General features: G+C 45.9%; 2 protein-coding genes and 1 pseudogene across 4 annotated transcripts; all 3 read left to right on the top strand.

The window, feature by feature from the left end:
• The first annotated feature begins 10,071 nt into the window (after positions 1-10,071).
• NEK2 (NIMA related kinase 2) lies at positions 10,072-30,018 on the top strand. 3 transcript variants are annotated; one of them, XM_017853048.1, is made up of 11 exons: positions 10,073-10,300; positions 12,006-12,316; positions 13,166-13,383; positions 13,975-14,215; positions 16,428-16,510; positions 17,302-17,428; positions 18,380-18,599; positions 20,474-20,599; positions 23,999-24,214; positions 24,934-25,037; positions 29,934-30,018. In XM_017853048.1, exons 2-10 carry the CDS (start codon positions 12,221-12,223, stop codon positions 24,969-24,971), a joined length of 1,365 nt encoding a protein of 454 aa, XP_017708537.1. In that variant the 5' UTR covers positions 10,073-10,300; positions 12,006-12,220; the 3' UTR covers positions 24,972-25,037; positions 29,934-30,018. The 3 variants fall into 3 exon arrangements, with proteins under 3 accessions (XP_017708539.1, XP_017708537.1, XP_017708538.1); XM_017853050.1 differs by lacking the exons at positions 24,934-25,037; positions 29,934-30,018 and adding an exon at positions 23,630-23,673 and having other exon boundaries at positions 10,072-10,300; positions 23,999-24,873; XM_017853049.1 differs by lacking the exons at positions 10,073-10,300; positions 24,934-25,037; positions 29,934-30,018 and having other exon boundaries at positions 12,070-12,316; positions 23,999-24,873.
• Positions 26,364-27,479, top strand: LOC108515873 (farnesyl pyrophosphate synthase-like; annotated as a pseudogene).
• On the top strand, positions 27,901-28,518 carry LOC108515872 (ribonuclease pancreatic-like). Its single transcript, XM_017853051.1, has one exon. It carries the CDS (start codon positions 27,981-27,983, stop codon positions 28,449-28,451), a length of 471 nt encoding a protein of 156 aa, XP_017708540.1. The 5' UTR covers positions 27,901-27,980; the 3' UTR covers positions 28,452-28,518.
• Positions 30,019-66,588: the final 36,570 nt, after the last annotated feature.

Here is a 66,588-nt window from a genome sequence, read left to right as displayed (position 1 = left end):
CCTCAGCCTCCCAAAGTGCTGGGATTACAGGCGTGAGCCACCACGCCCAGCCACATCTTCTAATTTAAAGCATGTTTTATGGCCAGGCTTGGTGGCTTACGCCTGTAATCCCAGCACTTTGGGAGGCCGAGGTGGGTGGATCATCTGAGGTCAGGAGTTCAAGATCAACCTGGCCAACATGGCGAAACCTTGTCTCTATTAAAAATACAAAAAAGTTAACCTGGCATGGTGGTGTGTGCCTGTGATCACAATTATTCAGGGGGCTGAAGTGGGAGGATTGCTTGAGTCCAGGAGTTTGAGGCTGCAGTGAACTATGATTGCACCATTGCACTCCAGCCTGGGCAACAGAATGAGACTCTGTCTCAATTAATATATATATATATATATATATATATATATATAGGTATGTATATGTGTGTGTATATAGGTATGTGTGTGTGTGTATATATATATACAGTTTTATTTCTTTAGCCGCGGTTAAGATTTGAACTTTGGAATCAGGCAGAACTACAGGTCCAGCTCTGGCATTTTCTCACCCTCTAGAGCCTGGGTTTCCTCATCTGTTTGTAAAAATGACCTCGATCCCCACCTACACCCATTTCCTCTGTGTGCACAGGCCCACCCACAGCATGCAGCAATGCAGTGTGAGGAGCACACCCACTGAGCTAGGCTCAGGTGAACCCTGACTGCTACCACCAGCAGACCCAAGGTGGATCCAGCTCATCCAGCTACTCAGGAGGCTGAGGCAAGAGAATCGCTTGAACCCAGGAGGCAGAGGTTGCAGTGAGCCAAGTTCGCGCCACTGCACTCCAGCCTGGGTGAGAGAGTGAGACTCTGTCTCAAAAAACAAAATAAAATAAAACAAAACAAAACAAAACGAAACAAAAAACATGTTTTACTCAGGAAGACTGGTTTTTAATGTAATCAGTAGCAAGTACTTTTACAAAGTGATGAGGACTTTATGTCACAACTCCCTTCCTCCAATTACTCTGTGTGGTCAGTTCTGATTTCACTGTACTTTGGGTTCAAGCTATGTATTTGGAAGAAAGACATATGTGTCATTTATCATAATATTCACCAAATGAAGAACTTTGGAAGGCTATGCAGGAGTCTACAGTTCAACGGAGGCCACATGGCAGATCTCCCCCAAGGAGTTTCCAGATGTTTCCTGAAAAAGAAGAGAAGAGAGAGAGAGGTCTCTGCATTGTATCTCAGATCTGAGTGAGGCCAGTTCTAGAACTTGTGGCCTATTGGGGAAGAAATTAAGTCTGGAGGGCCATGGACCAAGGCCTGTCCTCTCCTCAGCTGCCCCTCTACTGCCTCTCTGCCCTAAATGGGTAGCTGAAGGGGGATGAGAAACAAGAGAGAGAGAGATAGAAGACAGGAGCAGCAGCAGGAGAGTGCGGGCACTTGGGAGCAGCTCACATCTGCCGCGGGGAGTGTATTGAAAACCACCCTGAGAAGGCTCATGCCTTGGCCTCGCTCCCCTTGTCTTGTGCTGACAGGACAGCTATACACTCAAATGCCCCTAAATGCAGGTTTGAGGACCCTCCTGGGGCAGGATGCCACATGGGGACAGGCAGAGCAGAAGCCGGGTGACAGAGCCAGGCCAGCTGGGAAAGTGTGTACCCTCAGAAACGCTGGCTGGGCGGCCCTGCTGGAGGTTGTGTAAAATGCCCATCATGGTGCCTCAACAGTCAGCAGAAAGCTTGAGGTGTTAGGTTTCCTCTATGACTTCGTCCCTCCCCCAGAATAATTATACTAAAAACCAGAGTAGCTGTTGTGTCTGGGGATTCTAAGCGGGTCAGACACTACATACCTTATTTCATTCACCCTTCATTGAAACCCTGTGAAGCAGGCATTATTTCCCCCATTTTACAGGGAGATACTGGGTCTCAGCGGGGGCGTAGGCAACTGCCAGGGGTCTTGCCCAACTTGTAGGTATAGGACTGGGCATCAGTCTCAGGTCCACATGACTCAGGTCAGGAGCTCAGAGCCGCTGTGCCGCCACACAGCCCTCAGCGTGTTGTGCTGTTGCAGTGGACAAACTCTCTGAGGTCTGGCAAGGATGGTGAAGTCCAGTCAGAGGGTAGATGCCAGGCCTCACGGCACAGCTATCACACCAGAACCTAAACTGGAAATTGGGTTGTTGCTGTTGTTTTTTTTAAAAATCCCCTGCATCTTTTGTTGTTGTTGTTGTTTGAGATGGTGTCTCACTCTGTCGCCCAGGCTGGAGTGCAGTGGTAAAATATTGGCTCACTGCAATCTCTGCCTCCCGGGTTCAAGCGATTCTCCTACCTAAGCCTCCCAAGTGGCTGGGACTACAGGTGCCTGCCACCACATCTGGCTAATTTTTGTATTTTTAGTACAGACGGGGTTTCACCATGTTGGTCAGGGCTGGTCTTGAACTCCTGACCTTGTGATCTGCCCCCTCAGCCTCCCAAAGTACTGGGATTACAGGTGTGAGCCACTGCACCCGGCCAACATCTTAAACTAGATAAGCCACAAAAGCTGGCTTTCAAGATCTTGGATCTCGAGAAGATCCCAGCTGGTCTTCAGTTTGTATCCACCACTCACCACCCTGAGTCAAATACTTAAGGTCTTTGTGCCTCAAGTTTCTCATTGGTAAATTCCTGTGGGCTGTTATGAAACAGAATTAGATGATGCTTACCAACTGTCTGGCCTGAGAGCTCAGTAACCAGCCGTTCTAAGAACTGGAGGAACAGGCTGTAGCTTTAGGCTTTCCTTTCTGCCCTGGGATGTTCTCCCTGTCAAAAAGAACAGCATTGAGACTGCTGTCCTGGTGGGTTCCACCAAAGGATTAACACTGAACAGCAACAAAAAAGGGCGGGGGACTCTTCCTTCTGGACCAAATGCACACTCGAGTTTGTTGCAAGTACCTGAGAGCTCATTAACTGCCTTGGCTGTGGAATAGGCCCATGCCAATGCTTATGTCTTTCTGTTCTATCCGCTGAAAGTCAAAACAAAAGTTTCTCATCTTGAGGTAGGAGGTGGGACTCGACTCCAGAGGTGGGGCTTGGACACTAGACTAGATTGAGGACTAGCTAAAACAGAGCCGGGGTGAAAGCAGCTTTGAATCAGACATGCCCACCACGGAGACATGTCAGTTTACTGTAGCCATGGCAACACCTGGGCGTTACCACCCCTTTCCATGGTAATGACCCCATGACCCAAAAGTGCCTACCCGTCCCCTAGAAATTTCTGCATAAACCGCTCCTTAATCTGCAGGCAGTTAAGAGTAGGCATAAATATGACTGCAAAACTGCCCTGAGCCGCTACTCCCTGCCTAGGTTAGCCCTCCTCCGCAGGAGCAGTCATGGAGTCGTAACACTGCCTCTTCAATAAAGCGTTCTTCTACTTCTGGCTTGCCCTTGAATTCTTTCCTGGGCAAAGTCAGGAACCCAGCAGGCTAAGCTCCACTTTCGGCCTTGCCTGCCCTGTATCACTGACTTCCTTCTGAACCCTCCTCACACTAAACAAATGCTCAGCCACCTGCCACCTTTTCCCCACTCCCTTAGCCCTTCCCAAGGTCTGGGCTGGGTTGAATTCAGATTGGTGTGGTCACCACTTTCACGGTGGCACAGCTTGCTTGGGGAACTCACTGATGGCGGATAAGGGGAAGGCGTCAGTTGTGACATGTCCTACAAGGTGACATGTCATGAGCTTATAATATGAAATCAGCTGCAGGCTGATGCCATGTGGGTGGTGCCCTCCTATGTGGGAGTAGAAGGCCTCCTGGGCAGGATTCTTGTTCTCCTGGGGCACAGGAACAAGGTGCAAACAGGCAGAAGGGCAGGTCCCACGGCTGCTCTGGAAGGCTGACCAGGCTGTCCACACACACTCTATCAACCCCCCTCACTATCTTGTCCCACTGTTACTTCTGCTGGCCGGCTTCAGCCCCACTCAACTTGCAAGTGCTCTTAGGGAGGTCGCTATGCTCTCCAAATGACCAAACCAAGTGTTTACAACTCTGCCCTTACCTTATTTGCTCTTTCTGCAACATCTGGCGTCATGGACCGCTTCCGCATTCTGGAAACCATTTTTCTTCTGTGGGAACCTGTGTGACAATTTTTTCTATATTCTCTCCTACTCCTCCGGATGCGTCCCTTGGTCTCCTTCACTGAGTTTTCTTCCTCCTCCTGCACATAATAACCTCCAGGGTTCCTTCCTGTCTCCCTTCCCGCTCTGCCACTCTTGGAGTATATTCAACCCCAAACGTGGCTTCTGTTATCACCTCCCAGCTCTCTGTCTCTGACCTAGACCAATCTATTGAGACCTTGTATCCAACTGCCTGTTGACCAGCTAGCTCCTCATAGGCCTTTGGGGCTCAATATGAACTCAGTATCAGCTTTGCCCAGGCTGCTCCTGTCCCAGTATTTCCTCCTGTGGTGAACTACGCTACCATCCACCTGGTCACTCAAGCCAGGAATTTCTCTCCCTGTTTACCTTATGTACAATTGATCACCATGTGTCCTCTAACCCATCTCCCAGGCATTTCTGGACTCCCCTCTTCATTCCCACAGCCATTGCCTCAGTTTAGTCAGTGTCATTTCCCCAGCATTGCTGCCATAGCCTCCCACGCTGTATTCCTATGCCCCACATTCACTCTTTACCAGAGAAGTCTTTCTAGAGCACACATCTGGTAGTGCTCGTCTGCTCAAAGCTTCCACTGCGAGTCCATCACCTTCAGAAGACTGCCTCAACTCTTGGGCCTTCCTGCTCACCTGTCCATCCACCTATCTTACAGGTAACGAACCACAGGTACCCTTTGGTCCACCAGCCCAACCTGCAGGTCACAGCAGGCCTCCATGCTTTTACCCACAGTTTCCCTTCTCCTCATTCCAACTGCTCCTTTAGATGGGATTCAAGTGTCTCCTCTCCAGGAATATTTGCCCTGACCTCCATGCCCTGCCATCTTTATCAAAATCTGGGTCTTCCCCTTTGCATTTTAGGCAAAGTTCTTTCAGAGCAATTATCATACTACATAGAAAGAGCTGATTTACACAGCAGTTCCAGTGAAGTTTTGGTGACAGGGGATGGAATCACAACATTTAGAGCAGGAAGGGTTTAACAACTTCATTTTATAGAGCCCAGAGAAGGGATGTTGAAAAGCTAACGCAGACATAGCTACTCAACAAAAATTGTCATTCGGAGTCAGACCAATGACTAAACAGCCCAGTGTTCCAGTGAGTTGAAATGGATTCCCTCGGTCATATAACTCATTAAGACAGAACTAGGCCAGGCAGGGTGACTCATGCCTGTAATCCCAGCACTTGGGGAGGCCAAGGCAGGAGGATCACCTGAGGTCAGGAGTTCGAGATCAATCTAGCCAACATGGTGAAACCCCGCCTCTACTAAAAATACAAAAATTAGCGGCATGGTGGCGGGTACCTGTAATCCCAGCTACTCGGGAGACTGAAGCAGGAGGATTACTTGAACCCAGAAGACAGAGGCTGCAGTGAGCCAAGATGGCGCCACTGCACTCTAGCCTGGGTGACAGAGCGAGCAAACAAATAAATAAACAAACACACAAAGAAGACAAAACTAGAAGAGCCTGGAAATCTGCAGCTCAAGCTCACTGCTCCTATCATCACTGTGCTGCCCTGGATTGAAAAGCTACGTGTGTTCTCTAAAAGCTCTTAGTCCCTTAGAAACACATTATAGTCCTGTGCAAGGTGGTTCAGGCTGCTATAATAAAATACTTTAGACTGGGTAATTTATGAACAACAGAAACTTACTGCTCACAGTTCTGAAGGCTGGAAAGTCCAAGGGGAAGGTGCCAGCAGATTCAGTGTCTGATGAGGACCCGTTTCTCATAGATGGCATGCTCTATGTGTCCTCACATGATGGAAGGGCAAACACATAGCAAACAAACTCCCTGGGGCCTTTTGTATTGACATAAGGGCACTAATCACTCCCCCAGAGGCTCCACCTCTTAATACCATTAGCTTGGGGGTTAGGTTTCAACATATGAATTTAGGGAGCATTCAGACTCTAGCAGGCCTCACCATCTATAATTAGTTTTAACATTTGTCTTATCACATTTAAGTGATGAATATTCTTAGAGATAATAAATATCCTGAATTTACGAATAACAGGAAAAAACATGGAAAATTATGAATGTCTGTCTTTGAAAGTTTATCCTTATATTGAACAGAAATATGTTTTTCCCTAATTTGTACCCTTGGGTTGCCGGGCGCCATGGCTCATGCCTGTAATCCCAGCACTGTGGGGGGCCGAGGTGGGTGGATCACGAGGTCAGGAGATCAAGACTATCCTGGCTAACACGATGAAACCCCGTCTCTACTAAAAATACAAAAAATTATCCGGGCGTGGTGGCGGACGCCTGTAGTCCCAGCCACTTGGGAGGCTGAGGCAGGAGAATGGCATGAACCCAGGAGGCAGAGCTTGCAGTGAGCCGAGATGGTGCCACTGCCCTCCAGCCTGGGCGACAGAGCAAGACTCAGTCTCAAAAATAAATAAATAAAAAAAATAAAATAAAATAAAAAATTTGTACCCCAGGGTATAAATTTAAAACTATTCCCTTTTAAAATGTGGTGGAGCTCTTAACTAAACACTTTGGTTTCAAAGATAACTTTCTTCTCATCATATTCTTCCATCAGCTGCCTGCCATTTAGCTGAAGCTGTCTCTCAGTCTGCATCTTGTCCTGTTTATCTCAAGTGGTATATGGCTGTTAAGAACAGTCTGCCTAACACCTCATTCTTTCTTCTAGAACGTGTTTATTTGTTGAGCATATAGTATGTCATGCATCTTTTTTTTTAAAGCATCTCTTAGCTTCTGATTTTTATAAACAAAGAATCTCTCCTTTTCCTTTCTAGAAATCTTTTTTAATCACTCGAAAGAATTTCCATAATCCTTGACTTCAAATTGCTTCAAGTAATTGTGGAGATAAGACTTATACAAAAACGTCTTGTCTGATTTTAAATCCTCACACACGCAAATCTGGGGATTTCCTGTAGGGACAGGCTTCAGCAGGCGGAGTAGCGCTGCCGCGCAGGCGCCAGCTCCTCGTTTATTATGCAGTGATATACAGCCCCCTAGTGGGTCTTTAAAGCAACATAAAGAAACGAAGCTGAGGGCAACGAAGTATGGCTTAGTTCATTCACCCATTCACGATGTACAAGTGCTGGGTGCCTGCTTTGTTCCAGGCACATTTTAGGTGCTGGGAATACTGCAGTAAATCAAACAAACAGCAACAAAATCAGATGCATTGGTTACTGGAGACTACGAAGATGAGGAAGAGAACAAATTTGGGATGAAGATCAGAAACTTGATTTTTGGCACATTAAGTTTGGTATGCTCATTAATCTTCAAGTAGCTTCTTTTAAAAATTAATTAGGTGCTGACTGCAGTGGCTCACATCTGTAATCCCAGGACTTTGGGAGGCTGAGGTGGGTGGGTCACTTGAGGTCAGGAGTTTGAGACCAGCCTGGCCAACATGGTGAAACCCTATCTCTACTAAAACTACAAAAATTAGCCAGGAATGGTGGCCCGCACCTATAGTCCCAACTACTCCGGAGGCTAAGGCAGGAAAATCTGTTGAATTCGGGAGGCGGAGTTTGCAGTGAGCCAAGATGGCGCCACTGCACTCCAGCCTGGGTGACAGAGCGAGACTCCATCTCAAAAGACAAAAAAAAAAAAAGAAAAAAGAAAAATAAAATTAATCAGGCCAGGCGCGGTGGCTCACGCCCGAAATCTCAGCATTTTGGGAGGCTGAGGTGCTTGAGCCCGGGAGTTCAATATAAGCCTGGGCAACTTACTGAGACCTCATCTCTACAAAAAGTTAAAAAAATGGCTAGGCATGGTGGTGTGCACCGGTGGTCCCAGCTACTCAGGAGGCTGAAGTGGGAGGATCGCTTTACGCCCAGGAGGTTGAGACTGCAGTGAGCTGTGATCGTGCCACTGCACTCCAGCCTGGGCTATAGAGTGATACCCTGTCTCAAAAAATAATAATAATAGTAATCAGTGTCCCTATGGATATGTACAGAGTGCCTGTGGGATAAAATGCAAGTGCAAATGTTCTCTTATTTGAGATTTCACCAAATTTAAATGAAAACTGACAACATGAGCACAGTTAGCAAGAAAAGTGTGAAGACAGTGAATTAGACCGTGGGTGTGGGCAGAGTGGGTATAGAGAAGTTCAAGGGTTGGCCCCACTCTTATACAGCTGCTTATCTTCGTCCTCTGTTTAAATGGAATCATCTCAGTTCTTTGTTTTCTTCTTAATTCTTGCCACAATTTGTCACAGTGGAGTTTCTCTGTGTACTTAAGTTACATCCATCTCTTCCACCTACAGGATTATATATCTGTCCTGTTCACTGTGGTATCCTCAGCATCTGGCACCTGGCTGAGCCTATATTTATACCTGTTGGAGGATGAATTTTCCATGTAATAAGGCAAACAAGATGGATGCACATGAGAAGCTAGTAATATGGCCTAGTATAATTCTAAATGAGTAAAAACACAGTTGATTACTCTTAAGAGTAATTAGAAGATCATAGTGGGTTGAAGTCAATCAGGAAAAATTTCAGAGAAGAAACTGCGCGTGAGCTAAGACTTAAAGGATGGATGGAATATGAAGGAAAAGGGAAGGAAGTTATGGGGGAAGGGATGTTCCCTGTAACCTGTCCCTGTTTGACTCCCACATGCTCCTCATCTCTCAGTGTCTCTTTCTATTCTGGTGTCTAGTGGTCTCTGCTAGGCTATCCTGCCCTCACTCATGATGCGGGCTAACTCTGGCCAATCTTTAAGATTTGTCACATGATTCCTATGCCACCCTTTTTTTTTTTTTTTTTTTTTTTTGAGACAAGGTCTCGCTCTGTCGAGCAGGCTGGAGTGCAGTAGCACAATCTCAGCTCACTGCAAACTCCGCCTCCCGAGTTCAAGTGATTCTCCTGCCTCAGCCTCCTGAGTAGCTGGGACTGCAGGCGTGCCACCACGCCCAGCTAATTTTTGTATTTTTAGTAGAGACGGGGTTTCACCATATTGGCCATGCTGGTCTTGAACTCCTGACCTCAGGTGATCTGCCTGCCTCGGCCTCCCAAAGGGCTGGGATTACAGGCATGAGACACCGTGCCCAGCCTCCTATGCTACTCTTTATTATTGTCTTTGTGGCTCCACTGCCTTTTTTTAAATGAAAACCCAGGATGTCAATGCCTATCATTATACCTGGCCCATAGCAAGTACTCAATAAATACTTGTTGAATGAGCATATGTGCCTAGGAGCCGCATTCCACAGTCTTGGGATGACTCCTTCCCAGATATTTAGTCTCTGCCTAGAGCTGGGGCATTTAGAAATTGAGTGTTTGAGGGCCCACTCAAAATCCTTGCATAATTATTAACAGGGTTCTTTCTCAGATTTTTATTTAACAAAGCTTTATTGCATGCCTTCTCTATTACAGGACTTACGCTGGCTATAAGCAGTTTGGAGTTCAGCTACTGTGAGACCCATGTAAACAAATAATGAAAAGTTTTGATTTATGTATAAAGTGGTCTATGAACACTGTAGATGGAGGATTGACTGTCCAAGTATACCAGAGAGGCTTCTCAGATTACAGGAGAGAAAGTTGGAATTGAATATTGAAGGACACATTATGTCCTCTAGGCAGACATGACTGGAGTGGATAAGGGAGTGGGTTGGACGGTATTCTAGGCAAATGCAATCACAGGTGCAAAGATGGTGGTGGTGGTGAGGAACTGAGAAAGTGTGCGTTTAGAGCAAAAGCAGAAGTGGCCAGAGAGAAGGGGCAGGACTGGATTTGGGGCAGGATAACCAAAGGGCTCTTTTTTCTTTTTTTTTCTCTTGAGACAGGGTCTCACTCTGTCGCCCAAGCTGGAGTACAATGGCGTGATCTCCGCTCACTGCAACCTCTGTCACCCAGGTTCAAGAGATTCTCCTGCCTCAGCTTTGGGAAAGTAGCTGGGATTACAGGTGCCTGCCATCGCACCTAATTTTTGTATTTTTAGTAGAGACGGGGTTTCACCATGTTGGCTGGGCTGATCTTGAATTCCTGACCTCGTGATCCACCGGCCTCTGCCTCCCAAAGTGCTGGGATTACAGGTGTGAGCCACCGTGCCCGGCCAGGGCTCTGTCTTATACAGTTTCATGTTGCTATAACAGGATGCCACAGACTGGGCAATTTATAAACAATAGTTTATTTGGCTCATGGTTCTGGAAGCTAGGAAGTCCAAGATCAACAGGTAGCATCTGGCAGTAGCCTTTTCTCTGGGTCACAACATAGCAGAAGACATCACAAGGTAAGAGAAACAGTAAGGGAAAGCCAAACTCATTTTTATAACCAACCGACTCTCAAGATAACCCACTCCTGTGATTACATTAATCCATTCGTGAGGGCGTAGCCCTCATAACCCAATCAATTTAAACATCTCACCTCTTAACACTTTTGCATTAAGGATAAAGTTTTCAACACATGAACTTTGGGGGATACATTCAAACCACAGCAAGCTCTATTGATGCCAATCTATAAGAGGCACAAAAATAAAAAATGATGCTAATTAACATAGCCATCTGCAGTGCCTTACATAACTTTTGAAACCTAAATTGGTCCTATTCCCCTGAGGTAAGACAGTGCCCTTGAATGTTAATTTAAAAATTCTCCTGGTTGGCAATTCCAGTTATCTTATGTTATATTCAGTGCATGTAATAAGTCCCTTATTTTAACATAAAGAGCTTTTAAATTCTTATTAATAGAAAATCAGGTTTCTTTTAATCCTATGCTGAACAGATATTTAAAGAAAACTGGCCTGTTTATGCATTGCCAAATTATTAGCTTTCTGGTAATGTACGTATTCCTCCAACAAGCCCTGGATGGAGGCCTCTAGGTGCTCCTTCCCTGGTAAACATGGGACTGTTCATTTGGCTGGGTAAGCTGGGAAAGTTGGTTTGTGTGGGTGCCTAAAAGAGAATCTGTGTTCAATGAAGTGTTGTCAATAGGGTGAATTATGTGTTTGGCACACATAAACGGGAATTATGTGTTTGGCACACATAAACGGGACAAGACGTGTAAAGTGCTTGGTCAGAGAGCGACTGTATTTCTTTTCTTCTTCTTCCTTCTTCCTTCCTTCTTTCTTTCTTCCTTCTTCCTTCTTTCTTCTTCTTCTTCTTTTCTTCTTCTTCTTCTTCTTTTTTTTTTTTTGGAGACTGGGTCTCCCTGTGTCACTCAGGCTGGAGTGCAGTGGCGCAATCTCGGCTCACTGTAACCTCTGCCTCCTGGGTTCAAGCAGTTCCTCATGACTCAGCCACCCAAGAAGCTGGGATTACAGACATGCACCCCCATGCTCGGTTAATTTTTTTTTTCTTCATTTTTAGTAGAGACAGGGTTTCGCCATGTTGGCCAGGCTGGTCTTAAACTCTTGGCCTCAAGCAATCCGCCCGCCTCGGCCTCCCAAAGTGCTAGGATTATAGGGGTGAGCCACAGCGCCCGGCCTAATTTTCGTATTTTCAGTAGAGACGAGGTTTGCCATGTTGCCCAGGCTGGTCTGAACTCCTGGGCTCAAGCGATCCACCCACCTCGGCTTCCCAAAGTGCTAGGGTTACGGGCGAGGGTGAGTCACGGCGCCCAGTCTAATTTCTAATTTGTATTCAGCTCTCAGCGTGTCCTCAACGTCACCCCACCCAGGTTCAGGGTACTGGAACCTGAGCGAGGAAGTCGTGTTCCAGGGAGAGTAGGTAGTGTGAGGGGCCAGAGTGCAAAGGTCAGAAGGCATTTGGTGGAAGCTGTGTGCAAAGAAGCCTGAGGGGAGGTCCCTCGATCTCGGTTACCTTGACGATCTCTACCAGAGGGTTAGAGTCGCCAAGAGGCGCCTGCTGCCGCTTCCTTTCTCCCGCCCTCCCTTTGGTTTAGCTCCGCCCCCTGCTCCCACAGACTAAAAGCAGACGCCGACGCGGTTGCCTAGTGACACTTTTCCCAAGATGCCTAGGGTATTGTTGTGTTCTTCTTAGCCAATCAGAGAGGCGAAGCGGGCCCACCGCCTGCCAATAGACAGCGAGATCAGGGCCCGCGACAGTTAAACGGGGCCGAAGGCAGGGGTGACGGGTTAGCACTGCTTGGGGGCTTCTCCGTCCTGGTCCCTGAAGCTCCCGTTCCCGGTCCCTGGAGCCCCGCACTTAGGGGCGCAACCTGCGTGAGGCAGCGAGACTCTGGCGACTGGCCGGCCATGCCGTCCCGGGCTGAGGACTATGAAGTGTTATACACCATTGGCACAGGCTCCTATGGCCGCTGCCAGAAGATCCGGAGGAAGAGTGACGGCAAGGTGAGCGTGGGCCCTTCCCTGTGCCCGCCCCTGCTTAGGTTTCGTCGCCCCGGGGAGAGCGCCCTGCGCCACCGAAGGGAACCGAGAGGGCTGGGGGAGTGGGTACCCAGAAGACTCAGTCTTCTTTACTGGGTCTGCATCTGACAGCCTGTCCTGGGTCGCTTAAAGGATGGGAGACCGCATCTTTTGATATACGTATTTCCATCTTTTCCCGTTTCTCTCCCCATTTCTCTCTTTCTCCTGCTTTGGGTTGCTAAGGACCTTCCATTGGTGAAACGTAGCTAACTCCTGAGCTGTTTTTAGAGCTCTAAGAGTGGCCCTCTCAGACACAAGAAAGGGGCAGGACCACCAGAACCCGAAGCTTTGTATCTGCATTCAGACTCCCTCAAAATACCCATTATTCGGGTTATTGGATTCATATTTCCCAATGTATATAGGTAGACCTTTTACAGAAAGTAAAAGGAAACTGCCTGGCTGCTTTACCAAGGTGTCTCATCCTGGGAAAACACGACGGGGGTGGAATGGGGCAGGGACTTTGACCACCTCCACCCCAATTTTGACTAAAGTACCTTTTTGCCAACTTCCCACTAACCAACTGAGGGTAGGGGTTGGGGGAGACCTCATGTGCCTCATTCCCCTTTATCTCCCTACAGCCTCATTTACTGCTTAGAAATTGGAAGAAGATTATGGAAGTAAACTCCCAGTTCCTTAAGTTCATTGAACTAAATTAGATAATGACCTTGATTGTAGGATATAATTAACAGGGAGGTGATTTTTAAATCTTGGAACTTTCATTCTTTGTTTTTGAGCGTAATGAGTTCATTCATACCTTGGAAATTCTTATTTTAGATATTAGTTTGGAAAGAACTTGACTATGGCTCCATGACAGAAACTGAGAAACAGATGCTTGTTTCTGAAGTGAATTTGCTTCGTGAACTGAAGCATCCAAACATCGTTCGTTACTATGATCGAATTATTGACCGGACCAACACAACACTGTACATTGTAATGGAATATTGTGAAGGAGGGGATCTGGCTAGTGTAATTACAAAGGGAACCAAGGAAAGGTAAGCGTAATCTTTTAAAAATGTAAGCTGAAATTAGGTCTACTTTCATTTATTTTAAGCATCTTGTTTTAGGATCAGTAATATGGAAGAGTGTACTTGTATTTGTTTGGTAGGTCCATAGTACTTTAGAAAATTCCCGGTGAATCAACACCCATGTTTTATATCAAAATAACAATCTATAGGCTGAGTGTGGTGACTCACACCTGTAATCCCAACACTTTGGAAGGCCGATGCAGGAGGATCACTTGAGCCCAGGATTTCAAGACCAGCCTGGGCAACATAGTAGGACCCTGTTTCTACAAAAATTAGCCAGGTATGGTGACATGTGCCTGTAGTCCAAGCTACTTGGGAGGCTGAGGCAAGAGGATTGCTTGAGCCTGGGAGGTCGAGGCTGCAGTGAGCCATGATCGTGCCACTGCATTCCAGCCAGGGTGACAGAGCAAGGTTCTGTCTCAAAAAATATAAATAAATAAATAAATAAATAAATAATTTATTTCCCTATTAGTACACTGGATAATTTATATCATCCCATCTTGGCAATGATTTTTTTTTTTTTAGAAGTTATATGCTGTATAACTGCTTTGGTTTCAGGCAATACTTAGATGAAGAGTTTGTTCTTCGAGTGATGACTCAGTTGACTCTGGCCCTGAAGGAATGCCACAGACGAAGTGATGGTGGTCATACTGTATTGCATCGGGATCTGAAACCAGCCAATGTTTTCCTGGATGGCAAGCAAAACGTCAAGCTTGGAGACTTTGGGCTAGCTAGAATATTAAACCACGACACGAGTTTTGCAAAAACATTTGTTGGCACACCTTATTACATGTCTCCTGTAAGTATTTCAGAATTTAGATACTTTTTAAAACATCTTTTATTTTTGTTTTTTTGTTTGTTTTTGAGACAGAGTCTCGCTCTGTCGCCCAGGCTGGAGTGGAGTGGTACGATCTCAGCTCACTGCAACCTCTGCCTCCCGGGTTCAAAGGATTCTCTTGCATCAGCCTCCGGAGTAGAGTAGCTGGGACTACAGGTGCATGTCACCATGCCCGGCTAATTTTTGTATGTTTAGTAGAGACGGGGTTTCATCATGTTGGTCAGGGTCACAACTCCTGACCTCAAGCAATCTGCCCACCTCAGCCTCCCAAATTGTTGGGATTACAGGTGTGAGCCACAGGCATGAGCCACCGCTCCCAGCCAAAACATCTTTTAATGTTAAGCATTCTGAAGCAGGGAAATTGAGTTTTCTGTTTGTTTGTTTAGTAATATCTAGTAGCCAAGAATTGAAAATACTGTTATATTTTTCCACATGGACCACCAGACCAATAAAGTCTACATCAGTTTTTGTTTGCTTCATGAGTTATGTGCAATAATATAAGTACGATGAAGACAGATTCCTAGTCTAAGGTTTGCACTGTTTGTCATCTCTTACTGGGTTCAATTTTTTGAGCATTCATGCAAATTAAAGCATATTCGGTTCAAGCTTTTATGGAATGACTACAATGCATTAAACTCAAGGATTACAAAAATGAAATGGATTTTGTCCCTGCCCTCAAGAGCTATTTCCAATGTGTAGGTCCTGGTCATCTGCATCAGACTCACTTGGAGTGTTTGTTTAAAATGCAGAGTTCTGGGTGCCAAACCAAACCCAAATCCATCGAGTGAATTTCGATCACTGGGTAGGTTCTTAAACTCTGTTTTGTTTTGTTTTTTCTTCAATATTGTACTTTTTATTTTAGACTTTGCATTTTAACAGACTCTGTAAATGGTTCTTGTGCATGCAGAATCAGAGCTCAGGAAGTGTGCTCACTCAGATAGCATGTTTTTACAATGTAACTTTTTGTACGTGTTATTTTTTTGTTGCCTTTTCCTGAAATATCTTGCTGAATCCACTCACCAATTACTTCTATTGCTGGATATTTTGTTTCCCAAATGTTTTACCATTCTTAGAAGTACTGTTCTGCATATCTTTGTATGAATTATTCTTTCTTTCTTTTCGGTTATTTCCTTGACATGCTGCTCATAAAATGAAATTGCTGGGGTAAAAGGTATAAACAGTTTATGGCTGTTGTTAGATATTGCCTGACGGCTTTTAAAAAGTTTAAGTCAATTGTGATAGCACTAATGTGTTAGTATATGACATCTGAACAGATAAAGATGAAGAAATATTTATTAGTATTTTAGTAGTTCACCTTTCTAGGATTTTCCAGATCCTTATAAATTATGTTAACAGATCTGACTGTAGTATAAAACTTTGTAAATTAATGATTTTGGTTTTGACTAAGAATGGCCAGAACAGTATCTCACTGTATCAAATTCCAAATAGAATGTTTTTAACATAAAGGACAATTATCCAGAAGTGGTTCTTGGAAAGCTTGAAACCTATTCTTTTGTTCCTTTTCCCTCCTGCCCTTGTAATTAGAGTGGTTCAGCTTCCCTAAGGCACTGATTGTCAAAAAGTGGCATCAGACTCACCAGTTGGACTTTAAAACACTAACCAGCCACTAGAGATTGCTTCTGTTCCCTCTGTTAAGAATAAGAGCTCTGGTGGGCTGTTGTTACCGTAGATGTGGAAGAAAGGCAAACAATAAAATAGGTAATGATAATATTAGTTACTACTGTGATTTATGCAGTGGACTAAGAAAAAATATAAATGGGTAATTCAATTAACTATTTATGTCTATATCCATTTAAATGTGGACTAGATACATATTTTGATTATTCTTACATTTTCTCTAGTTCTTTTAAAATAGTGTTTCTTAATTTGCCTTGAGAGTAGAAGTCTGTCATATTCACCTCTGAATTGTCAGTGCCTAGTCTATACTAATCACTTTCATTTGTGAATGAAAAATGAGTGAATGAATTATATATGACAGTGTATTGGGACAACAGCATTGCCTTTTTTTTCCATTATAAATTTCAAGATAAAGTATAAGCTAAAACTTTGAAGTTCTGTTTTTACCTCAGGAGTAATTTAATGTGTTTTATAAGTTTCAAAACAAAATAAACTCTTAACACCTTCCACTTTCTTACCCTTTTTCCCTGTATAGGAACAAATGAATCGCATGTCCTACAATGAGAAATCAGATATCTGGTCACTGGGCTGTTTGCTGTATGAATTATGTGCATTAATGTAAGTATGATGAAGACAGATTCCTAGTCTAAGGTTTGTACTGTTTGTCACATATCACTGGGTCTAGTTTTTTGAGCTTCCACGCTAATGAAAATATATTCAAGTCTGAAAGAATTGTACCTTGGCTAAAATTAAGGTAGATGGACAGGCTAAAAGAAACTACTCACAAATTAAAACTGTAAGCCATGAGGCTGGGTCTTGACTGTTCAAGTGTCTTGGCTGGTTAGGTGCTTTCCTGTTAGATTGACACTTAGCTCAAGGGAGAACACATAGGTCAGGCAGGTAAGGTAAAGCTACTGTAAGGATGTGGAAGAAAGGAAACAAGACCGGGGTAGAGATCTGGGGATCTTTAGAGCAGGGAAGAGCTCCAGTTCTTCTCCTTTGTTCTTCTTTTCATTTTTTTCCCTTTGAAACTAATCTGTAGAGCAGTGATTCTCAACCAGGGATAAGGGAAGCAAATTTGCCTCTTGCGGGGCATTTGATAATGTTTGGATAAATTTTTAGGTATCACAGCTGGGGAGTGCTCCTGGCATCTAGAGATACAGGGCAGCGAGGCTACAAAATACCTATAATGCACAGGACAGCCCCCCACAACAAAGAATTATATGACCTCAAATGTCAATAGTGCCAAGGTTGGGAAACTTACTTATAAGAAGAAAATCCCACAAGTAGAAACTTAAATACAAACTGGAGCTTAAACTGTGCTTTTGATTTAGTTCCTATTGTATATTTTCATTTTTACAATTTGAAAATGTCTTCGTCATCTTTTCCTTCTTCTTTTTTAATCCCAGGCCTCCATTTACAGCTTTTAGCCAGAAAGAACTCGCTGGGAAAATCAGAGAAGGCAAATTCAGGCGAATTCCATACCGTTACTCTGATGAATTGAATGGAATTATTACGAGGATGTTAAACTTAAAGGTAAAGATGATAAGATGATATATTGTCTGTTTCTAGCTCTCAGTTAAGTGTTGGAATATACATTCTCTCTTGTAGATCAGTGGAGACTGAGGAAACATTAAATATAGTTTCTTAGCTAAATATACTGTGTTAACACAAGTGAAAACATATGTAAATTTGGCAAATTGCACGTCCTTGCTGGCCCACCTTCTGTGCTTTCTTTATTTCTCCGCCCACTCTGCCATGCTAACAGATGGGTTGGTAGCAAGGAAAGATTGCAGAAAGAATTCAAATCCTCTTTCCCCTTGTCCTTGCCTACCTCACAGTGGCAGGTGGTGAGGGAAGGGGCCAGAGATAAGACTTTATTACTCTGCCTCTAGCTCTAATTGAGAGATTAGAGACCAGAAAAAGGGGAGGGGTGATGGAGGGTGGAGGGAGGAAAGCTAAAAAGCAGAGGGAAAATCAATAAAGAGATCATGTGGAAAAACTCTGGCTATAGAATGGGGAAGGAGATGTTCTGGGGATCAGGCTGACATAAGAGAAGAAGGAAAATGCTGCAGGATCACAGACAAGGATATAGATGAAATGACAGGATTGAGAGTCAGTGAGAGAGTATCTTGCTAAATGTAGTTTAGAGATGCAAGGACAGTACTTCCCCTAAAACAGACTCTAGCAGTGCTACCAAGCATCAGCACAAGATGTACCAATCTTTAGGGATTGAACCTTCTTAGAAAGGTGAAAAGGGGAAAAGGGAAAAAAGGTAAGTTAACATCTGCATTACCTTGTGGACCCAGAACCTCGTGGGTTAAAACCACCAGTGAACTTATTTTTCCAAGTGTTTAAGACCTAGCCATAAAGGAGTCCTTTCTTTTGTCTTGGAAATACATATATGTCCTTTTATTTTAACTGCTGTCTTAGGAGAACTCTTCTGTTACGCAATCTGATTATATACTGCGTATTTTTTTTCCCCAGGATTACCATCGACCTTCTGTTGAGGAAATTCTCGAGAACCCTTTAATAGCAGATTTGGTTGCAGAAGAGCAAAGAAGAAATCTTGAGAGAAGAGGGCGACAATTAGGAGAGCCAGAAAAATTGCAGGATTCCAGCCCTGTATTAAGTGAGCTGAAACTAAAGGAAATTCAGTTACAGGAGCGAGAGCGAGCTCTCAAAGCAAGAGAAGAAAGATTGGAGCGTAAGTCTGAATGGGGGTCAAAGCAAAGGAGAACTACCAAGTGGGTTATTTTGATGTGTCTGAATATCTCTTTGAGCAGAATATTTTATACATACAGATCTTATTAGAAGCTTTTAAAAATACTTGAGAAACCAAAATATGTATTGTAGATTTTTAATAATCAGGCTTGCTAGCACCTTCATGTTGGACGTCTTTCTCTGAGATCAGTTGCTAGTTATATAATATTGGGCCTTAACTGTGATGGTCCTAACACGATAGCCTTATACTTTATTGTAGAGTTACTTTTTTCTTTTTCATCTCTACTGTGAATACCCTAATGTTTTCCCACTGTAAAGGAAGATCTTAAATTGCTGCTTTCCATAATAAAAACCAAGACTTTTGTCTTTTGAAATGGCCACGCCAACAGAATTTCAGGTCTAAAACCCTACAGTATGTAGATGAGATATATTCAGGCAATTCTTTTCTTTTTTTTTAACTTTTTGTTTTTGAAAATGAGATGGGGTCTCACTATATTGCCCAGGCTGGTCTTGAACTCCTGAGCTCAAGCAGTCCTCCCACCTTGCCTCCCAAAGTGCTGGAATTACAGGTGTGACCTACCACACCTGGTCTGTTCAGGCAATTCAATAGAGAATCTAGATACAAGATATTTTAAGTCTATAAATAATACTCTGGTGGGTATCAATGTTGACTTATGAGTATTAACTGATTAGGTGCTAATTTAGCTACTCCACCAAGATGAGAGCTACTAGCAAGCATTTAGGATTATGCAAGTTAGCTACAGAGTGACGTTCTTCATTTTAACATCAGGAGATGAGAGATGGGTCATATTTGTAACCTGTCACCCTCATGACTCACCTGATTTTACTTCTGCAGCTTTATACCTAATCCAGGCTTTAAATAATGAAATACTATATAGTCCTGTGAGATATGCTTACTGTATAGGTACAACCTATATTTACTTAGAAACCTCTGTAAAAAATACGAAAACTTTTTCTAATAACTTTCCCTAGTATTTCATAATTTCTTTTCTTTTCTTTTCTTTTTTTTTTTTGAGATGGAATTCCACTCTTGTTGCCCAGGCTGGAGTACAGTGGCACCATCTTGGCTTATTGCAACCGCTACCTTCTGGGTTTAAGCAGCTCTCCTGCCTCAGCCTCCTGAGTAGCTGGGATTACAGGCGCCTGCCACCATACCTGGCTAATTTTTGTATTTTTTAATAGAGATGGGGTTTTGCCATGTTGACCCGGCTGGTCTTGAATTCCTGACCTCAGGTGATCCACCTGCCTTGGCCTCCCAAAGTGTTGGGATTATAGGCGTGAGCCACTTTGCCCAGCCATAATTTCATATAGCAACTGAAATCTGAATACTTTCTGAATTTTGGGCCATGAATAAATAGTAACCTTTGCTATTAATACTAATCCTATGAACTACCGCCTAACTGAATTGCGTTTTTTTTTTTTTCTTTTATTTGAGTGTGGTCATTCAACCAGAAAAAAGAAGATTTTTGTACTCTGAGGCCACATCATGCCCTGAAAATTAGCTGTTGCCTATCTTCAGTGAAGAGCAGAGATAGCTTTAGTTTTTTGTTTTCCCAATTGAGTTACTCCCACAAAAGATGACCAAAGGTTGAAGCTAACTTTGTATTTGTTTAAATAAGTCCTTTCAAGAAAATCTAAGATAAACATACAGCCTACTAAAACACTCAATTAAAAACTAACACAATCAGGTTAACTGAGGCATAGTGAGAATCCTTTCCCCAAACATTGCTTATCAGTGTCAAGCATGCTGGTAGTGATGAGATTGCCAAATGTAAATTGTTGTTTAGTGAAGGTCACTTGTTAATTTTTTTTTCTTTGTCCATTCTCTTTTTAAAGAGAAAGAACAGGAGCTTTGTGTTCGTGAAAGACTAGCAGAGGACAAACTGGCTAGAGCAGAAAATCTGTTGAAGAATTACAGCTTGCTAAAGGAACAGAAGTTCCTGTCTCTGGCAAGTAGTCCAGGTATGAGAATCAACTCGGTCAACAGAAGCTGGTGCTACAAATGAAGAAATGTGCACCAGTGTTGCTCCCAAAGTGGCTTAGGTAGCCCTTTTCATTTACAAAGTCTCAAATTTTAAGATGGATTTCATTGAATATATGCATTTCAATGGAAACAAAATTCTGTTATAGCAATGATTTATTTCCTGGGTTCATAGACCTGAGGCAATGAGTCACAGAATTTCATGTTTGATTTTCTTAACCTTATCAAACCACATGTTTAGTAATTGATACTTATTATTATTATTATTATTTTTTCTCTGAGATGGAGTCTCGCTCTGTTGCCCAGGCGGGATTGCAGTGGCGTGATCTTGGCTCACTGCAAGCTCCGCCTCCCGGGTTCATGCCATTCTCCTGCCTCAGCCTCCTGAGTAGCTGGGACTACGGGTGCCCGCCACCACGCCCGGCTAATTTTTTGTAATTTTAATATAGACGGGATTTCACTGTGTTAGCCAGGATGGTCTCGATCTCCTGACCTCATGATCTGCCCACCTCAGCCTCCCAATGTGTTGGGATTACAGGCTTGAGCCACCATGCCCGGCTGATACTTATTTTTAAAAATTAGGGCATTTACAAAACTATTGTGTGTTTCAGATTTCAGAGAGATAAACTGCATTTCAAGTAAAAATCAAAATTTTAATACTGCCATGCCTCATCTTTCATAGAAAGCATGTCTTAAAAGGCATGATAAGCCACCTGCAGAATAGGCTGTCACGTTTGGATCTTTGCTAACACCCTTTCAAGTTGAAACACATATTTGTGGGAATTTTATTGTTTAATATCTGCATATGTTCTCTGCATGTCCTTCTTTATTGAAAGCCTGGTATATAGACGTTCAGCTTTCTCAGGGTCCTGCCTTGTGTGGCATTGTCCCTTCACTGCCGCACTGAGATGTGGCTATCGCATAGACCAGGGAGCCATTGTCTAACATTCTCCATTTTATAGAAACCTCTCAATCTAGTTCAGTTGACTCTGTAAAATGCAAACTGTGAAACATCTTTTTGCTTGATTTCTTTAGGACACAAGCCAACTGTTAAAAGTTGTTGGTTTCAAAAATCGAGCATCTGAATTTTCAATAAAATTTAGAGTTTTTTTAACTCCCTTATTCCATGTAGGACAGCATATATGAAAGCTATTATTCTTATCTTTAATAAATTGAGATGTGATCAATTTAGTGAGCATTGGCAGCATTTTGTAAATGGAACAGACAAAAAACCTTACTTAAGTTAGATTGACGATCACAATAACTTTGTAGTGAACAAGTGATGGAAAGAAATGAAACTACTGATAGAAGTAAATGAAACAAGGATTGTATGAAACTTTGGCTTCATCTGTGTTAAGATACCTTCTTTTTTCTCAATATTGCCATCTACCATTTCAATATTATAAACATATTTATTTTGGCTTTTCGTAGATTCCACACTGTCATCCATAAAGACAAAGTATACTTAAATCATGATTAGGGTGATAAAATGAGGAGAAAATTATACCTGGATGAATTTCATGCATCAAACCCATTGCAGGAAATTACTTAAGACCCTGTTGGGGATGGCTCTTCAATTAGAGTTTATTTACATTTGCCCTGATAGTCTTTGAGCAAAAGATGAAAATAGCTAAGTAAGCATGATGTGTTTTACTTTATAGGATACACAGATAAGTATGGGAATCTACTTATATGTGAATCTTGGCAAATATTTAAAATGAGCCATAGGAATCAAGTATCCACTGGGGGAAGCAGACATTTTAGAGGATTGAGTGCTGAAAGTAGTGAACACATCAGAGCTATAAGATAAGCATCATAGCAGTGGGGAGCAGGTACCATTCTGAACTCAGGACAGTTGGAAATATCTTCTCCCCATCCTTGGGCTATAAAATCCACACATGAGGAAGCCATCACAAGTGTATTGAAATCATCACAGCAAGCAGCAGTATCTTTTTTTAAAATTTTCTTATTTGATGAAATAGTCATTATTCTATTTAATGGAAGAATTTAAAAAAATTTTTAAAAACACTTTTTTCTTATAAAACTATACCATTAAGAGCCAGGTGTGGTGGTGCACCTATAGTCCCAGCTACTCTGGCGGTTCAGGCAGGAAGATCACTTGAGCCCAGGCGTTGAGGCTGTAGTGCACTACAGCTGCACCTGTGAATAGCCACTGCACTCCAGCCTGGACAACATGGCAAGACCCCATCTCAAACAAAAGCAAAACTATCCCGTCAATAAGACAATGTTGACTTACAAATGTATAGGTATTTGTGGTAATAAGAAGGTGGATAGATTTGAAACAGTGGAGATAAGGTCTAAAGGCAATCCAGTTGCTTTGAAGCAGAAGTGATGTATGAAGCAGGAAGTCACAGGACCTTGGAAGGCAGTGCATCTGTGTGCCAGCCTTTCCTATTTCTTCTGCCTGGAGCACTCTTCATCCAGATAGCCCTGTGGCTTCTTACTTCAGAAATGACCATATGAGGCTTTGTATCATTACACCCACCACCCAGCATGTCCCTGTTTCCAGGGTTATTTTTCCTAATAGCACATATTACCATCAAATATTCCCCACCAGTACTTGTTTATTTGTGTTTGGTTTATCTCCTACTAGAATAGGGCCTGTTTGGTTCACAGTGGCCCATCCTATGAGCTCAGTAAATATTTGAACATACAGAGGAAAAATAAAAAGATCTAGAATCTGTTTAGGCCTCCAGCCCCAACTAATTCTGTCAGCAGTTAATAGTGTTGCCACTTTAAGTAAATATGATTATTACTTATTTTTTCCATGAAAAGAATAGTTTACATTTTTTACTACTCTTACTTAATTTATCTTTTCCACACTGAATTTGTTTAGGTTCTTTTGGAGACAAATTTCTGGTGAGTTAAGATGCTTTGAACTAAGTGTTCTTGAACATTTAACCAAAACTGTAGGTGTTCTCTATTTAAAAAAAATATACAAAAGCAAAACCAAAAAAAAAAACAAACTGGGCTTCTATACTTTTCTGTAGGTAAGGTGTTCTGCATAGAATGGCACTTATTTTCAAGGATAGAGGTAAATAACATTGATTTCCAAAAGTTTTATATTGTCCATAATACTCAGTGTGTTTAACTTTAAGAGTAAAATTGATTGTTCATTGTTAAGAGAATAAAACTTATGTTCCTTGAATTTTGGCACATTCCAATATTATTTTTTCAATGCTGTGGATTAAAAGGCTGATTTCTGCCAGTCCTACACCCCTAACCTCCTATCCCAGAGAAAATAAAACAGGTACCTAGATTTCAAATGTGAACCATAAGAGCAAATACTTTTTGATAAGTATGAAGGAGTTGAACTCTGTTCAAGTAACTCAAAGCTCTTTCTCTTTTTCCTTCTAAAGAACTTCTTAATCTTCCATCCTCAGTAATTAAGAAGAAAGTTCATTTCAGTGGGGAAAGTAAAGAGAACGTCATGAGGAGTGAGAATTCTGAGAGTCAGCTCACGTCTAAGTCCAAGTGCAAGGATCTGAAGAAAAGGCTTCATGCTGCCCAGCTGCGGGCTCAAGCCCTGTCAGATATTGAAAAAAATTACCAGCTAAAAAGCAGACAGATTCTGGGTATGCGCTAGCCAGGTAGAGAGACACAGAGCTGTGTACAGGATGTAATATTACCAACCTTTAAAGACTAATATTCAACTGCTGTAGTGTTATATACTTGGTTCCGTGAGCCACGCCTTTTTGTATAGTACATGTGATATTTCGGAATTAGTTTTGCTGTTCTTCAGCAACTATTGTACAAAATGTTCACATTTAATTTTTCTTTCTTCTTTTAAGAACACATTATTAAAAAAATACTTTCTTGCTTGGGCTTTTTTAATCCTGTGATGACTAGTAGGAACATGAGATGTGACATTCTAAATGTTGGGAGAAAAAAAATAATGTTAGGAAAAAAATATTTACGCAGGAGTAGCAGTCATGAATAGTTTTAAATGACTGAGTGGTGTGCTTACAATTGTTATGTATAGATTTAAATTTTAAGTCTGAGATTTTAAATGTTTTTGAGCTTAGAAAACCTATTTGGATGCACTTTGGTCATTAATACCATGACATCTTGCTTATAAATATTCCATTGCTCTGTAGTTCAAATCTATTAGCTTTGTGAAAATTCATCACTGTGCTGTCTGTATTCTTTTTTTTTCTGTTTAACAGAATATGAGCTGTCTGTCATTTACCTACTTCTTTCCCACTAAATAAAAGAATTCTTTAGTTTCCCTGTATTTATGTGTCTTGCATTTGTTGGTCTCTTAGTTGATGGGAGTTGTGTTTATGATTTATAGGTCTTCATCGTAGGGTACAGAAGGAAACATGGATCTGATGCTCAAGAGAGTGGCATTCCAGTCCTAAACTGTATGACGCTTTACCTCCCATCTCACTAATCCATGTATGTAAGTCAGTGGTCCTGAACAGGGTGATTTTGCTCCTCAAGGGACATTTGGCAATGTCTGGGGGTGTTTTTGATTGTCATGATTTGGGGTAAGGTGCTACTGGCTGCTAGTGGGTACAGGCCAGGGACCCTGTAAACATTTTACAATGCACAGGGCAGCCTCTGACAACAAAATGTCAATGGGTTTGGATCATAATCCTGAATGACACAATTTCAAATGCTAAAATCCTGAAAGACCAAAATCCCTAATGTCTTAAATCCCAAAAGATCAAAATCCCTAACCTGTGAACTTCCGAAATCACAATCCCGAAAGATTAAAATCCCAGATGTTTAAATCCTGAAAGCCAAATTCCAAGGCAGGGATTAGTGCAGTTTCAGCTGTATACAGGATAACCGCATCATGTCAGGCAGAACCATTACCTTGTTATTGTCTTCATTTGCACATTAAGTATGGTTTAAGAGATGTGGATGGATATCAGGTTGATAAGGGGTGAACTTGTTGATTTATATATCAACTTGACTGGATTAAGGAATCCCTAGAAATCTGGTAAAGCATTATTTTAGGTGTGTCTGTGAGGGTGTTTCCAGAGGAGGTTAATATGTGAGTCTCAGTAGACTAGGTGGGGTATATCTTTCCTCAATGTTCAGTGTTTTGAAGATCGTAAAAGCGACTTTTCAGGTGAAAATTACGAGAAATCTCTCCTGCCAAATTACTCAGTTATATACAACTTCTGCTCCTTCATGAATAATGCCACACTTGCCTTCAAAAAACGCCCTTTGTCTGAGAGTAAAATTCGACAAACCTTGTGAACCAAAGACACTTGCCGACATTGAGGTTCCTCCAGCGTCACAAAACTCATTAACCAAACTGTTCTTGGTTAGAGATTTGACTGTTGAAGAAGACAGACTGCTTATATTTACCACTAAATCTAACAGAAAAACGATCACATGCTTCACTTTGGCTAGTGGATGGCACTTTCAAACTGTCCCCACTGGTTTTTATCAGCTATACATGATTCATGCTCCTGTTGGTTCTGAAGATTCTAGAACTCATCTAGTCATTTAAACAATTATTTAAAGATTTGCTGCACTTTGCAGAAGAAAACAGCTTTCGATTGAATCCCCAAACCATAACAACAGATTTGGAATTAGACGTCATCAAAGCTTCGAAAAGTGAATTTCAAAGTGTTACCGATAAAGTTTGTTTTTTTCCATTCAGCGCAATGCATTTGATAGAAAATTAGATGAGTAGATAGGCCATGAGATACAGCAATGACAAAAACTTCAGTTTAGAAGCAGGAACCCACAAGGAATACAGCCCTTTGCTCCTCCTTCAGAATGAATGGAGACCAAAAATCAGATGCTTATGCCCAAGAAAATCAGGATTTCATTCAGCACTTCTCCCAGATTGTTAGAGTGCTGACTGAGGATGAGATGGGGCACCCAGAGATGGGAGATGCTATCGCCCAGCTCAAGGAGGTCCTGGAGTACAATGCCATTGGAGGCAAGTTATCACCAGGGTTTGACGGTGCTTAGCATTCCGGGAGCTGGTGGAGCCAAGGAAATAGGATGCTGATAGTCTCCAGTGGGCCATAACTGTGGGCTGGTGTGTGGAACTGCTGCAAGCTTTCTTACTGGTGGCAGATGACATCACGGATTCATTCCTCACCCACTGGGGACAGATCTGGTATCAGAAGCCGGGCGTGGGCTTGGATACCGTCAATGATGCTGTGCTTCTGGAAGCATGTATCTACCGCCTGCTGAAGCTCTATTGCTGGGAGCAGCCCTATTACCTGAACCTGATGGAGCTCTTCCTGCAGAGTTCCTGTCGGACTGATCGAGCTCTTCCTGCACAGTTCCTGTCAGACTGATCGAGCTCTTCCTGCACAGTTCCTATCAAACAGATTGGGCAGACCCTGGACCTCATCATAGCCCCCTAGGGCAATGTGGATCTTGGCAGATTCATGGAAAAGAAGTACAAATATCAAGTACAAGACAGCTTTCTACTCTTTCTACCTTCCTGTAGCTGCAGCCATGCATGTGACAGGCATTGATGGTGAGAAGGCACACGTCAATGCCAAGAAGATCTTGCTGGAGATGGGAGAGTTCTTTAAGATTCAGGATGATCCCTTTGACCTCTTTGGGGACTCCACTGTGACTGACAAAGTTGGCGCTGACATCTAGGACAACAAATGCAGCTGGCTGGTGGTTCAGTGTCTGCCATGGGCCACTCCGAAACAGTGCCAGATCCTGAAGGAGAATTATGGGCAGAAGGAGGCCGAGAAGGTGGCCCAGATGAAGGCACTATATGAGGAGCTGGATCTGCTGGCCGTGTTCTTGCAGTATGAGGATGACAGTTACAGCCACATTATGGGTCTCATTGAACAGTATGCCATCTTTCTGGGGCTGGCGCACAAAATCTACAAGCGGAAAAAGTAACCTAGAGACTGCAAGGGCAGGGAGAGGAGGGAGGCTCTCAATAAATTATTGTGTAACCTTGAAAACAAAACAAAAAACTTCAGTTTAAAAATGCACTTTCCAGACAGGCGTGGTGGCCAAGGAGGGAGGATCACTTGAACTTAGAAATTCCATAACAGCCTGGGCAATGTAGTGAGACAGTGTCTCTAGAAATAATTTTTTAAAAAGTTAGCCAGGTGTGGTGTGTGGCTGTGGTCCCAGTTACTTGGGAGGCTGAGGCAAGAGGATTGTCTGAGCTCGGGAGGTGGAGGCTGCAGTGAGCTGTGATCAAGCCACTGTACTCCAGCCTGGGAGACAGAAAGAGAGACCCTGTCTCTTAAAGCTGGGGGTGAGGGTATGGGCGGAAGGGGGTTTCCTTGTGTGCAGTATGTATTAAGAGATGGAGGATTGCAGAAACTGGCCTTCCATCTCTCTCAGACACCAAGCTGCAGATCCAGGCTTTTCTGAGAAAGTGAGGCCACCATGGCTCTGGATAAGTCTGTCATCCTGCTCCCTCTGCTTGTCGTGGTGCTGCTGGTGCTGGGCTGGGCCCAGCCTTCCCTAGGCGGGGAATCCCGGGCCGAGAAATTCCAGCGGCAGCACATGGACTCAGGCAGTTCCCCCAGCAGCAGCTCCACCTACTGCAACCAAATGATGAAGCGCCGGAATATGACACAGGGGCGGTGCAAACCAGTGAACACCTTTGTGCACGAGCCCCTGGTAGATGTCCAGAATGTCTGCTTCCAGGAAAAGGTCACCTGCAAGAACGGGCAGACCAACTGCTTCAAGAGCAATTCCAGAATGCACATCACAGAGTGCCGCCTGACAAACGGCTCCAGGTACCCCAACTGTGCATACCAGACCAGCCCGAAGGAGAGACACATCATTGTGGCCTGTGAAGGGAGCCCGTATGTGCCAGTCCACTTCGATGATTCTGTGGCGGACTCAACCTAAGCTCAGAGCAGCGAGATACCCCACCTCCCTCAACCTCATTCTTTCCACAGCTGCCTCCCCTCTTCCTTCCCTGNAAAAAAAAAAAAAAAAAAAAAGATGGAGAAAAAATGTGTCATTCGCCTGCCTTGGCATTCCTTCCAGCTGATGACTTTCTAGAAACTTTTAATGAATTAAAGCCACATTTACCAGAAGATGCCAGCAAAGTTACTGACTGGTTTGAAAATAAATATGTACATGGTAGGATAAGAAAATACACAATGGTTGGCTGGGCGCGGTGGCTCACGCCTGTAATCCCAGCAATTTGGGAGGCCAAGGCGGGCGGATCACAAGGTCAGGAGAGCGAGACCATCCTGGCTAACACGGTGAAACCCCGTCTATACTAAAAATACAAAAAAACTAGCCGGGCGAGGTGGCGGCGCCTGTAGTCCCAGCTACTCAGGAGGCTGAGGCAGGAGAATGGCATGATCCCAGGAGGCGGAGCTTGCAGTGAGCCGAGATCGCGCCACTGCACTCCAGCCAGCGGGACAGAGGGAGACTCCGTCTCCAAAAAAAAAAAAAAAAAAAAAAAAAAGAAAATACACAATGGTGTTGCTGTTTGATCACTAGTATTGTTTCTGTCAAATTTGTGCTCTAACGAATGCGTGCAGAACAGATTTCTGAGTACTCAAAACAACACAGAAGCATGACACAGAAAATAGGGAAATTTAGTAGGGAACACTCATGTCAGTGTACATGGAATCATAGAAGAATGCCAGGAAGAACAGCACCAAGTAGAAAATGAATGTGAACATATTCTCCAAGTAGAGCCATGCCCTAAAAGAGAAAAAGCAACTACTCCTTGTGATACAAGACTTTAAAATACAGTTAATGATTGTGGAGGTTGGCCAGCTCTTACAGACTATCTCCGTGCATTTGCCCATAATCCATTCCTGTAATACACTTTTTCGTATGTCAAATTTTCTTGTTTTTTTCTGTTTTCTTTTTTTTTTTCACTATTTAAAATTGTCAGCATTCTTTTTTACAAACTGCTATGCTATATAATTCATCTTCAAATCATTTCTGATACTGGAGGCATAATTTGTGTAGAGACTTCTAGAAAGTTCTGGTTTTTTTTTGCAAATTTGACTCCATGGAAGTACACTGTCACAGCATTGACTGTGTGTAAGCATTGTTCCTGTACATAAAAACACTGACGCATCCTCAGTAAGTGAAGAGATGTCCTTTTGTACATCTGCATTTGTGAAAGGTAGAATTTTTGAACATCTTGGCTCTTTAGGTGGCTGCATATGCAGTAGTGACCCATCCTGTTTTTGATAGATCTCATCAAAAGACTCTTAGGTTGTTATGGGATTTCAGATGATTGAAGGCATAAAACTGGGTGCACACATTTACCAACCATAGAGATATGCACTTACATATTTCCCTTTTTGACCTATTTCTTTTTTTCTTTCCCTTTTTTTTTTTTTTTTTTTTTTGAGATAGAGTCTCACTTTGTTGCCCAGGCTGGAGTGCAGTGGTGTGATCAGAACTCAATGTAGCCTTGGCCTTGTAGGCTCAAGTAATCCTCCCACTTCAGCCTCCTGTGATGGAGTCTCACTGTGTTGCCCAGGCTGGTCTTGAACTCATGGGCTCAAGCAATCCTCCCACCTTGGCTAGGATTACAGGCATGAGCCATTGTGCCCAGCCCCTTTATGACCTATTTCTTTATGAATGTGGTTCGTCTGTTCATTACTGATATAATTATGCAACTTTCATTAGTATATATGAATGTTTATGCTTGCACAAAAACGTATGTTATTATTGCCTATTTTATTGCATAAAGTGACTTATGAAGTGTTCTGTGTTTTATGTTTCTCAAATTCCCTTTTAAAATGTAAACACATGTAAATGTAAAAAAAAAGTAAATAAATATCTTTTAAAGAATTTTTAAATTATTTTTTCCAGAATTGCATTTTTGGAATTCTGCTCTTTCAGGATTATGATTTCCAGGTTTTAGACTTTATGGCTTTTGACCTTTTGGGACTTCAGGATTATGACTTTTGGGATTATGGCATTAGAAATTGTATCTCCTGGGGCTATGATCGACTCCCAATGTCAATAGTGCCACTTTTGAGAAACCTGATCTAAGCTCAAACCTGTTGGGATATATCTCAGCCTTGAAGGAAAGTTATTTTGGATTTTGATGGATATTTAAATATATATATATCTGACTTTTAGTATAAATTAGCAGTCTCTGCTGTGCCTTTTCCTTTGTGAGATTTTCCTGGCAATGCTAGTCCTTTTAGCTTAATGAAATAAGACCAAGTTATAAAGGGTTAATAATAAATGAGAGAAAATAGCTCCTTCATATATGTAGGAGTATTACACAGCTGGTAGCATAGTTCCATCAAGTACAAATGATACTATCCAAACACAATCAGAAACTGATTACCAGGCTTTTAATCCTAACAGAATCACCTTGACATGAATGTTGAGTATAACTCCTGGCCAGCTATAAAATTTGCAAGACCCAGTGCAAAATGATAATGTGGAACTCTTGTTCAAAAAGCAGGAAATCAGTACCCTAAAGGTACCTATAAAGCTTTTCCTTTTCTTCCAAAGTTTCTCTCTCTTTCTCTGCTTATTGTGATGTTATTTGCTATTTAATATTCTAAGTAAAGAAAAATTAAAAATTGAAATGATTAGCATGAATTTTACCATTTATATTGTGCAATGCAGATTTTAAATGCAAATAGCAGAGCATTCAGCTGAGATAAGGAATGAATTTCACAATTCATATTTTGTGACTCTTCTCTGAGGGTGCCTTAAGTTGACCAGAGGAGACAGACACACCAGACCCTTAGGCATCTGGGAACCCCTGACTCTGACACCTGCTCAGTTCTTCCTTCCTCCAGTCACCAGACCTACGCAATGCCAGGTCTGGAGGAGCAGAGCCAGGCATCTTCCTTTCGCACAGGCCAACGGCCCCAGACCATGGCAGATTGGCCACATCCAGGGATCTTTAAACCTCCAAGTTGGGACTTTATACTTGGATCAGGGTACCTGGATGGTCCTTGCCAAGACATGGCCTCCAGCTGGCTGCCCACCAGACATGCCATGGGACTGCCATGGGGGAGAGGGGAAATGGGTTCAGGATAGCAGCCACCGCCATGCCCTGCCTGAGGATGCATTGGAGCCTAGATATTTAATGCTGACCCTTCCCTTGCCTGTGCCCAGGCCCTTTCTGGTCATGGGAAGGGGAGGTTGGGTGGGACCCAGTGCACTAGAGGGTAGGGAGGGGTCTGAGAACCATCCTGGGAGTCTATGGGGGCTGATGGGAAGTGGGACCATGCAGGAAGAGAGGCCCTGAGCCCCTACGCAGGCTCCCACTGTCCCATTGGACTCCACATACAAAAGGCAAATTCAAAGACAAAAGTATTCGTCAGGCGTGGTGGCTCATGCCTGTAATCCCAGCACTTTGGGAGGCCGAGGGGGGTGGATCACCTGAGGTCAGGAGTTTGAGACCAGCCTGGCCAACACGGTGAAACCCTGTCTCTGCTAAAAGTACAAAACAAATTAGCTGGGTGTGGTGGTGGGCGGCTATAATCCCAGCTACTCAGGAGGCTGAGGAAGGAGAATCTCTTGAACCTGGGAGGTGGAGGTTGCAGTGAGCCAAGATCACAACACTGCACCCCAAGCTGGGCGACAGAGTGAGACTCTGTCTCAAAAATAAATAAATAAATAAATAAATAAATAAATAAATAAATAAAAAGATACAAGTATTAAGAATTTCAAGACCTCAACCTCAGAGCGCTAGACTCCAGGTGCCAGGCCCTTCCGAATACCAGGTTTTTCTACACGTGGGGTCCTGTGTGGCTGTGCAGGTTACTCGGCTGTGAAACCACCACTTTCTCTAGGAAACTCCTTTCTCCCTTAGAAAATAATACGTTTTCTTCTCATTTTGAAAGCTGAGGCATGCTGGACAGCTTCTCTAATTTTCCCCATCTCAGATTTCACCTTTATTTTCCATTCATGGCTTAATTCAACGGACAAGCAGTTATTGAGCACCCACTATGAGCCAGCCAGTGTTTCAGGTGCTGAGGATGCAGCCATGAAGAAACATTGAAATCCCTGCCCTTACTGCCCCCTTCAAATGGGGCATGACAGTCAGCAACTAATCAGCCACAGGGCATGTCAGCAACAAGCGTTAAGGAGCAGAGCAAAGTGGGAAAGAGGAGCAGGAGTAGGGGGCTTGCAATTTCGGAAGAGGTGGTGATGAGGGGTGCAGCAGGAAGAGGAGGAGACTAACCATAGCAGGTTACAGTGGAGGTGGGGGTGGAGGGGAAAAGCAAAGGGAATGGGAGACCTGAGGGGCCGGGGAGAGGGAAGGGAAGACAGCAGAACAGTGGTGGGCTAGGGGCTGGGGAGGGGAGCGGGGTTTGAGCGAAACTGGGAGAAGCAATATGGCAGGACTTGAAAGGGGGCAGGGGCTAGGAAACTGAGGAGACATTTTAAATCTGATCATGAATCCCTTCTTCCTGCTCTTAAGCTAACAAAACCTTGTTTCCAGTTCGTCGCTGAAGCTGGGAACATCTGGAGTATTTGGGCAGTCATGGTAGATTAGAAGGGGGTCACTTTGATGAGGGCGTGGAGAGCGGGTTCCTCCCAAATGGTGTTTCTCCAGCATCACACTGTAAGATCTTTCTAAGATGTTCTGCTAGACACTGGCACTGTACTTACCATTACACAGTTTACATGTTTAAATAATAATGAGTTCAACCCAGCACAGCCTACTCACAGGCGCTTGAAAAAGGGTCACCGGATTTTAATCTGATTAACCAGCTGTCCTGGCAGACAAAACCGCAAGGTGGCGCCATGGCTCTGCTAGAGCCGCAGTCCCACCCTCCCCGACTAGCCTGAGCAATTGGGAGTTAACTGCGAGAATCTATACCGGGCATTAGATAAATGCCTTCTCCCCATTATTTCCTTCATCCTCACAATACTCTTGTGAAGTAGTATCCTTCGAGTCACATTTTACACGGGGAAACTGAGACTCAGAGATTACAGCTCCAGAGCTCAGGCTTTTGGCAATAACCCTCCACTGCCTGCCTCCTCAAGACAGCAAAAGGTTGGCTTTGTTCCCCAAGTCTTCCAGTTTCCCACAGTGACGGGTTAAGGGTCAAAACCCATGGCTTTACCCAAGACATTTGAATTGAAGAGGAAGGTGGACGCAGAGCCAGCATGGTTAGGGCCAGTGGCCTTTCCAGACTTGCGTGCCAGGAGAGATGGGTTAGCGTGGAGGAGGCCGGAGAAGGGGTTTTCACGTGACCCCGGTAGGAACCCACGTCTCTCTCCCGCCTTTGCTCAGCATCATCTGTAGCATGGCTTTGCATTTCCTCAAAAGCCCAGGACAGATGCCCAGTACCCTCAGGCCGTCCAGTGTCCCCCACCCCCTAGAGACACCTCATTCAGGACTGTCCTCCCCTGAAATGTTTTATGTTTCCAGAAGACCCTCCTCCTTCCAGGGCAAAGCCCTTTCAGTTAGGCAAGCTAGTTCCCTCAGTGACTGTCCTCCTAGGCTGTACTTGGGCTGAATGCAAAAGGCGATACAAGGCAGCTGTTTAAAAAAGAATGAAGCAAATTTATATGCACCAAGAAGAAGAGCTTATTGCTCATCGTGACTTGGTGGCTGGGAAAATAGGGATCCCTGTTAGATTGATGCATTTCACACCAGGGAGGAGGACGGAACCAGCCCTCCCAGAGGGCTGTGCTTGCTGCTGGCTAGCTGATGAAACACATGGCTTACTTTACCCCTTGCTCAGCCCCAGCCTCAGCCTCCCTCCCTCTACATGGGGAGGACAGAGGTCAGCTGCTGAGGAGTCTCCTCCATGTGAAAGGTTGCATTCCACCCCGCATTCAGAGGGGCACCCTCTCTAACCTCCATGGAGGTTACATTTCTGACACCACAGCCACAGCCACAGCTCCGGGGCCCTACAGCTCCCCTCGAGCTGCTGAAATCCCAAACAATCAAGGCTGCTCATCCCTTGATGCCCTACGACCACCCAGCCAGGAAACAAATCCCCCCCTCCTCCCACTGCCCAGACTCTGAGACAATCTCTGGCCATCTTGATGCAACAGAGTGTTCCATAATCCTAGTCATACGTTCACAGGAGGTGTTCACAGATGATTCACTCTATTAAAAAAACAAAACAGTTAAATTATGAAGTGACAACATCATTGTAAAAAATTCTAACAATATAGAAAGTATATATAGTGAAAATGAAAAGATAAACATTCCTCACCCATTACCCTAGTTTCTATCTCTGCTTTCAGAAGTAGCTATTAACAATTTGGTGTTTCGTGGTTCTTTCCAGACCATGTGTGTGTGTGTGTGTGTGTGTGTGTGTTGTGGGGTGGGGATGGTGTGTCTCTCTGTATGGGGGTCTGTGTGTGTGTCTGAGTGAATGCATCTGAGTATGTGTATTTAAAACATACTTAGGCTGGTTGTAATGGTTCACGCCTGTAATCCCAGCACTTTGGGAGGCTGAGGTGGGCAGATCACTTGAGCTCAGAAGTTCGAGACCAGCCTAGGCAACATAGTGAAACACAAAATGCAAAAAATCAGCTGGGCGTGGTGGTGCGTGCCTGTGGTCCCAGCTACTCAGGAGGCTGAAGTGGAAGGATTGCCTGAGCCTGGGAGGTGGAGGCTGCAGTGAGCTATGATTGCGCCACTGTATTCCAGCCTGGCGACAGAGTGAGACCTCGTCTCAAAACAACAACAACGGCCGGGCGCGGTGGCTCAAGCCTGTAATCCCNCTCTGTATGGGGGTCTGTGTGTGTGTCTGAGTGAATGCATCTGAGTATGTGTATTTAAAACATACTTAGGCTGGTTGTAATGGTTCACGCCTGTAATCCCAGCACTTTGGGAGGCTGAGGTGGGCAGATCACTTGAGCTCAGAAGTTCGAGACCAGCCTAGGCAACATAGTGAAACACAAAAATGCAAAAAATCAGCTGGGCGTGGTGGTGCGTGCCTGTGGTCCCAGCTACTCAGGAGGCTGAAGTGGAAGGATTGCCTGAGCCTGGGAGGTGGAGGCTGCAGTGAGCTATGATTGCGCCACTGTATTCCAGCCTGGCGACAGAGTGAGACCTCGTCTCAAAAACAACAACAACGGCCGGGCGCGGTGGCTCAAGCCTGTAATCCCGGCACTTTGGGAGGCTGAGGCGGGCGGATCACAAGGTCAGGAGATCGAGACCATCCTGGCTAACACGGTGAAACCCCGTCTCTACTAAAAAATACAAAAAACTAGCCGGGCGAGGTGGCGGGCGCCTGTAGTCCCAGCTACTCGGGAGGCTGAGGCAGGAGAATGGCGCGAACCTGGGAGGCGGAGCTTGCAGTGAGCTGAGATCTGGCCAGTGCACTCCAGCCTGGGCGACAGAGTGAGACTCCGTCTCAAAAACAACAACAACAACAACAACAAAACACACTGGGAAAATGGGATCTGAATACACGCACTATTCTTTAATTTTTTTTCCAATTAAAAAGATTCCTTTCTTGGCTGGGCGCGGTGTCTCACACCTGTAATCCTAGCACTTTGGGAGGCTGAGGCGGGCGGATCACGAGGTCAGGAGATCGAGACCATCCTGGCTAACATGGTGAAACCCTGTCTCTACTGAAAATACAGAAAAAATTAGCCAGGCATGGTGGTGGGCACCTGTAGTCCCAGTCACTTGGGAGACTGAGGCAGGAGAATGGCGCGAACCCAGGAGGTGGAGCTTGCAGTGAGCCAAGATCGTGCTATTGCACTCCAGTCTGGGAGCCAGAGCAAGACTTGTCTCAAAAAAAAAAAAAAAAAGAATCCTTTCTTATTGATTGAGATAAATAAACCTTTCTTTTCCAGACAGCTGCCTTGTGTCATCATTTACCTTCATCCCGAGTTCATTATAGAAGGCAACTTACCTTGAGTCTTCAGGGAACTAGTCTGCCTAGATCAGCCAGCAAGGTGGAGAGTCAGCTCCTACCTGGAGAACTCAAGGCCTTGCAGCCAACGTGGGCACACACCTTTGAAGCCCTTACTTATTCCCACAAAGCAGTTCACCAGCTCCAGTCACAGAATCACTGGCCCCAGCGCTATCCTTAAGAACCTCATGTTTAAGGCCAGGCTCGGTGGCTCATGCCTGTAATCATCCCAGCACTTTGGGAGGCCGAGGCAGGTGGATCACTTGAGGTTAGGAGTTCAAGACCAGCCTGGCCAACATGGTGAAACCCCATGTCTACTAAAAATACAAAAATTAGCCAGGCATGGTGGTGTGGGCCTGTAATCCCAGCTACTCGGGAGGCTGAGGCAGGAGAGTCACTTGAACCTGGGAGATGGAGGTTGCAGTGAGCTGAGATTGCGCCACTGCACTCCAACTTGACCAACAGAGTAAGACTCTGTGTCAAAAAAAAAAAAAAAAACCTTGTGGTTGATTAACTGGGGAGTGGTCATAACAAAAAGAAGACCCTCATTAAGGTGTGGCCCCGAAGCACATGCTGGGGGAACCCCACAGCGGTTCACTGACAGCCTCAGGGCTTGCCAGAAATCTGACCCACACCTCCCCTCAACTCCCTCTCAGCGCTGTGTTGGCCGCCTGCTGCCAAGACAGGATCCAGGTGGTCCCTGCTGGGGCCCAAACTCTGAACACAGAGAGCTGAGATGCCCTGGCTTAGACACTCACAGTTGTCCTGAGCCTGGCTTGCTTGTTTCACCTCTCTGAGCTTCAGTGTCCTCACCTGTGCAATGGGGATAATAACACTGGCAAAGATCAAGAGGGAATAAGCCATAGTCAAGGACCCAGAACAGTACCTACTTATAAAGTTATTCCACTTGGCTTCAGGAGAGATTTAAAGTGGCTTATATGAATACACGGTCATAATGAAATGCATATATTAAAAGTAAGGAGGAAGAAGATAAGCTAGGGTGAAGCCAGGGATCAGTCCAGCATGAGAATTCGCATGATCATACACTTACTGGTGTTGGACCACAAATCTGGCTCTAAGCTTCCTAGTGGCCAAAACAAAAAAGGGCAAATGGATAGTTATCCCCTAGAGGCCCTTAGTAAAATAAAGGCAGTTCACTTGCCCGGGTAATATTGAACCACTCTGGATCTAAGGTAAGGCTTTTCTCTTTTGCATCTTTAGACAAGGGACAGTGTGGTAGAAGAGTGTCCTCCTGTGTGACATCTATGAAGTGTGTGCCACCCCTTCTCACCTCTGCCCTCCATGTAGCTTGCTGGCATCACCCCAAGCTCAAGTCAGCAAAAGCTATTGTAGCTGGGAGAGTAGTTTTGAAGTATGTTCATGAGTTTCTGTCTTTCTCCATTCTGTATATTTGCCTCTCTCCCCAGTGCCATTTTCAAGAAGAATGCCCTGAGGAGGATTGGGATTGTTACAGAAAGAATATCAAGAGAAAGAAAAAGTCCTATGCAGCCGGTGACATCCAAGGCATGGAGGCAAGATAATTGAGTTTGTAGCATCTAGAAGTCGAGCTTTGACAAGAGAGAGAAGGGTTTCCTAAATTTGCTGAGTTCCACTAACATATCAAGAACCAGGCCTGGCAGACCAGATCCTGGAGTCTGACAGAAGGGAAGGAGAAGACACCGCCAGGATGTGCTGCAAGCCAGCACCGCTTCTCTGAATCACCTGGGCACCTTGTTAACATACAAGCCCTTGTTCCACAGGTCCATGGTGGGGCTTGAGAGCCTCCATTTCTAATAAGCTCTCGGGATACTAACGCAGCTTGTCCGTGGCCCACTGTCTAGTGGCAAAGATGTTAAGGATATCAAGGCTAAAATTGAAAGGGATTAGAGCTCCCCTCCAGGCCCAGGAAATCGCGGGAAGAAGATGGACTGAGGCTGGGGACCTGGGTGGTCACATTCATGTGAGCTGATCTTCCTACTGCAGGCTAAAGTCCCAGGGTAGAGGACAGGATTGGTGGGGGTTGGGTAGGGTGAGCAGTTGAATAGATTGAGAGAAAAGGCAAAGACAGAGTATTTTGTGCCCTGACCCCCATTTAGAACTTTGCTAGTGGGGAGTGGGTTGGGAAAAGGGAGGGTGCTCTGCTGGGGACAGGGGAGTACTTGGTTTGACATTCCCAAAGCCCTCGATGCCACGTAATGTGGGAAGAACTGGAAGAGACTCACTTTCTTGTGTGTTCCTGTGGGGGTTTCCAATGAGGATCTGGCTGGGGCCATAGGGTCTACGTGGGTCTTGGGCTTAATGGGAGTCACAACCGTACTTTGAGGGTCAGTAGAGTTTTTGAGAACAGAGGAAGTGTCCAATGGGTTGTGTAAGACGGAGGTTACACTCACCAAGGATGTCAACAGCAGATGTCCCCAGGATTGCCAGAGACAGACTGGGCCAGCCCACCTCATGGACCAGACAGTCACCTAGAGCAGAGAGCTGTGCAAGGACCAGCTGGGGACCCATCCCACCACTCCCTTGAGAAATGCCATGAGGACTTCTAGGGTTCCTGGTGCCACATTACCAAGAGGGCCCAGGAGAAGTGAAGTGGCTCATTAGGGTTGAACTTTGGATTCACTGAATATTTACCCCAGACCAATCAATTGATTAGCCTATCAAATGCTTCTCTCACTAATCATGTAGAGATTGCGGCAATATTCGATTTGTTACAAGTATCAGAAACAACACCTTTGATCATCTGGGTAGAGTGTGTGCATTTTTTTGTTGTTTTTAGCAGACATAACAAAGGTGATCTGTAATGCTGCTTAATAAAGAGTCCTTACTGGCTGGGGGTGGTGGCTGACGCTTGTAATCCCAGCACTTTGGGAGGCCAAGGTGGATGAATCACTTGAGACCCGGAGTTCAAGACCAGCCTGGCCAACATGGTGAAACCCTGTCTCTACTAAAACCACAAAAATTAGCCGTGCTTGGTGGCACGTGCCTGTAATCCCAGCTACTCAGGAGACTAAGGCACAAGAATCGCTTGAGCCTGGGAGGCAGAAGTTGCAGTGAGCTGAGATCGCACGATTGCACTCCAGCCTGAGTGATGGAGCAAGACTCTGTCTCAAAGATAAATAAACTAATAAATAGTCCTCACTGCTGTTGATGAAAATGCATAACCAGCAGCCTCTGGCTGGGATCAGCAAAGACGCAGGGACACAGGGCTGGGGCCACAGACCTGGGGAGGCCTGGGGGTTCAGCTGGAGGCATCCCCAGAAGCTACAATTTGAGCAGAAGTTGGGAAGAGAGGAGACACTCCCATTAGTCAAGAGGGAGCAGAGAAAGGACATAAGAAGGCTTAGGCAAAGGATGGGGGAAGGTCCCGTTTATTTGTCTGAGAGCTTCTGTTGCGTGCCTGCCACGGAGCCAGGAACCCGGGCGTCAGAAAGATGCTCCATGCCTCATCAGGCTTGTTCTCCAAGGAGAGGATGAAAGGACGCTGCACACCTCCTGACCTCTGAACAGGAGCACTGCAGGGAGGTGGTTCTGAGAACAGGCGTTCAAAATAGTCCTGCCAGTCTCCCTACAGCCCTGCCCTGCCCTCTGCCCTGGAGAGTCTGGAGATGGGGATCTGGATGGTCGGAAGACCAAAGCAGTATATCCCTCACCCCATTCAGATATTTCCTAGGGAGAAGGGGGCAGCCATTTGTATTTAGAAAAAGGTTCCAAGTGAGGGTTCTCTTTTGCCCCTTTCCCCCAGCTTCCGCCAAGCACACACATGCACACCCACCCACCCCCACACAAACACACACGTGTGTGCAAGCTGAGGTGTCCAGGGCCTGAAGTTCACACTGGGGCTTGAGGACAGGTGGCATAATCTACTGGGAGCAGGAAGAAAACAAGTTGGAAGACCTTTAAAGTCTCTTAGAAGGGATCTGGCTTTATTATTACATTATTTTTTCAGTTGCAAATTCACCTTCATCAAGTTCAGCCCCTTATTTTACAATGCGGACCCAGTGGAGGGGAGCAGAGAGGAGGGCTGGCCTGGGCTCACACAGAGCCAGGACTCACTGGGCGCCTGGTGGCCAGGCCTGCTGCTTTCCATAACTCAGAGGCTGCTGGCAGTTCCCCTCCAGCATGCAGGAGAGGATGAATTATTATTACATATTTTTTTGCAACACAATTTTGCTCTGTCACCCAGGCTGGAGTGCAGTGGCACAATCTCAGCTCACTGCAACCTCCATCTCCCAGGTTTAAGCAATTCTCCAGTGTCAGCCTTCTGAGTAGCTGAGATTACAGGCATGAGCCACCACACCTGGCTAATTTTTGTATTATTAGTAGAGGCAAGGTTTCACCATGTTGGCCAGGCTAGTCTTGAACTCCTGACCTCAAGTGGTCCGCCTGCCTCGGCCCCCTGAAGTGCTGGGATTACAGGATTGAGCCACCGCGCCCAGCCTAATTATTAATTTTTATAACAACCCAGAAACGTATCTCTGAACCATGAGCCCCGACACTTCTTTTCCAGTATCCAGCCACTTAATCGTGGTTTTAGCTGGGTCAGCTAAAACAGTCCCATCAGTTCAGAAGTGGAAAGCAGTGAAGGCCTTTATCAGCCATTCCTGGGGGCGAAGGCCAAGTTCACTGGGAGCAGCTGGTGATGTGAGAGCCAATAATATTCTCTAAGAATCTCAGAGGCCTTTGCATATCAGAGCTGGGCCTGGTGCTATTCCCTTTCCTGGCATGAGTCATTTCTTACCTTTGTGTTACTTAGCTGCAGTTTTCAAAGCACTTTCACAAGACAGAATACCAGACGATTCCCAAACAACGCTAAAACTAGACAGGATAGATATTGTTCTCATGGAGAAAATGACTCAGAGAGGGAAGTGACCCATCCAAGGTCACACAGACACAACGACTTTTGCCCTCTGAATGTGACGCCATCCCTGGGCACTTCCCACCTGGAGGAATCCCTGTCTGGGCCATTGTTTTAACACAGGAATATTAATTTAACCCAAGATCCTTGAGTGTGTTTTGGGGTTGTCCATACATCCTCTGAAAGTGTCAACAGCATTTGGGGCATTTGTCTGAGAGTCCATAGAGTTCATCAGATTCTCTCTGATGCTGAACAGTAAGAACAGCAGCTTTCAAATAAGTGGTCCAAAGTCCTACTGCACAGCAGCCACTTTTATGAAGTTTATCCTAAGTATGTTGCCAGATAAATGTGCAAAGATGTTTGTGCAAAAGTAGCTATTGAATTTTTTTTTTTTTTTTTTGAGACGGAGTCTCGCTCTGTCGCCCAGGCTGGAGTGCAGTGGCCGGATCTCAGCTCACTGCAAGCTCCGCCTCCCGGGTTTATGCCATTCTCCTGCCTCAGCCTCCCGAGTAGCTGGGACTACAAGCGCCCGCCACCTCGCCCGGCTAGTTTTTTATATTTTTTTAGTAGAGACCGGGGAATGTTTTTTATAAGAGCAAAAAGTAGGCCGGGCGCGGTGGCTCAAGCCTGTAATCCCAGCACTTTGGGAGGCTGAGACAAGCAGATCACGAGGTCAGGAGATCGAGACCATCCTGGCTAACGCAGTGAAACCCCGTCTCTACTAAAAAAATACAAAAAACTAGACGGGCAAGGTGGCGGGCGCCTGCAGTCCCAGCTACTTGGGAGGCTGAGGCAGGAGAATGGCGTAAACCCGGGAGGCAGAGCTTGCAGTGAACTGAGATCCGGTCACTGCACTCCAGTTTGGGCGACAGAGCGAGACTCCGTCTCACCAAAAAAAAAAAGAGCAAAAGTAGAAACTACTTAAATGTCAAAAAATGAACGGTTAAAAAACTTTTAGGCTGGGCACAGTGGCTCACACCTTGATCCCAGCACTTTGAGAGGCTGAGGTGGACAGATCGATTGAAGTCAGGAGTTGTTCAAGACCAGCCTGGCCAACATGGTGAAACCCCGTCTCCACTGAAAATACAAAAATTAGCTGGGCATGGTGGTGGGCACCTGTAATCCCAGCTACTCAGGAGGCTAAGGCAGGAGAATCACAGAGGTTGCAGTGCGCCAAGAGCATGCCAGTGTACTCTAGCCTGGGCGACAGAGTGAGATTCTGGCTCAAAAAACAAACAAAACTTTTATTCAACCACACATTGGACTATGCTGCCACTAAAAATTAAAAATAATCTTACCGCCGGGTGCGGTGGCTCAAGCCTGTAATCCCAGCACTTTGGAAGGCCGAGACGGGCGGATCACAAGGTCAGGAGATCGAGACCATCTTGGCTAACCCGGTGAAACCCCGTCTCTACTAAAAAATACAAAAAACTAGCCAGGCGAAGTGGCGGGCGCCTATAGTCCCAGCTACTCGGGAGGCTGAGGCAGGAGAATGGTGTGAACCCGGGAGGCGGAGCTTGCAGTGAGCTGAGATCCGGCCACTGCACTCCAGTTTGGGCGACAGAGCGAGACTCCGTCTCAAAATAAATAAATAAATAAAAATAATCTTACCAGCCAGGCATGGTGGCTCATGCCTATAATCCCAGCACTTTGGGAGGCTGAGGCAGATGAATCATTTGAGGACACAAGTTCGAGAGCAGCCTTGGCAATATGGTGAAACCCCATCTCTACTAAAATACAAAATTAGCTGGGCATGGTGGCACATGCCTGTAGTCCCAGCTACTCAGTAGACTGAGGCATGAGAATCGCTTGAGCCTGGGATGTGGAAGTTGCAGTGAGCTAGACTGCACTCCAGCCTGGGAGACAGAACGATACTCTATCTCAAAAAAAAATAAAACATAAGAAATCTTACTGAATATTCATTCATTGATTGGGAAGAAATACTTAGATAAGAATGCTAACTATGATACCAAGTAGTATATATTGTGTGATATCCTAAACATACCAAAATGTACGCCAAAAGGGTTATCTCTGTGTGAGGGAGCAACTTTGTTCTTTTTCTTTATTCTTTCCAAACTCACTGTAACAAACCTGCTTATATTACAATTCTACCAAATTTAATAGGGATTTTTTTTTTTTTCTTTGAGACAGGGTCTTGCCTTCTTGCCCAGGCTGCAGTACAGTGGCATGATCTTGGCTCACTGCAGCCTTGACCTCCCAGGTTTAATTAAACCTCCCACCTCAGCCTCTCAAGTAGCTGGGACTACGGGCGTGTGCCACTACGCCTGGCTAACTGTTGTGTTTTTGTTTTGTTTTTTGTTTTTTTGTAGAGATGTGGTTTTACCATGTTGCTCATGCTGGTCTCAAACTCCTTATCTGCCTGTCTCGGCCTTCCAAAGTGCTGGGATTACAGACATGAGTCAGCCACCACACCCAGCCTTAATAGGGATTTTAAAAGTTCAGTTTACAATTTTTAAAAATTGGGATCTAGGCTGGGTGGCTCATGCCCATAATCTCAGGAGTTTGGAAGGCTGAGGTGGAAAGATTGCTTGAGGCCAGAAGTTTGAGACCAAAGTGAGCTATGATCTTGCCACTGCACTCCAGCCTGGGCAACAGAACTAGACGTTGTCTCTCTAAAAAAAAAAAAAAAAAAAAAAAAAAAAAATTGGTGTATTTCCAATTTTTTGTGCATTTAAAAGTCAATTATTGAACAGAGGTTTTACAAAAGATACTCTTTTTTTTTTTTTTTGAGTTAGAGTCTTGCTGGAGTGCAGTGGCACAATCTCAGCTCACTGTAACCTTTGCCTCCTGGGTTCAAGCAATTCCGCTGCCTCAGCCTCCCGAGTAGCTGGGACTACAGGCGAGCACCACCACACCCAGTTATTTATTTATTTATTTTCAGTAGAGACGGAGTTTCACCATGTTGGCCAGGCTGGTCTTGAACTCCCGACCTCAGGTAATCCACCTGTTTTGGCCTCCCAAAGTGCTAGGATTACAGGTGTGAGCCACTGCACCTGGCCTACAAAAGATACTTCTTATCTCTGTTTCTCAAACTGGGGTAAATCTGTGGCATCTGCTAATAGGTCATCACAAGAACATGTGCACAATTTACTTGACTAATCCTCCCTTAGACGTTACTTTTATATGAAAACAAATCCAAATGAATTATAAGAGAAATACGAAATGCTTGTGGTTTCTTTTTCCAGATAGAGCAAGAGATCAGGCAGCCATCGACCCCCAGATGGCGGTTGCTTAGGCAGGTCCCTGTCCATGAGCTCTGCCTTAGCTGCTTGGGAGAGGAGGAGGGGCCTGGTGCAAGCCCATGGCACTGCAGCGACATTTGTCCCCACACCCGGGGAAGTAGCCAGTGAAGCCTTATGTTTTCTTGAAAGTTCAAAGTCTCAGGTGTCACAAGTCCCCTCAGCCAAAGATTTCTCAGGTGGAGCCTTGCTCCCCAGAAGCCTCCAAAACAAACAGCAATAAGTCAATGAGACCTGAGAAGCTGGCAAGCAACCAGCTTGGGGCAGGATGCAGGGCTGGGGGTGGCGGGAGTGCAGAAGAGGCTGAGGGCTCCCAGCACACCAGCCTGGTGGGGCAGCTCCTTTCCAAGGACCTCATGCTTCCCTCAGCAGCCGGTGCCTCTGGGCAGGACACAGTGCCCAGAATGGGAATGCAGGCTACTTGAGTGAAACTTGGCTGGGTCTGGGAGCAGGCTGGGCTGGCGGGAAAGCTGTGAAGCTGGCAAATTCTGTGCAGGGTGAGGCAGGGCTCATACCAGCTGCCCGCACTATGCCAAGGCCTGGGGTGCTGACTGTGGCTCATCTCACCAGGGCAACCTGTGTCCCAGGCTGCTCAGGGGTGCCAGGAAAGACGCCCAGGGGCCGAGCCTTGGCGTGTCTCGCACTTTCTGGGCCCCTGAGTCCACGGATGTTAGCCCATACCAAAGAAAGAGGCTCACCATTCAGGGGTGTGGCGGGGCAGTGAACTTCCCATAAGCTCTCCCTGCTCTCACCATGGGCTGCAGCCTTGACCTTGGCTTTGTTTATGACAGAGATGGTGAGGAAAGCCTTCCAGCAGGGGGGACGTGTGGGGGAGGCCACAGGACAGCCAGCATTCATGGAGCTTTTATTCTAGGTCAGACCCTGTAATAGCTGCAGACATGCATTTTCTCACATTTCTCGTCACAATTGCTGGATTATCTCCATTTCACAGGTGAGGAAACTGAGGCTTGGAAACAATCAGTGGAGATAGAGGAAGGTCACACAGCTAGCGAATTGCTAGCTGGGGTGGACGGATACACACACACATCCACCAGGCTCCTGAGCTAGGCCGTTTCCATTGCCCCAGCCCTGTGTTATTATGGAGCCCACCCCTAGGCCCAGCCACTGCCACCCTCTAGGCCCTTCTCAGCCCACAGCCCCCCTGTGCTCCCCTGCCTTGCATCCTTGATCAAGTCCCCAGGGATCTGCCCAGTTTCCTCTCTTTGAGAAAGTTGTCACTCCCCTCTCTGGCTAGGACATGGCTGGAGGTAGAACGCTGACCTCCCCTCCTCTGCCTCCAACACAGGCTCATGGGCTTCTCCTCCCTGCTTCCCTGAATTGGTTTTCCTCTGGAAAATCAAGTAAGTGATCATCAAAATGGCAAGCATGAGTTTACAAAGGTTCTAGAACCAAGCTGAGCTCTCATACCCACTCCCTGGTTGGTAGTCACTGACTGCCTCTGAGAAGGGCATTGGAAGTCCAGGTGGAATCTGAACTCTACATTTATTTCTGAGAGTTAAGTTTATTAAGATCCCTACTTTTACCGCCACCCAATTCTTTCCTTCCCCTAGCCCGTTTCTCTGGTCTCTTTTGGTGGCCAGAGGCAGTGAAGGCAGGAGGGCTCACCCTTTCTGGTGGGCTGTTTGCTTCTCTGTGTTTTCCATTCCATCCCACCCCAGCCTCCTCCTGTTCCCAAGGAAGCCAAAAATGGGGCATTAGATTTGCATGTTTCAGAGTCTTCTATCTTCGCATGAGCAATGCCCAGACTGTAATTGACCCTAGAGATGAAAGCTATCTCAAGATCCACTCGGGAGAACATACCTTAAAATCATGGAAGAGTGGGGCCTACTATTTTGTTTTCTAAGCTAAGTCAAAGGTTCAAAACAATAACTCTTTCTCTATGCAAGAGGAGCAGCGCTATTAGCTCATGGCTGCCGAGCCCATTGGATTTTACCCACAGCTGTGTGTGGGCCAGCAAAGTGGAAGCTTAGAGATGCAAAAATGGGAAGGGGTCTGGGCATGATGGCTCACATCTGTCATCCCAACACTTTGGGAGGCCAAGGCAAGAAGATCACTTGAGCCCAGGAGTTTGAGACCAGTCTGGGCAACACAGTGAGACCCCATCTCTACAACTTTTTTTTTAAACTAAACAAACAATAGAAATACTAAACTAAATAGAGAACAAACTAAATAGAGAAGGGAAACTATTTCACAGAGTTGTTGAGTGAATTCACTAGACAACACTTACGCCATTCCTGGTACATAGCACCAAATACATGTTAGCTGTGATTATGCTGTGGAATCATGACTCTTTGAGGTCCCTGACATTCACTGAACAATATGACAATGTTCACTGGATGGAGAAGCTCCATGGACAAGGCATGGTGCAGGGCACCAAGGAGCCAGTGGTCGCAAGATCTTGCCCTAACTTTGGGAGTCCAGTGTGAAGACAGACAATAAACAAGTAACTGCACATGGTAGGCACTTAAAAAATATTTACTGCAATACATAAATGCAAAATAGGTGTGTGATGAGTTTTTGCTGGGAATATGCTGTTAAATCAAGTTTAGCCTAAAGCTGCCTCTTCACATGTTTTAAGTTCAGCTTAAAGGTTTCTCTGTACATTGTGAACTATAACAAGTGAAGGTGTAAACTGACCATAGCCCGCACCTGTGCCAATCACTGAGTTTTGGCCAATCAAATGTAGCCAACTGTTTGAACTGTGTTCAAAGAAGGCAAACACCGAGGTGTAACCAGTCTGGCTGTTTCTGTACCTCGTTTCTGTTTTCTGTACGTCACTTTCCTCTTTCTGTCCATAAATTTCCTTCTGCCATGTGGCTGCGCTGGAGTATCTCTGCATCTGCTGTGATTTGGGGGCTGCCTGATTGTGCGTTGCTCAGTTACACTCCTTTAAATTTACTTTGGCTGACATTTTTCTTTTAACAATGCAAAGTGCCATATGGGTGGACTTGGGGATCAAACCCAGCCCAGGCCTCCCTGGGGAGGTGATGCTGAAGTGGAGTCTCAGGATGAGAAGGATTTAGCCAAGAGCTTCACAGCAACTTTGGACATTTTCCAAGAGCTTGGCTGGGCTAAAGGTTTGGTCTTGGTTAGCAGGGTAGACCATTCAAATGTACCTCAATGGATAAATGGATTTTAAAAATGTGTCGTATACATACAGTGCAGTATTATTCAGCCTTAAAAAATCCTGACATTTGCGGCAACATGGATGAACCTAGAAGACATTATGTTAAGTGAAATAAGCCAGATACAGAAGAACAAATACCATATGATGTCACTTATACGTGAAATCTAAAAAAGTTGAACTCATAGAAGGAGAGAGTAGAATTGCTGTTGCCAGGAGCTGAGGGGAGGGAAAATGGGGACATGTTGGTCAAAGGGTACAAAGTTTCAGTTATGCAATATGAATAAGTTGTGGAGATCTAATGTACAACGTGGGGACTATAGTTAACAATTCTGTATTATATACTGGAAATTTGCTAAGAGGATAATTTTTTTTTTTTTTTGAGATGGAGTCTTATCCTGTCATCAGGCTGGAGGGCTGTGGCGTGATCTCAGCTCACTGCAACCTCCACCTCCCGGTTCAAGCGATTCTCCTGGCTCAGCCTCCCGAGTAGCTAGGACTACAGGCATGTGCCACTAAGCCGAGCTAATTTTTGTATTTTTAGTAGAGACGGGGTTTCACCATGTTGGCCAGGATGGTTTCGATTTCTTGATCTCATGATTTGCCTGCCTCACCCTCCCAAAGTGCTAGGATTATAGGCGTGAGCCACCACACCCAGCTGAGGATAGTTCTTAAGTGTTTTCATCTCTCACATACACAAAGAAGAAAATAGTGACTGTGTGAGGTGATGGATATGTGAATTAACTTGATGGTACCGATCATGTCATAATGTGTACATATATCAAAACATCAAGTTGTACACCTTAAATAAACACAATTTTTATGTGTCAGTTATATCCCAATAAAGCTGTTTTTGTTTTTTAAAAAATAGTTCAAAGTTCTAATACCTAAATTACTTTTCCAGGCCTGGTTAATTCCCATTCTCTTGCCTGTAACTTTTAGTAGAAGGAAGGACAGTCTCCCCTCTCCCTTCCCAATCCTCCCCTCCATCCTAGCCCTTGTCCCAATACAGCGGCTTTGATGAGTTCTGCTCTGAAGTGCCCAGTAGTCAATAAGCACCAAAAATCCTGACCCAGCCAGACATTATCTCCCGGCAGACTTGCTTTTCACCACGGCCTCCTGTTCCTCACATGTTGAAGTTATTTTATCTTGCCTTCAAAGCTTGTAGTGATCGGAGGTATTAAACTCTGGAGCCAACAGCTAATATTTGTTGAGCAAGATCTCGTGCAATCTTTCTAACAGCCCAGTGAGAGAGGTTCTCCCACTATCAGCCTGATTTACAGAGCAGAAAACTCACTTGCCTGAGATTACACAGCAAGCTGAGAGGCTGAGATTCAGATTCACACATCTGACTCCCAAGTGCTTGGGTTTTTTTTTTTTTTTGGTGACGGAGTCTCGCTCTGTCGCCCAGGCTGGAGTGCAGTGGCCGGATCTCAGCTCACTGCAAGCTCCGCTTCCCGGGCTCACGCCATTCTCCTGCCTCAGCCTCCCGAGTAGCTGGGACTACAGGCGCCTGCCCCTCGCCCGGCTAGTTTTTTGTAGTTTTAGTAGAGACAGGGTTTCACCGTGTTAACCAGGATGGTCTTGATCTCCTGACCTTGTGATCCGCCCGTCTCGGCCTCCCAAAGTGCTGGGATTACAGGCTTGAGCCACCGCGCCCGGGCCAAGTGCTTGGGTTTAACCCCCGAGCTGCCTGTCTCTTGGCAGACCCCATGGATCAGTCCGCTAAAGTCGACCCGAGGAATTTCCCTCCTTCACCTCTGAGCTTATATCCAATCCTCGCCCTTCAAGTTTTCATCACTCCTGGGATATTTCCCTTTAGGGGCAACTGATTCACAGACCCATGGAGTCAGAAGTTTACATTGTACTGACAGATCAGTCAGTCCCGGAGGGAGGATGTAGAGTCCCTCCTTGCAAGAAACCCCAAAGACCAGCAGGTCTCTCTGCTCCAGTGCCCCCAGGCCCCTTGTCAGCCATGGCCAGGGTTGGGGCAGGCAGAAACCAGCCTGAGAAAAGCATGGAAAACAATGTCCAGAGCCATGATCGGGGTGGGTCTGGGGTCCTGGCATGCTGAGAGCTATATCGGGACTCAAACATCGCTGGAGTGAGTGTGGAACCAGATGACTCAGTTTCTATGCACGTCTCTTCTCAACTGTGATGTGAAACTTGGTCTAGCTTCTGCCAAAGAAAACACAGCCATTGAGTAGTAATAAAATATATATTTGTCCCTGGTCCACTCATATCTATTGAAAATGTTCTCATAGGCTGCCTGGTACAATTTTTCCTGAAGTGGGCCGTGCCATGACAGGAGCTGTTTCCAGGGAATAAGAGGCTTATTAACTGAATTTAAAACACTTTGAGAGGCTGGGCGTGGTGGCTCACGCCTGTAATCCCAGCACTTTGGGAGGCAGAGGCAGATGGATCAGGAGGTCAGGAGTTCGAGACCAGCCTGACCAATATGGTGAAGCCCCGTCTCTATTAAAAATACAAAATTTAGCCAGGCGTGGTGGTTGATACCTGTAATTCCAGCTACTGAGGAGCAGGAGAATCGCCTGAACCCGGGAGGCGGAGGTTGCCATGAGCCGAGATCGTGCCACTGCACTCCAGCCTGGGTGACAGAGCGAGACTATGTCTCAAAAACAAAACAAAACAGAGGCCGGCCGTGGTGGCTCACACCTGTAATCCCAGCATTTTGGGAAGCTGAGGCGGGTGGATCACGAGGTCAGGAGATCGAGACCATCCTGGCTACGGTGAAACCCCGTCTCTACTAAAAATACAAAAAATTTGCCGGGCGTGGTGGTAGGCATCTGTAGTCCCAGCTACTCGGGAGGCTGAGGCAGGAGAATGGCATGACCCCAGGAGGCGGAGCTTGCAGTGAGCTGAGATCGAGTCACTGCACTCCAGCCTGGGCGACAGAGCGAGACTCTGTCTCAATTAAAAAACAAACAAACACTTGGATAGGTTGGGTTCCATGGCTAATGCCTGTAATCCCCACACTATTGCTGGAGGCCAGTTTGAGACCAGCCTAGGCAACACAGGGACACCCAGTGTGGTGTTATGAAATAGATTGGGTTTTGTCCAGGAGGGCTCCTGGCTCATAACTCCCATAGCCCTTGTTTCAGTCTTTTGTTTTTTTTTTTGAGACAGAGTCTCGCTCTGTCGCCCAGGCTGGAGTGCAGTGGCCGGATCTCAGCTCACTGCAAGCTCCGCCTCCCGGGTTCACGCCATTCTCCTGCCTCAGCCTCCCGAGTAGCTGGGACTACAGGCACCCACCACCTCGCCCGGCTAGTTTTTTTGTATTTTTTAGTAGAGACGAGGTTTCACCGTGTTAGCCAGGATGGTGTCGATCTCCTGACCTCGTGATCCGCCCGTCTCGGCCTCCCAAAGTGCTGGGATTACAGGCTTGAGCCACTGCGCCCGGCCTGTTTCAGTCTTTTGTTACAATGTTGGGTGCATTAGGCCTCAGGGGCAGCATCTGACCTTCTCCCACCCTCTTTTCACTAACATTCCCTAGCCTTTCTGACTGTGGATTTTAAGACTCTCCTATGAGAGGGTCCCACCGTATGCCCTGGGGTAAAGAATGCTGATGTCAAGAAGCTTCCATAAAAGCTCAAGAGGACAGGGTTCAGGGAGCTTCCATCCGGATAGCTGAACACGGGGAGGTTCCTGGAGTGCAGCGCCCAGGGAGGGCGTGACAGCTTCGCACCCCGTCCCTCTTACCCTGCCTTACATGCCTCTTCATCTGTATCCTTTGCAATATCCTTTGTAATAAACCAGTAAATGTAATAAGTGTTTCCCTGAGTTCTGTCAGCCGCTCCAGCAAATTAATCGAACCCAAAGAGGGGGCCATGGGAACCCCAACTTGAAGCTGGTTAGTCAAAAGCTCTAGAGGCCTGGACTTGCAACTACTGTGTGGGGTGGGGCGAGGGGCAGTCTTGGGGTCTGAGCCCTCAACCTGTGGGGCCTGACACTGTCTCCAGATAGATAGTGTTGGGACTGAATTAGAGGACACCGGCTGGTGTCTGCTGTTTAGTATGTGGGGAAAACTCCCACACATTTGGTCACAGAAGTCTTCCGTGTTGATGATTGTTGTGGTGTGACAGTTGATGAAAAACACACACAGAGAGCTTTCCCTATGCACCCTGTCTCTACAAAAAATAAAAATAATATTAGCCGGGCAGAATGACGTGCACCTGTACTCTCAGCTCCTCAAGAGGGTGAGGTAGGAGGATCGCTCGAGTCCAGGAATTGGAGACCACCACAAGCTATGATTGCACCACTGGTGAAGGCTGGGTGACAGAGTGAGACTCTGTCTCTAAAAAACAAATTAAGGCCAGGCACAGTGGCTCACACCTGTAATCCCAGCATTTTGGGAGGCCAAGGCAGGCGGATCACCTGAGGTCAGGAGCCAGAGACCAGTCTGGCCAGCATGGTGAAATCCCGTCTCTACTGAAAATACAAAAATTAGCCAGATGCGGTGGTGCATGCCTGTAGTCCCAGCTACTTGGGAGGCTGAAGCTGGAGAGTCACTTGAACCCAGGAAGTGGAGGTTATAGTGAACCGAGATTGCGCCACTGCACTCCAGCCTGGGTGACAAATCAAGGCTGTCTTTAAAAAAAAAATTAAAAATTAAAAGAAAACAAAACCACTTCGATGTATCTCCTGTTGTGAGCAGTGTTGGTTGTGTACTGCATTAGCCAAGGGAGGGCTAGGCTGCGGTAACAAAGAGATCCAATACTGATGTAGGGCAGGGACCAGCAAACTTTCTGTAAGGGGCCAGAGAGTAAATAGTTCAGGTTTCACAGGTCATATGTTCTCTGCTTCAACTGCTCCACTCGATCCTTGCAGAGTGAAGGCAGTCATGGACAATATGTAGATGAATGATTGTGGATGTATTCCAATAAATACTATTTACGAAAATAGGCGGTGCGAGTGTTTGCCCACCCCTGCTGCAGCTTAAAGATGATAATTTCTCTTCTATGTAACAATGGTGGAGTGAGTGGCCCTAGTTTTGGGCACAGTTGTTTAGGGATCCAGGTCCCTTCGATTGCAAAGGAGGCTGGGAGATGTGGTTTGGTGGTGTGTCCAGGAAGAGGGAAGAACGGATGTTGGCACATGGCCCACAGTCTCTGCTTCCCCACCAGCTTCCATTGTCCCTGTCCCTTCTCACTGCCTCCATTTATTGTGCAGGTGTCCACTCTGCCCTGCTCCGCTACCCCTATGCTCCTCTGCCTCCCCACAGAGCCCCTGTCCCAGATGGTGCAGGGGAGGTTGACTCTACTCCTCTTTTTTTTTTTTTTTTTTTTGAGATGGAGTCTCGCACTGTCCTGGGCTGGAGTGCAGTGGCGCAATCTCGGCTCACTGCAACCTCTGCCTCCTGGGTTCAAGTGACTCCTGAGGCTCCTGCCTCAGCCTCCCGAGTAGCTGGGATTATAGGAGGCCGCCACCAGGCCCAGCTGATTTTTTGTATTTTAACAGAGATAGGGTTTCACTACATTGGCCAGGCTGGTCTTGAACTCCTGAACTCATGATTCTCCTGCCTCGGCCTCCCAAAGTGCGGGGATTACAGGCGTGAGCCACTGCGTCCAGCCTACTCTACTCCTCCATGGGGGTTGGCCTGATGGGTCATCGCAGGCCTTTTGTCACAGTGATTGGGGCAGGTACCCGGGCCTAAGCCCAGGAGTGCAGAGCATGCTTCCTGGCCACAGGGATGTTTCAGGAGTGAGAGAATGTGACGCTATTGAGAGGGCTGGTTTGTTAGTAGTATCTGGAAAAGAAGTGTCCTTTCCCTTGAAAGGAGAGTCTTTCTCTTCAAGGGGATGTGGTGGCAATTCTGGGGCTACTATAGCCATTTTTTTAAAAAATTGCAGTAACATATTTATAACATAAAATTTATCATTTAACCTCTTTTTGTTTTTTGAGATGGGGTCTCGCCATGTTGCCCAGGCTGGTCTTGAACTCCTGGCACAAGCAATCTTCCTGCCTCAGCCTCTGGAGCAGCAGGGACTTCAGGCGCATACTACCACACCTGGCCGTATATATCACATGTTGTTTATACATTCGTCTATCAGTGGACATGGGCATCACCTCCACATTTTTAGGCTGGTCACTGCAGCCTAAATTCTGTTTAATTCTGTTTTTAATTTTAATTCTGCTCCTCTAAGATGAGCCAGCTTGAAGCAAGGCTTGAAGGAAAACACGGCTGCATGGATCGCTGGGCCACTGGACTGAGCTGCTTTGAAACTGGTAATCCAGGAACCTCCGGATTTGCAGATCTGTGAAGCAATGAGTTTCTTCATTGTTGTATTGAGGTTTAGGTCTCTTACAGCTATGAGCCATCTAATTGATGCATCTTCCGAGAAGCCGCCCAGTTTCAAAAATTACAGAAGAAAACAAAAATGAACAGAACCACAGAAAAGTGGGAATTATTCTGCTGATGTGAATGCTGGAAAAAAATTTAAAGTATGTTTTACAGCAATTTTAAAGCAAGATTTTGTAATTCTATCTGTGCGAGTTACTTCTTTCCTGATGTGTGTGAGTGACTAATCTTATGAGTGGTGGAAAAACAGAAAAGAAATACAAATTTGATTAGGTTAAAATGTTTTGTTATATCCAAAGTATGTCATAAATCTCTTATTTTGACCTTTAAAGAAAGACTTTCATTGGCCAAGCACAGTGGCTCATGCCTGTAATCCCAGCACTTTGGGAGGCTGAGGTAGGCAGATCATGAGGTCAGCAGTTCGAGACCAGCCTGACCAACATAGTGAAACCCCGTCTCTACTAAAAATACAAAAATTAGCCAGGTGTGGTGGCAGGCGCCTGTAATCCCAGCTATTCGCAAGGCTGAAGCAGGAGAATCGCTTGAACCCGGGAGGCAGAGGTTGTAGTGAGCCGAGATTGCACCACTGTACTCCAGTCTGGGGGATAGAGCCAGACTTTGCCTCAAAAAAAAAAAAAAAGAAAGGAAAAATTGGGTTTCCATATACTCTGAATAAATGCTGTGTGGATATGCAGAGATGGAGAACCAAATTATAAGCCTCCCCAGGGCTCTCACATGTCCCCATCTGCCTCAGCTGATGGATGAGCTAAAGGTTCATACATGTAAGTCCCCCTCCAAGCTACAACACCATTTGGTAGAAAATGCCCTGAACCGAATGGCAACTCTGGGGGTCTTCCCCGACTGAGTGACCCTGGGACTATCTAACAAGTCTGGGCCTCTGTTTCCTCATCTGTATAATGGGTTTCCTAACACCTATCCTATCTACTCTGTGGTGTTGGTAGTGAATGAGAAAAGACCTTGAAACTAAAAAGGGTTGTGCAGATTTCAAGTCCCTGGGGCAAAATATTAACCCATTCTTTTATGCAAGTTCAGCAGCCTGGGGGAGGGTGGTAATCACTCTCACAAAAGCTAAGTCAGCCTTCTTATAATTATTATTTATTTTGAGACAGTCTTGTTCTGTCGCCCAGGCCAGAGTGCAGTGGTGTGGTGCCATCCTAGCTCACTGCAGCTTCGACTTCCTGGGCTCAAGTGACTCTCCTAGCTCAGCCTCCCTGCTCCTAAAAGCTAGGACCACAGGCAAGTGACCTCACCTGGGTAATTTTAAAATATTTTGTAGGGATGAGGTTTCACTCTGTTGCCCAGTCTGGTCTCGAAACTCTTGAGGCCAGCCCTTTTGACTACAGTATGGAAGCCCAGGCTGCTAGGCCCGGCAGTGGTCGAGCACCCTGGAAATGGGCTCCTGAATGCCTGTGGCAGCAGCTAATCGTGCATGTGCCTTCAGGGAGGAAGATACAGATTTCTTTCCCTTGATTCTGCTTGTAAAGAGCTGGATTCTGACGCTGGGGTTTGCACACTAACAGACATTTCAGCTCCTCCAGCTCCCATGGGAGATGTGATCCTCATCTGACAGTGAAGTAACTGAGGCTCAGAGAGTATACACACTCAGGGTCACACAGCTTGTCAGTGTCAGAGCCCAGATTTCAACCAAGAACCCTTGTCTTGGTCTCCAGAGTTCTCCCCAATCTTCCATGCTACCTTTGTCTCCAAGCTTTGGGCTCTTTCTCCTGCCATGTTCCTAGATCTCTGAGGGTTTCCTCCCTCTGCTCTCCAGTCTGTGGCCCTAGGCATTTTGGGGTGGGAGTTGGGTAGCCAGGAGAAGAGCAGATCCTTATGAGTAGAGACAAGCCTTTCCAGGGACAAGGGTTGGCAGCCCTGGGGGCCACGCTGCCTGTGGTCTCGCCCCCTCACTCTCGCCCTGCCATGGGAGCTGCCCATGGAGTAAGCATTGACACTGGAGAGGTTGCGGTAATGACAGTTTTTTAGTGAAATCGTTTTCAATTTATTGATGCCAGAGGAATAGTCACCTCTGGATATGTGTGTAGGTGGGAAAGGGACCCAGAAGCAAGAGCTACCCATCTTCTAGGGGGCCAGTGAATCACAGAGCCCTTGGCTCCAAGGGCAGGGGCACTATCTCATTCAATCAAGTGTCCAGAGCCTGCCAGATGGCCTGCTGCACAGCTGGCACTCACTACATATGTGTTAAATGAGTGAATGAATGAATGATGACTGCCGTGAAGGATCGTCCCATCTGCCTCTCTTCCTGTGCACTCTGCATCTCCCAGCTCTTGCATTCTCCTGCTCATGGTCTCTCCTACATCTCCTTCTGGCTGTAGTCTCCACCCACTGACCTCCTGACCTGTCTGAGTTCATCTCTTCATCTCCCTCCTCCTGCCCCTCCCTATGTGCTGCCAAGGCACTAAGGGCTGCTTTATAGGTTGGTTTTAGTTCATCCTTGCAGGCTGACATCCCCAATCCACAGCTGACAAAGCTGGGACCTGATGAGGCCAGGTGGCTCACCCAAGTTTCACATGTAGGAAGTGGCTGGGCTGAGACACCAGCTCCCAATGGCTGAGCTCTGCACCTCCGGAACCCAACTGCACAGTCTGTGGAGCCCTTCCCCCAGAGACAGCTTCTCCTGGAACCTTCCCAAGATAGAGGTAAGGGGAACAGCCCGAGCTTCTCAAGCATGCTGCCAGCACGGAGCGTTCTCCAGCCAGGCACAGGCCTGTGGCCTTGGCTGCATTCCCCGTGTGGGGAGAGAGGAGCTGTGGGGTTGAGTGAGCTGCCAGCAGAGACCTTCTCTCCTGCCCAGCCGCTGATATGGGCCTGTGCCTCGGAGCACAGCCCCACGAAGGCTGCCCCCTTACTGTCTTCCTCCAGGACCAGGCCATGTGGCTCCCTCTGGGTGGAGTGGAAGAGAGGGCTTTCAGAGAACCCCCTCTGACGCATGACTCTGCAGCAGGAGGGGAAAAATCCCAGGCCTGTAACAGAGCCTGTGGTTTCTTAGGGAAAACCACAGAAAACTCACAGCTTGGGATGGTAAACCCACAATCCCCACTGCACAGGGTGTGACCCAAGGGTACCTTGGCTGTCAGTACCTATCTTGGCACAAGACTCCACTGGCAGCACCTTGTGCTTGCAGCCATTAGCGCTTTCATCTGGCAGTGTCCCCTGCACGGGGTGGCTGTGCTGTTGGTGGCCCTTGCTGAGGGGAATTCCATGGGAGGAGGAACAGGAAGGCGATGTCGTGTACCCTCCTTTAGCCTCTACTGACCAGCAGCCAAGTGGAGGATGGGGAGGCTACGGTAGCTTTGATCCCACCGCAACCTGCAGCAGCTCCTCCAACATTGACTCCTGACTCACTCTTACTCATAGCCTTCCCACCCCAGCCTAGTGGGCACCCTCTCCTTTCTAGGCCTCCACAGCCACAGGCCTGGCTACAGGTGGCAGAGCTGCCACCATGAATTTCCAAGCCTCGAAAGCACACCGCGCTTAGATGCATCGCTTGGCGGTGGCCTTTCTGAGCAAGGCCCCGGGGGACTGTGTGGAGCTTGGGTGAGAATGTGGTTGTGGAGCTGTACATGGAGCACTATCAGTGGTTTCTGTGGTGGGCCCACACAGAGACCTCTGTTGTGCTTTTCCCCTGAAGCCAACAATGTGCCCCAGCTATTAGCTCACTGGACAGTCTCCAGGAACTGGGCCCATTGCTGCTTCCTCCTATAAAACAAAGCTATAAACTATTGTTCCTGCCCTCCTCTGTCCACAGGCCCCACTGTCCACAGCAGGCATGTCTGCCAAGGCCAAGGTCAAAATTTGCCAATCAGCTCAGCAGCGAAAACTCAGTAGGCTGCGCTGTTACCTCCTCTCTTCCCATCAGGGCATTGGAGGTCATTCCTCTCATTTTCTTTCTTTCTTTTTTTTTTTTTTTTTTGTTTGAGACAGTCTTGTTCTGTCTCCCAGGCTGGAGTGCAGTCGCATGATCTTGGCTCACTGCAGCCTCAACCTCCTGGACTCAAGTAATCCTCCTACCTCAGCCTCCCAAGTAACTGGGACTATAGGTGTGCACCGCCATGCCCAGCTAATTTTTTGTAGAGATGTAGTTTCTCCATGTTGCCCAGCTGATCTTGAACTCCTAGGCTCAAGTAATCCTTCTATCTCGGCCTCCCAAAGTACTGGCATTACAGGGTTGAGCCACAATGCCTAGCCCCTCCCTCTCTTAATCTTCCTTTTCCCTTGCCCAGTGGTGACATCTCAGTCAGAAGGAGCCTTGGCCGTGGGAGATGGACCAAAAGTCAAGGGTTTGATGCTGACTTCCATTTTATGTATGTGTGTATTTCCAGGGCTTCCTGGCTGAGCCTTCCTGGCTCTGCCTTGACATACCAATCCAGGAATAAGGACAGTCACTGAGGTGTCGGGACAAGGATCTACCTGCTGTCTCTGCTTAGGCTCCTCTGCTTCTCTTCTCGACATTGGCTGTCTGTCTGGGGTTAGGAGGGGATGACAGGATGTAGAGGATGAGGCCAGGGTCCACACTTATGGGCAAGAGTTCCCTCCTCTGATTTGGAGTCACAGGCGGTAGCCACGACCCAGCCAACCCTGTCCCAAGGAAGATCAAGAAAAAGCACAAAGGGCTTAGTTCACAGCTCCCTTTCCTGATGCGGCCAGAGAACCTGCCTCCTGCCTCTGGAACCACCAGCGAGTGCTTAGGCCAGTGTAGACAACTTCCTTTCTTGTCACTCCTACCCCTGCACTCCGAAAGGCTCCTGAATTGGAGTGGGGGAAACACTATGAAAAAAGCTGGGTCTGACTCGGCCTAGGAATAACGATCTGGCAGTGTGACAGGCTGTTCTGGAAGAAGGGGTGCTTCTTTCCCTCTTCCCACTCTTTCAACAGCCTGGCTCTAGTGGCAACATGTATCAGGGAATTACTATTATTATTTCCATTTGGGATATAATTATAGTAGCTCTGAGAGCAAAGCCTTACACCCTTGGCACTGCTGGGGAACGTCGGCATGTAATTACATCACAGAGTCATCTTATCTCACCCCCTCCACTGTCTTCTCCTTGCCCTCCAGCCATGTTCCACCCCTACAGACATTTATGAGACTTCTCTGGCTCTGGGCCAGGAAGATCATTTTGACTCCCTCCCCACTCCCCAATGCCTCTGGAGGGCCCCCCTTTTAGCTGCATCCTTCACTGGGTCTAAACCCAGCAATCCCTTGGTTGGAGACTGAACAGCTGAGATCACTTGTCTAGAAGGGCCTTGCTCTGGATTCTCAGCTGGGGTGGGGTGGGGGTACACAGAGCCCTGGCAGCCGGAGGAACAGGGTCAATGGCTGGACAGGGTTGAGGAGGTACAGGGATCTGGGTGTGCAGGGGGCTTTGGGGTCAGTTCTCTGACTGGGATTGCTTGTAGAAACTCCCTCCAGCTCCACAGTAGCCTGGGACTGAGGGGGGCAACCTCAGCGATGTTGACCGGGCACAGAGAGGGTCCTGGGGCCGGCCTGTGGTTAGGAAGCATGGCTGCTGGGTCCTCTAGGAGCTGCTCAGTGCGGAGGTGAGGCAGCTTGGTCACATGCTGGCTTCTTGGCCATTAGTTGTGGATGCGGTGCGTGGCACCAGGGCTGTGGAGATAAGCTGACAGCCTCCGGGCCCCGGGGGCCCCCTGCAGTGGCGATACTGTAGCCTTGTTATCCTTCCGGAGGCGGTGACTCATGAGAGAGGCAGTGTGGGGAGGGCGCCTGGAGTCCTCTATCTGCAGGAACATATCCCAGGAATGCCTGCCGCCTATGAAAAGCCTGTGAAACCCGTTGAGGATAGTCGGTGGCCACATGACTCCCCCCAGGATTCTGAAGGTGTGAGAACAGGCACAGCCCATGATCTCCCCATCAGCTACTCCCCTACTTCCCAAATTCTCTTATGACAAAGCAATTTGAGATTTATGTCCTTGGCTGTCCTTCTTCTTTCCATTGAGTGCATTTCTTTTTTTTTTTAATTTTTATTTTATTTTATTTTATTTTTTGAGACAGGGTTCCCTGGCTGGAGTGCAGTGGCACGATCTTGGCTCACTGCAGCCTCTGTCTCCTGGGTCCAAGTGATTCTCGTGCCTCAGCCTCCCAAGTAGCTGGGATTACAGGTGTGTACCACCACGCCCGGCTAATTCTTGTATTTTTTGTAGAGACAGGGTTTCACCACGTTGGCCAGGCTGGTCTTGAATTGCTGACATCAAGTGATCTGCCCACCTCGGTCTCCCAAAGTGCTGGGATTGCAGGTGTGAGCCACCGTGCCTGGCCTAATTTTTATTTTTTAACTTTTGTGGGTACATAGTTGGTGTATATATTTATGGGGTATATGATAAATTTTGATCCAGGCATACAACTGTAATAATCACAGGATGGATGGGGATGCATCCCCTGGCATTTATCCTTTGTGTTACAAACAAGCCAATTATATGCTTTTAGTTATTTTAAAATGTACAATGAAATTCTTATTGACTGCAGTCACCCTGTTGTGCTATCAAATACTAGATTTTATTCATTCTTTCTACTATTTTGTGCCCACTGAGAGTACTTCTGCTTAATCAAATCATTCAGGAGGTTCAGATCATTGTAGGGTAGAGAATGCTTACAGGGATGGGATGACACGACCTTGAAGGACAGCCTGAGTTGCTAGGGAAGAAAGTTGCCGTTGGATTTTGGTAAGCCATCTTCTCTTTTTCACCATTCAGAGAATCTACAAAGAATCATGTAAGGAAATCAAGTGCTAGTGTGGTCACCCATCAGAGGCAGGACACACCTACAAATCTAAGACTTGCTCTCGTTATCCTCTGTATATGTTTCTGACTTTTTTCCATCCCTTTTCTCAATACTCACCCTTCTATGTTCTGGGGGTGTTAAGTGACAGATTTATACGGGTAGGGGACACAGAGGGGGACATAGGAGGGAGATGGCCATCTGTGCGTGATGACCAGATATGACGTGGAGCACAGGCTACAATGGTGAGTTCTGCCTGGGGTGGAGCGGAGCATTAGAGGAAGCTCCTTGAAAGGAGGAGAAGTTCCCCCAGTGGACAAGCTGAAGAGGGTACTCTGGGCCCAGGCAGAGTCGCCAGAAGAAATACAGCACGCCCAGTTAAATTTAAACTTCAGATGAACAGTAAAACAATTTTAGTACATGTCTCAAATATTGCATGAGACATGCTTATACTAAAAAGGTGTTCATTATTTATCTGAAATTTAAATTTAACTGGACATTCTGTATTTTGATTTGCTAAATCTGGCAATCCTAGATCCAGGAAACAGCAAGAGCAAAGACAGAAACGGCATGTGTGGGAAGGAGGAGTGGTTCCACGGGGCCTTGGGCCATCAGCAGCTGTGATTGCTTTCACTGGGAGGTCCTGACTTAGCTCAGGATTACAGACCACCTGACAGCCAGTGCCCACACCCGTTGCTCTTAGCTACTGCTTCGGCTCTTTCTTTCGGGACCACCTCGTCACCAGCTGGAGAAATCCAGCTTCCAGTATTCATAATTTCTTCTTTTATTCCTCAAGCTTTAGTGTCTAGTCCTTTTCCTTGGGTCAGTATTCATTCAAGCCACCCAGCATACATTGAATGTCAGTCCTGTGCCAGGCAATGTGCTTGACATTGGGAATTCAGTGGCGCATGGGACAGACATAGCCCTTGACCACATGGAATTTACAACATACATTTTAAAACCTCTCTTGACAGTGTATGTGATGAGTGGGCACAGACAGTAAAAAACGCACAAACACATATACAAACTAAATTTCTCCCATCCTTTTTTTTTTTTTCTTTAAATAGCTATTTTAGAGAAAGGAAATTTCTGAGCCAGACATCTCTGTAATTCTTAACTCCTTCTGCATTTACAGCATGGAGCTGGAACAACTGAGTTCTCCAAGTGCTCTCTCTTCCTTCTGTCTCATGCACTGGATTGAGAATCCCCTGGGACGAGAGCATTGCTAGAGGACACAGAGGAAGGAAGAAGGTGATTGCCCTAGCCCCCAAATACTAGTCTGGTGACAGACACAGAGCACACATTAAAAACAGAACACTAGCCGGGTGTGGCGGCTCACGCCTGTAATCCCAGCAGCACTTTGGAAGCCCTAGGTGGGTGGATCATGAGGTCAGGAGTTCGACACCAGCCTGGCCAACATGGTGAAACCCTGTCTCTACTAAAAATACAAAAATTTGCTGGGCATTGTGGCAGGCGCCTGTAATCCCAGCTACTGGGGAGGCTGAGGCAGGAGAATCGCTTGAACTCAGGAGGTGGAGGTTGCAGTGAGCCGAGATCGCGCCACTACACTCCAGCCTGGGCAACAGAGTGAGACTCCATCTCAAAAGAAAAAAGAACATTAACAAAAAAACCGGAACACCACCCCCGCCAAACCACCTCTAGTACAAATGTTAATATTTAGTTAGAAACACAAATCGGTAGCAGCAGTACTGTTATTTCTGTCAAGGCTAATGCTGGCTTCCAGGTACTGGACATGTTCTGAGTACTGAGCACTTTCCATGCATTGCCCTCTTCAGCAGAGGCCCCAGAACAGTCCTGTGAGTTTGATACTATTATTAGCCTACAGTTGAAGAAATGACAGCTCAGAGAGAGTGGAGGATTTGCCCAGTCTGACAGCTGGCAAGTGGTAGGGCTGGGACTGAAGTTTAGGGTTTGAGACTGCAGGCCTCACACACTTAACCACAGTGCTAAAGACCTGGAGGGATTATCGCTGAAGTCTGGAATTGCCTGTGAGTAAATGCAAATGTGTGTGCATTTTCACAAGTGTGTTTGTAGTCCACATCAAGGAACTGCTCTCAACCAACCCTTTCACTGGCTAAGGGCAGTAATTAAGTCAAGAGACAGTAATTAAGTAAATTAGCTCAAGGGTAGAAACACAAACCTCCTCTCTTTATTCTCTCCTGCCTTGGAGAATCACAGGCTGGTTTGGAATTTCTAGAACTGGTAGTTCTTAAAGTGCAGTCCCCAAACCATCACCATTACCTGGAAACTTGTGAGAAATGTACCATTTTCTGGCCCCACCTGTGATTTCTACTGATTCAGAAACTGAGGGTGGGAGGTGCGGTAGGCCCAGCCATCTGCGTTTAACAAGCCCAGGTGATTCCAATGTTCCGGAGGCGGCATCACTTTCCAGATGCTATGAAGTTTCTAGGGTCTTTGCTCTACCAATGAGGCAGAAGGCAGCACTAAGGGGTTTGCAGCTGGGACTAGGGCTCCCACAGTCTAGTGCACCTGATATGTGATAGATACTCAATATGTATATTTTGGATAAATGAGTAAATGGCACCCAGTGTCCCAAATCTCTGTTACTATGACAGGGGCAGAATGTCAGTAGGATGATACCTTGGCTCAGTTGGCCACATCAGAATTCTCAGGGGTTCAAGCTGACCAGAGCACCCTGAAGAGCAGAAGCATGAAATTTTCTGTCCACCTGAGTTTCAGGATGAACACAGACCATGAGAGGGGATCACCATCCTTCTAATCTTTGGGGTTTTAAGCAAGAGGTGTCAAAAGGATTAAGTTACCACAGGGATAAACTGGCTTTTCTAGTGATGTGCTGAGAAACCAAGTCTCTATATAGAAAGCCCTGACTTGTAGCATTTGCTAATTCCCTTGGTATAAATACTTCCACCAAGGCCCGTGGATTTTCAAATCATGAGCCGATGGGAGCCCGCTGCAGCATACAATTGGCCCTGGAAGGGTTTGTTACCAACTTCTTTAAAACTGAAAGACTACTTGTCTTTAAAGCACACAAGTTATATATATATATGTGTGTGTGTGTATATATATAATATATATATATGAAAATCAAACAGCACAGAGGGCCTAAAATGAGAAATCTTCCCCTGGCACCCTGAGTCCCACCTCCAGAGGGAATCATCTTTTCTGGTTTTAGTTCTACTGAAGATCCCTTCCATAGCTCCAAATGGTGTGCTTAAAGCAGCACATATTGGTCTATCATCCACAGGGGGCATCAATGCCATGGTTTGGAAGACCAGGAACCTAGCTCTTCTCCAGCACTGCCCACTCCCCACCACACTCCTCCATTCACATGGCTATTTTGACGATATTTTGCAATTCATCTATTGGTTACTTCTTTGCCTTTAAGTAATAATAGCAGTCACTCACGTAGTGTTTACTTTTAGAACAGGGGCTGTTATAAGCACTTAAGACATTAATGATTGAATCCTCACAGTGACCCTCAGAGGTAGGTACTATTTTCATTCCCATTTTATAGATGAGAAAACTGAAGCACAGAGAAGTTAAATAACTTGCCCAAGCTAGTAAAAGGCAGAGACAGGATTCAAATCCAGACAGTGTGGCTCCAGAGTCCATGTTTTTAACCTCTCAGAAGAAGGTTATAGAAAGTTACTTACTCAGTGTTGGGGGGGACAGTTGCAAGGGAAATGACAATAGGAATATAAATAGATGAGCAAACTGCAGCCTATTTGCTTTTATTGCCCTTAGAAAAAACCAAGGCAGGTGAGGGATGATGTCTATACAAGCCTATGTCTGCTCTGTTTTGTAGACAGAGATGCCCACAAAGTTCAGGACACTGTCCACCACAAGAAATATGGCAGATGGGAGCTGTTAATGGTCTGTGGATAAAATACCATTTGTATTTGCATGTGAAGGCCCTGGTAATTTAATGAAGATGTATCTATGATGTGGGCTTTCCCTCCACCCATTTTTCCTTCATTGTACTTGGTGGGCCCTTTCAAACTGGAAGGTTTCAGTCCTTTTTCAGATTTGGGAAACTTTCTTTCATTATTTCTTTGATAACTTCTTCTCTTTTATTTTCTCTGTTGGAGTTTGGGCTTCTTAGATCGATTCTCTGTCTCCATGTCTGTCTTTTTGGCTTACATTCTGGGAGACTGATTCACCTTTTTCTTCTAGCCCTTGTATTACATATTTTATTTTAGTGATTATACTTTTAATTTCCAAGAAACTTTCTTCTTCTTTAATTGTTCCTATTCCACATTCACCTGTTTTTGGTTTATAGCCTCCATGCATATCTTCTTGGGTTGCTCTGAAGTTACAAATTAAAATTATCAGAGTTCCTTGAATTAGCTTCATTTTGTTTGCAGCCAGTTGTTCTGGTTCTTATCTTGATTTGACTACTTCCTTCGGTTCTTTGAAATCAGCTCACACTCAGTCCTCATTTGTTTAAGCTACTCTCATTGAGCCTGTACTCTGTCTCTGTGGGGTGCTTTGCCTGGGCTGGGAATATAAGGTTGACAAGCCCCCGTCCTCATGGGGCTTTCCATTTCTCAGTAGACTCTATTGTGACAGATCAGACTTGCTGAGCATTGGACCACCCTGTGTTGATATCTCCCACACTGTACTTAACATTTTGGGTTGTCTGCCAGACCCATGAGGCTGCGAGCAGGGGCTTGAGAACCATGACTGTGTCTTATTGATATATTTATCACAAGGAGGCCGTTGGTAAAAGTTTGATAACCCTTGGGTTAAATAGAACTGAACTGAGTTTTGTGATGGTTGATATATATGCACACACTCACAGATGATGTAGAGGTGTGTCGGGGGCTGCTGGAAGGATGAGAAAGACCAGGACCAAACGGCATTGTTCTGAAAGATTTTGGAGGAACATGAGAATGTGAGTTTCCCCAAGCTCACTGCCCATCCTGCTCACACTCCATTCACATGCTGCATAAACACCAAGGCCACCATTGCCTCTTCTCTCTCCAACAGCTACAGTCACTTTTGCCTAGAGTTTCTTAGCATCCAACCTTCTGCCTTGTAAAGTATGAAAACCTGTAATTCTGTACTCAATCATTTTTTAAAAGGAGGGTGGGCATGAGTGTATTTATCTGCCCTTCCAGAGATGGAGGCCTCCTTCCAGAGGGCATGGCCCATGGGTCTACAACTTGAATATATTCATTGGTTCATGCATTCATTCATTCGGCCAGCCATCAATCATTTTTTTTCTACAGATGTAGTCTTGCTATGAGTGGCTCCAAGTATAAACATACCTCACTGCAGCCTCGAACTCCTGGCTTCAAGAAATCCTCCTGCAGGCCAGGCATGGTGGCTCACACCTGTAATCCCAGCACTTTGGGAGGCCGAGGTGGGTAGATCCCCTGAGGTCAGGAGTTGGATACCAGCCTGGCTAATATGGTGAAACTCTGTCTCTACTAAAAATACAAAAGATTAGCCGAGCGTGGTGGCACGTGCCTGTAATCCCAGCTACTCAGGAGCCTGAGGCAGGAGAATTGCTTGAACCCAGGAGGTAGAGGTTGCAGTGAGCTGAGATCGCACCACTGCACTCCAGGCTGGGCAACAAGAGCAAAATTCCATCTTAAAAAAAAAAGAAAAGAAAAGAAAAGAAAAGAAATCCTCCTGCCTTAGCCTCCCAAGTAGCTGCAACTAGAGGCATGTGCCACCATGCCCAGTTCATCAATCCTGTATTAAGGAAATCTTGTGTGTTAGACTTAGCACTAGGCTCTGGAAACAAAAAATTAGATATGATGACCACCTTCCAGGAGTTTACAGTCTGGGAGACTGTAAGTGAAGTATTTGACATTTCTCCAGGAATGAGCAGCAGGGTC

The sequence above is a fragment of the Rhinopithecus bieti genome, unplaced genomic scaffold (genome assembly GCF_001698545.2).
Source record: "Rhinopithecus bieti isolate Rb0 unplaced genomic scaffold, ASM169854v2 scaffold_35166, whole genome shotgun sequence".
Classification (NCBI taxonomy): Eukaryota; Metazoa; Chordata; class Mammalia; order Primates; family Cercopithecidae; genus Rhinopithecus; species Rhinopithecus bieti.
Note: the sequence above shows the minus strand (reverse complement) of the source record. Positions and strands in the feature narration are given on the sequence as shown.

What these genes read in the sequence shown, in the direction of transcription:
- LOC108515872 (XM_017853051.1), top strand. Translation starts at nt 27,981, where the DNA reads ATGGCTCTGGATAAGTCTGTCATCCTGCTCCCTCTGCTTGTCGTGGTG.
- NEK2 (XM_017853048.1), top strand. Translation starts at nt 12,221, where the DNA reads ATGCCGTCCCGGGCTGAGGACTATGAAGTGTTATACACCATTGGCACA. An exon ending in GGAGGAAGAGTGACGGCAAG is followed by an intron (nt 12,317 to 13,165) that starts GTGAGCGTGGGC and finishes TTCTTATTTTAG; the next exon opens with ATATTAGTTTGGAAAGAACT. An exon ending in ACAAAGGGAACCAAGGAAAG is followed by an intron (nt 13,384 to 13,974) that starts GTAAGCGTAATC and finishes CTTTGGTTTCAG; the next exon opens with GCAATACTTAGATGAAGAGT.